General features: G+C 46.0%; 1 protein-coding gene across 1 annotated transcript; it reads left to right on the forward strand.

The window, feature by feature from the left end:
• The first annotated feature begins 15568 nt into the window (after positions 1 to 15568).
• Positions 15569 to 41478, forward strand: GARS1 (glycyl-tRNA synthetase 1). Its single transcript, XM_083579558.1, has 17 exons — positions 15569 to 16095; positions 21383 to 21484; positions 22643 to 22745; positions 24005 to 24146; positions 24478 to 24566; positions 25920 to 25996; positions 27493 to 27638; positions 28830 to 28979; positions 29698 to 29860; positions 31688 to 31852; positions 31976 to 32083; positions 32695 to 32840; positions 34532 to 34617; positions 36221 to 36330; positions 37382 to 37475; positions 39194 to 39384; positions 41181 to 41478. The coding sequence occupies exons 1-17, from the start codon at positions 15811 to 15813 to the stop codon at positions 41304 to 41306; spliced, it is 2283 nt and encodes a 760-aa protein (XP_083435684.1). The 5' UTR covers positions 15569 to 15810; the 3' UTR covers positions 41307 to 41478.
• The last annotated feature ends 30331 nt before the right edge of the window (positions 41479 to 71809 follow it).

A 71809-nucleotide genomic window follows, 5' to 3' on the forward strand; every position in this document is an offset into this window, starting at 1 on the left:
GACTAGCCACCTGAGAAAGTTTCTACCCGAATGCGATTTTGGTTTTAAATGCAGTGCAAGTAGTCTCTAAGGGTGGCGCTGTGGGTTAAGCCACAGAGCCTAGGGCTTGCCGATCAGAAGGTCGGTGGTTCGAATCCCCACGACGGGGTGAGCTCCCGTTGCTCGGTCCCTGCTCCTGCCAACCTAGCAGTTCGAAAGCACGTCAAAGTGCAAGTAGATAAATAGGTACCGCTTTGGCGGGAAGGTAAACGGCATTTCCGTGCGCTGCTCTGGTTCGCCAGAAGTGGCTTAGTCATGCTGGCCACATGACCCGGAAGCTGTACGCCGGCTTCCTCAGCCAATAAAGCGAGATGAGCGCCGCAACCCCAGAGTCGGTCACGACTGGACCTAATGGTCAGGGGTCCCTTTACCTTTAAGGTAGTCTCTATGTGAGTATATTGTATTCAATTATGGGGCATCAGAGTTTTTAGGGGCTAACCAGGCTGGGATAGTTGGGATAGCAGGCTTGTTGGTTTTTGAATGTCTGATGTTCATTTTTTCAATTTTGTTGTTCTGTATGGGACAATGACAATAAAGATTATCTTATCATATCATATTGTATCTCCAGCTGCCCACAAAGGACATACCAGATACCCAGTTGAATTCTGAGCTGGTGTTGTCACCTCCTCCACCACCTAGGGCACAAAGATGCCAGCACTGGCTCAACCATAGAGCCATAGACATGAAGAGTTGAAAGTGAGCCCAAGGCTCCAAACTCCTGCAATCTCAGCTAGATCATCCATAACAGATGGCCTTCCAACCTCTACTTGAAAGCCTCCAGTGAAGGAGAGTCCACCACCTCCTGAGGAGACCATTCCATGGTTGAACAGCTCTTATCATCAAGAAGTTCTTCCTGATGTTTAGTCGGAATCTCCCTTCTTGTAACTTGAAGCCATTGGTTTGCATCCTACCCTCTGGAGCAGGAGAAAAACTGCCCTTTAGATATTTGAACATGGCTACCACATCACCTCCCAGTCTCCTCTTCTCAACATACCCAGCTCCCTCAACTGTCCCTCCTAAGGCTTGGTTTCCAGGTCCTTGATCATTTGGGTTGACCCCCTCTGCACATGGTTCCAGCACAGACCCAGCCCACCAGGAGTTCCCGTTTGTTTCCACACACTTTTGGCCTCTGGCTCTGCCTAGCAGGGCATGTGACCCTCAGCCAGAAAAAAAACATCCCCCAGCTCTGCTCTCAATGGACAATTAAAGTACAGCGGTACAGTCCTACCTCCGGTTACAGACACTTCAGATTGCGTTTTTTTGGGTTACGGATGTGTCGAAACCCGGAAGTACCGGAACGGGTTACTTCTGGGTTTCAGCAGTCGTGCATGCACAGAAGCGCTAAATCTCAATTTGCGCATGCGCAGAAGCACCGAAACGCAACCTGCACATGCGCAGATGCAGTGCTGCCCGTGCGAATGCTGCGGGTTGCGAACGTGCCTCCCACATGGATCACGTTCACAACCCAAGCGTCCACTGTACCTCGGTTTAAGAACAGTCTGGTTTAACGACGATTCCTCAAAACTGGAAATAGTGTCTTGGTTTGAGAACTTTGCCTCCGTCTAAGAACTGAATCCAAACGGTGGAAGGGCACCGGTGGCGGGAGGCCTCGTTAGGGAAAGCGTGCCTCAGTTTAAGAACGGTTTTGGTTTAAGAACGGACTTCCGGAACAGATTAAGTCCGTAAACCGAGGTACCACTGTATAGGGGAATGGCCAGAGGGACTTTATTCATGCCCTGAACACCACAGATTTCACAGAAGCTTTTTGGTGCTCCTATGCAAACATGGAAGTGGTTGAAGAATTGTTCGCCATCATGCTTAAATGCACCACAGGAGCCCTGAGAGCTACCAACTAGAACTGTAGAGGTTGTCTGGTTGGGCTATGATTCATGTCATTAGGGTTGCAGCTGAGTTGGAGGAATGTGGGTTCAGATCCGCTGCTGGTGACATCATTTGGGGGGGGGGGAGCCTACCTCACAGCAGAAGCCGAATCTGGATTTCATTTGGAAAACGGATTTGAGTTTTGATCTTCAGCGGACCAAAGCATTAGAACATAAATTACCAAGTTTTCATCAGATGTCCAGAACTTCTCACCGGGAGCTCATTCTTACCATTGAAAGCAGCTGGTCGAGAGTCAAAGCTTTAAGGTAGAAGCTGAACATTCCTCTGCTCCATAAGGCCTTGGCGGAAAGCCTGGGGAATCTGTTTGTGAGCCAACCCCTCCATTCTTGGCAAGGGCCTTCATTTCAGCACAGGATAGTCCACTGCTGTGTGTAAACATAACAGTTCGATTATGATTCTGCAGCCTGCCCTATGGCTAGGCTTGATGGAAGTTGTAGTCTGATACATCTGGAGAGATGCAATAGTCAAGACAGTGCAAGTATGATGACGGGCAATTGTCAAGAGTAAATCCAGATGAAATATACTCGGAGTCGAGAGTGGATTTCATGCTCTTTATTCAGCTCATAGTGGTGAGGAGGAATGGAAGTTCCCCCAGAATGTCTGCTTTATATACATTATTTACACAATGGGCCTCACGTGATTGGCTAATTCCGGGATTCTCCTGTAGGCCAACCAGGTTGCGGATTCACTTCTAGCTGGAGCTGGATTGGGTGGCTCCTGTGGACCAATCAGACTGCTGCATTCTGGATCCTATTGTTCTAGGACCAATCAGACTGCTGCATTTTGAATCCTATTGTTTTAGGACCAACCAGACTGCTGCATTCTGGATCCTTTTCAACTCAGTACATAACACCAGGAGTGATGTGAGATCTGATTATCCGATAATCAGAACAGGGAGAGTCAGAAGCAGAAGAAGAGCGCCGACTGGATGAGGCCAATGGCCCATTCAGTCCAGCATCCTGTTCTGACAGTGGCCAAGCCAGGAGTCAACACTGATTGGCATGTGAGTCAGGAAGAGGATTGCCCCCAGTGTTGCAGCTCAAACAGGAAGCCAGTCTTAGTGGATGGAGCAAGGCTGAAGCCTAAGGACACTACTCAAGGATCTGCACCCAGCTACAGCCCTGGTGGGCAACCATGAGATTTAGAGGATCCCCACATCTCTGCGCCCAATGACTCCCGATGTATGCTATGAGATAGAGTCAATAAGATAACCCTCCTTCTCTCTCTCTCTCTCTCTCTCTCTATAAATTTTTACATATCATTCCCAACAACCATATAACATAATTTCTTATATTATACAGTATTTTGGACTTCCATCAACTAAATCTGCAGATTTTTCAGTCTTTATCACTTAATCTACATTTCTTAATTTCCTTATTACTTTTAATTGTCCTTAACTAACAATTCTCTTCATAGTCTTCTCTGCAATATTTCGCATAATCCTCCTTACAAAACTTCTTGCAGTCCTACTAGCGTAATATGTTTATTACAATTGCTTTTCAAATAGTTCAAATATTTACTCCAGTCCTCTGAGAATCTCTGGTCTTGCAGGTTTTTTTTTTTTTTATAAAATATTTATTGAGATTTTACAAAAAAACAAAGGTTTACAGAATAAAAAGAAAACATATAAAAAGAAAGAGATAAAAAAAACATACAAAAATACATAAAAAATAAAAAATAAAAATACAAAATGCAAAAAACGAATAGGTAAGAAAAAATTAAAAACAAATCCATTTTTTTGTACCTTTAACCTCATTAGCTTGTTTCCTTGACCTCCTCACACCTCCCCTTTTTGTATTCCCATTTACATAATCAAATCAGCAAATCCCTACCCTCTTTCATTTATCTTAACTCTATATCTTAACATATTATAACTCTATATTTTCATCCATTATCAATCCATTTTTGCATATTCTTATTAACTTTGTTGCTAGTGCCACTTATTTTCAATCCAACATCATTTTAACATTCATTAATTTTACAGTGTTTCTGCAGGTAGTCTTTAAATTTCTTCCAATCTTCTTCCACCAACTCTTCTCCCAGGTCTCGGATTCTGCCAGTCATTTCCGCCAATTCCATATAGTCCATCACCTTCATCTGCCACTCTTCCAGGGTGGGTAAATCTTGTGTCTTCCAATACTTTGCAATAAGTATTCTTGCTGCTGTTGTTGCATACATGAATAAAGTTCTATCCTTCTTTGGCACCAATTGGCCAACTATGCCCAAGAGAAAGGCCTCTGGTTTCTTCAGAAAGGTATATTTAAATACCTTGTTCATTTCATTATAGATCATCTCCCAGAAAGCCTTCATCTTTGGGCACGTCCACCAAAGGTGAAAGAATGTACCTTCATTTTCTTTACATTTCCAACATTTATTATCGGGCAGATGATATATTTTTGCAAGCTTGACTGGTGTCATGTACCACCTGTATATCATTTTCATAATATTCTCTCTTAAGGCATTACATGCCATAAATTTCATACCGGTGATCCACAACTGTTCCCAGTCAGCAAACATAATGTTATGTCCAACATCTTGTGCCCATTTAATCATAGCAGATTTAACTGTTTCATCCTGCGTATTCCACTTTAACAGCAAGTTATACATTCTTGAAAGTATCTTAGTTTTGGGATCTAACAGTTCTGTTTCCAATTTTGATTTTTCCACCTGGAAGCCAATTTTTTTGTCCAAATTATAGGCCTCTCTTATTTGATAGTAATGAAGCCAGTCTCGCACTTTATCTTTTAATTTCTCAAAACTCTGCAATTTCAATTTGTCTCCTTCTTGTTCCAATATTTCCCAATATTTCGGCCATTTGGCCTCCATATTGAGCTTTTTCTGAGCCTTTGCTTCCATTGGTGACAGCCACCTTGGGGTTTTATTTTCAAGTAAGTCTTTATATCTTATCCAGACATTAAACAGTGCTTTCCTGACAATATGGTTTTTAAATGCTTTATGTGCTTTAACCTTGTCATACCACAGATATGCATGCCACCCAAAAACATTATTAAAACCTTCTAAGTCCAAAATGTCTGTGTTCTCAAGAAGCAGCCAATCTTTCAACCAGCAGAATGCTGCTGATTCATAGTAAAGTTTAAGGTCTGGCAGGGCAAATCCGCCTCTTTCCCTTGCGTCAGTTAATATTTTAAATTTTATTCTGGGCTTCTTGCCCCTGGTCTCGCAGGTTTTGGATCCTTTCTGTCATCTTATCTAGTTCTGCATAGTCCATTAATTTCATCTGCCATTCTTCTTTTGTCCGCCATTCTTCTTGTTTCCATTTCTGTGCCAATAATACTCTTGCTGCCGTTGTTGCATATAAAAACAATTGACTATCCTGTCTATTAATATCCTCCCCTACAATGCCAAGTAAAAATGCTTCTGGTTTTTTTTTAAAATAAATGTATATTTCAACATCTTTTTTATCTCATTATATATCATTTCCCAGAAGCTTTTCACTTTCTTACATTCCCACCACATGTGGTAAAAAGATCCTTCTTTATCTTTACGTTTCCAACATTTATTACTTGTTTTGTACATTTTGGCTAATTTCACTGGTGTAACATACCATCTATACATCATTTTCATCACATTTTCTTTCAAAGCATTGCATGCTGTAAATTTTAATCCTTCTTTCCACAGTTTTCCCCAATCTTTTAACTGTATAAAAGGACCCTTGACCATTAGGTCCAGTCATGACCGACTCTGGGGTTGCGGCGCTCATCTCGCTTTCTTGGCCGAGGGATCCAGCGTACAGCTTCTGGGTCATGTGGCCAGCATGACTAAGCCGCTTCTGGCGAACCAGAGCAGCGCACGGAAACGCTGTTTACCTTCCCGCTGGAGCGGTACCTATTTGTCTACTTTGATGTGCTTTCGAACTGCTAGGTTGGCAGGAGCAGGGACCGAGCAACAGGAGCTCACCCTGTTGCAGGGATTCGAACCGCCGACCTTCTGATCGGCAAGTCCTAGGCTCAGTGGTTTAACCCACAGCGCCACCCGCGTTTAACTGTATATTATACCCAAAATCTTTGGAAGATAACCCTCCTTCTCATAGTCACTCCTCCTGCCTGCTCTTAGTTTACTGTCTGACCTTGATTCCCGCACAAAATCATTTGATATCCAAAGGCAACATTTGACACCAAACAAATGACACAGGGTGAATATCTGCACGCCCAGAGGGAAACTGGAGAATTCTCATCCTCAAAACAGAGCGAGGGCATCCTGGGGTCTAATCAGTTCTTTCTTTCGGTCTACTGATTTCCTTCTCTTCACCATACTTACTATAAATGCCCCTTTCTTACTTTTAAAGCCATGGCCTGCCCAAGACATTTTGCTGCCCGAGGCAAAAGTCAAGGTGGTGGCTTCGCCAAACTACGTAGAAAACCCAACCAGACTGGCAACCAAATCTTACTGGTGATGATGGGTCGGCATCCACTGCACTTGACAGACAGCTCTGTCTGTCCCCAACCCCCTGAATCTGCCACCTAAGGCAGCATCCTCACTCTCCCTAATGGTAGAGCCGGCCTTGTTGAAAGCTCGACGTCACGCTCCTTCCTTTCACTCCTCTTCTATTATTCGCTCAAGTGCCCTCTTGTTCTGTTCTCTCTGCTCCATCTAATATTCGATTAGGCCTTCGATTTCCGTGTCTTTAACCTCTCCCTGCGAACACTGCTCTCTGCCTCTTAATAAAAGTCTTACCTCTACTTTTCGAAAGCTCCTTCAAGCCCTCTTCTTTGGTTCTGAGTTTCCTTCTACAAACCCTTACGCAGTACAGAACATATTCTTCCTCTCGCTTCCTTGCCTCCTCCCACTCCCTTACTTCCCCTATTGTGTTGGTTGGTGATAAATCGCTGGCCTACAAGGAGGAAATAATCTTTTTCAAAAACCTGCATTGCCTGAGAATTCCAGCAAGATCCACTAATAGTGATGGGCACCTGAAATACCAACACATTCATTATGACATAAGCCAGGGGTTATTTTAGGGGACCGCTGACTATTAGGTCCAGTGTGACCGACTCTGGGGTTGCGGCTCTCATCTCGCTTTATTGGCCGAGGGAGCCAGCGTACAGCTTCCGGGTCATGTGGCCAGCATGACTAAGCCGCTTCTGGCAAACCAGAGCAGCGCACGGAAACGCCGTTTACCTTCCCACTGGAGTGGTACCTATTTATCTATTTGCACTTTGACGTGCTTTCGAACTGCTAGGTTGGCAGGAGCAGGGACCGAGTAACGGGAGCTCACCCCGTCTCGGGGATTCGAACCGTCGACCTTCTGATCGGCAAGTCCTAGGCTCTGTGGTTTAACCCACAGCATCACCCGCATCCCTGCGAGGGGTTATATGGGACTGATAACCCCATATAGGATTCACAGCCCCCATCAGCCACGAAGCTCACTAGGTGTCCTTGGGCTGGTCACTGCCTCTCAGCCTAACCTGTCAGGAACTGAGCCTACACTCGAGTAGGACCCTGGCAGAGACACGTGCCCGACTGGCATGTTCCTTCCCTCCTGATCGACCGTTCGGGAGCTTCAAAAGCTTTCTTCTGCCCGAACATCACAGCGACCGATGCCAACAGACACCGGCACACTTAGGGATCTGCAGAGTATGCGCAGTTGCATAACAGACCTCAGCAACTCAGCATTTTGGCTAATCTACTTTATTTACATATAAACACACACGGAGCACTGCAACATGGCTCCCTCTCTCTATAGCATCAGACAGCAAAGAGGAAAAGAACAAAGGACAATAGTCCCACTTCACGGAACACAGTAACACAAACATCCTGTCTCCGTCACTTCCCACTCTGTGGAGTCAAAACATATACCGTCATGTGATAGACAACAATCCCAGGACTGCAATCATGGAGCAGGAATTCTAACATAATCTACCTCACAGGGTTCTTGTGAGGGGTTGAGTGAGGACGGGGAGAACCATGTATGCTGCCTTGAGCGCATTAAAGGGAAAAAAAGATGGGATATAAAGGCAATAGATGAATAAAATTAAATGTTGCTGAGAGTTGCTAGGAGGACCCCATTCCCCACTGAGAGCTACAATTCCCAGCATGGTTAAACCATCAATCTCTCCTCGCAGGGAGCTCTGGGAATTGTAGCTCTGGGAGGAGGAATAACAAACCCATCAGCTGCCCCGGGAAAAACGGGACATCCCATTTTTCCCCATGAGGGGACAGTGGCTAAAACGGCTGCAGCAATCTTGTGGAATTCTGGGTTGCACTTTTTTCAGGCACAGCGCCCCCAAAATACACGTTTTGGGGCACCATGCAAAATCAGTGTCCTGAAACAACAATTTGGGGGGTTCTGTAATCTTGCATGGGTTACGTGTCTCATGCAGAAATGCAGCCCTGGAAGATGGTGTTGTGGTTTGGGGCCACTTCATATTAGAATAGGGGTCTCCTAGCAACTCCCAGTATGCTTAGCAAACTACAGTTCCCAGAATCCTTCAGGGGGTGGGGGTGGGCAAAGACATGACTGTTTAAAGTGGTATCGTAGTGCTTTTAAATATATGGTGTTAGTGTGATCCCAATGCTATGTGTGCAAAACCACACAAATTCCCCACCCTTCCAAAAAATAAGAAGTGGAAATAGGGGGTGGCGAGGCATCCGAAGTACTTTCCAAGAACTGCCGCAATCCATTTTGGATGCATTTGGGGTGTTTTCTGTTGCAAGGGCCATTCCTCCTGTCAGGCACCCCAGCGTGGAAACTTTGGTATGTGTTGTAGATTCTGTGCAAAGTGAGGTGGGGAACAAAACCAAGCCAGATGAAATTTCAAAACCCAAAGAGGCCTCATTAAAGGGGGAGCGGAGTTTGTGTGTATGGTTTGTGTGGGGGGGAAAAGGGAGAGGGGGAAGAATACATCCGAAAAAGAAAGAGGGAAGGAGGAGGTCTGCCATCTAGCGGCCTCGACTAGCCGCTTCACATTAGCAGTTACATAACCCCTCTTCGGTAAGGGATTATTTTTAATGCAAATCAAGCGAGGGAGTTGAAACACAAAGGAATTTTCCTACATTGTGCGGAACGACAAGTTCTTTCCATTTTTAATTCCCCCCCCCCCAGCTGTTTTAACAGTCAGGAAGCAGCACTCGCACAAGCTCTTCGAAGAAGGACAAGTTGTGGTCTCGAAACCCTTAGAAAACAAACTTCAGAGTTGCGTAGTGCAGGAGAGTTATTTGGACAAGGCGGTGGGGTGGGGGGCAGGTGCTAGTCCACAGGAAATTCAGGACTTGTTTTGGGATTCTCCTGAGGGCGACAGTTTGCTGCGGACTGGGGACTCTGCCCATTGTGGAATGTGGCCCTGTTATTGTCTACCATGTTGTTGTTGTTAAGTTGTTTAGTCGTGTCCGACTCTGGACCAGAGCACGCCAGGCACTTCTGTCTTCTGCTGCCTCCCACAGTTTGGTCAAACTCATGCTGGTGGCTTCGAGAACACTGTCCAACCATCTCGTCGTCTGTCGTCCCCTTCTCCTTGTGCCCTCCATCTTTCCCAACATCAGGGTCTTTTCCAGGGAGTCTTCTCTTCTCATGAGGTGGCCAAAGTATTGGAGCCTGAGCTTCACGATCTGTCCTTCCAGTGAGCACTCAGGGCTGATTTCCTTCAGAATGGATGCGTTTGATCTTCTTGCAGTCCATGGGACTCTCAAGAGTCTCCTCCAGCACCATAATTCAAAAGCATCCATTCTTCAGCGATCAGCCTTCTTTATGGGCCAGCTTTCACTTCCATACATATTGTCTACCATAGCAGTCAGCAACTAGGAGCCATGTGGCCAAATCCGTCCCACCTGAAGAGTACCAGTTGGCCAACCAGTATCTCATGATCCAGTTCTCATGAACCTGAACATCGGAGGGGGATATATTGGAGACCTCTGGAGGGTACCAGTATGGAGCAGGACCCCATAAGTAGACCTCCTGGAGACTACAGTTCCCACCATCCCTGACCATTGGGCCATGCTGGCTGGGGATGATGGGAGTTGTTGTGTGGGCCCTAGACCAGGCTTCCTCAGCCTCAGCCCTCCAGATGTTTTGAGACTACAATAACCCACCATTCCTGACCACTGGTCCTGATAGCTAGGGGTCATGGGAGTTGTAGGCCAAAAACATCTGGAGGGCCGAGGTTGAGGAAGCCTGCCCTAGACCTTCCCAAACCAGAAACCCTTGAGGAACTAACTGTGCGGTTCAGGCACACTTCATAAAACGGGGGCAACATTCACGCCTCTGGAAAGAGCATTGCTGCTTTGCTGTGTAATAGTCGGCACGTCTGATCTAAACACTGTCCCAGGTAACACGTGGGGTAGCCCTAAAAGAGCACACCCTCCAACATTTCACAGGTGAAACACATATCTTGTTGTATACAGAAACGGGGGGCCATCACAAAGAAGGCCCTGCCATGGCTCAACACCAGCTGGGCAGCCCCCAGTGGCAGCATTACCATTTACTTACTTACTTACTTACTTACACACACTGTAAATCTCAGATTGTAAATTACAATATAAAAAACACAAAATACGAAACAAAAACATAAAAACACAAAAACAAAACAATAATCCCCTCTTCCACAACACGTTTAAAAGGGCAACCCAAAGCCTGGTTGAAGATGAATGTTTTTGTCTGGTGCCAGGCAAACTTCCCTGGGGAGAGCATTCCATAGAGGGGGAGCCACTGCCGAAAAGGCCCCGTTCTCGTGTTGCCACCCTCCAGACCTCTCATGGAGGAGGCATATGAAGAAGGACCTCAGAGGATGATCTCAGGGTCCAGGTAGGTTCATATGTAGAGAGGCAGTCCTTGAGGCTTCACCTGCCAATCATAGTTTCCAAGACGGTTGATTTTAGGAAAGGCTCTTTTAGGAGAAAAGCACCTCTTCAAATTACAAAACAGGGACAGTGATTTATCAGGGCCAAGAGCCAAAAAACAGACTGTGCCAGGTAAAATATAGGATGCAGCAAAAAGCAACAGCAAGCGTGATGGAGATTCCTGCTTTGCAACTAGCTGTGGGACTAAAGGCCACCATTTCCTGGAACAGTCTCCCCTACCCTGGTGCACTCTAGTTTTTGGACTTCAATTCCCATCAGCCCCAGCCAGCTTAGCCAATGATTGGGGATGATGGGGGTTGGATTCCAGCACCATCTAGGATACAGCAGATTGGAGGATGCCATCTTGGAAAGACATGTAACCTTCTTACCAAGATCATAATATCTGCTTGTTTCCTCTGCCACTTCACGTTTGTAACGTACAGTGGGGATGATTTATGGCTTCACAGCAAGGTGCCCTCAGGTCTTGCTGTGATGGATATGACAGATTGATCCTGCACCAAAAAGCGGCATTTGCAATTGGGGATGCTGGAGAATATGCCAGGATTGCTGCTTGCATTAAGACTGCTGGTTTGTTTAACGCCACATCTCTCTCCTGAACATCTCCCTTACAGCATGTGTCGATCAGCCGTATGTTTCCAGTCTGCAATGAGCAGATGGAGACAACAGTGTTCGCTTACAACCAGCGGCGTAGCGTGGGTTGTCAGCACCGGGGGCAAGGCAAGTAATTTGCGCCCCCTAACCCGGGGCAAGGCAAGTAATTTGCGCCTCCTAACCCCTAACCTGCCGCCGCTGCCAGCTTCTTCTTGCTGCTGCCTGGGCTGGTCTGGTGTGGTTCTCTCCCGTGCTCAGTGCTGCGCTGGGCGGCCGCTGCACTGTCCCTCCCCCAGATAGTCCCTCGCTCTCTCTCCGCACCGCACGCCTGGCACCCACCCCCTCCACAGTGGGCGGCGACCCGGCGGCTCGGATCGGATTCGCACAGCCAGCACTGCAGTGAGAGAGAGTGAGTGAGCCAGGTAGGGGCAGAGAGCTGCGAGTGCAGCGCCCCCCCCCAGATGTTGCGCCCGGTGCGGCCGGCCCCCCCTGCACCCCCCACGCTACGCCACTGCTTACAACGCAACACAGCCTCTTCTTGTGTGTTTGTGCAGGATTCAAAAAACACCTGGTAGTGATGATGTATGTTCTTCTTCCTCACAATTCGTAGGGACACTTTCCAGTAGTTGTCGTTTAGTCGCGTCCGACTCTTCGTGACCCCATGGAGCAGAGCACGCCAGGCACTCCTGTCTTCCACCGCCTCCCACAGCTTGGGCAAACTCATGCTGGTAGCCTCGAGAACACCGTCCCACCATCTCGTCCTCTGTCGTCCCCTTCTCCTTGTGCCCTCCATCTTTCCCAACATCAGGGTCTTTTGCAGGGAGTCTTCTCTTCTCATGAGATGGCCAAAGTATTGGAGCCTGAGCTTCACGATCTGTCCTTACAGTGAGCACTCAGAGCTGATTTCCTTAAGAATGGATAGGTTTGATCTTCTTGCAGTCCGTGGGACTCTCAAGAGTCTCCTCCAGCACCAGAATTCAAAAGCATCAATTCTTCGGCGATCATCCTTCTTTATGGTCCAGCTATCACTTCTATACATCACTACTGGGAAAACCATAGCTTTAACTATACGGACACTTTCCAGTATTTTCCTTCAAATACATCTGTGGTTAAATATTGTACTCTTCAATTTTGCACAACAAATGTTGCCACTGCCTTAAATTTTGCATTTCCCAAAGAGCACTTATCTCTACTTTTGTACAAGCCAAGTAATCCATACCCAGTGGTTGCATATCCCAGGAAAACTCTAGCTTTGGCAAATTCCCCCTCCCCAATAAATGAGATTTTCTCTACTGACTTTCTCAAACTGTTCTTACTTTTTATTTTGGTCACTTATCTGTACATTGTCAGGGAATCTTAAACTACATACTCTGATAAAGTAGGTCCCAGTGCTGAATTGCTTGAGCTACCGTAGCAATATGCCAAAAGAGAAAAGTTACTTTTGAACCTCGGGAAGAAGCAGGATAGAAGCTTATAAAACTCTTTGTGATGAGAGTGAAATTTATCTCCATCACTTATAATTCAAGAACCTACTGGCAGCACAGTCAGGGAAGACAAAAGGAAAGTACTTCTTTGTACAATGCATAATTTACTTATGTAATTTGCTGCAAGGCACAGCAAATTTTGACAGCTTCTTGCTTAGATCCCTTCAAAAGATTAGAGAAATTCAAGGATAGTAAGTCCACCGGCTGGATTTGATTGTCACCAGGAAATCAGCACTGAACTGTATTCATGTCACATGGAGATACCACATGGATGACTGCCTGGTGGCAAGCAAGGTCCATCTCAGGTTAAGGAGAGCCCATAGCACAAAGGAGAAAGAGAGACCTTAAATCGACAGTGCCATCAACTCTCAAGCATGTGGGAAAGACCCAGAACAGGCCAAAATCCCAACAGAAGTGCAGAAATTCCTTCAATTCCTCCCTCATTGCCACACCTCCATGGCCTCCTCTTTCGGCGTTGAGAACAAGGATCTGTGCCACAATGCAATTTTTTGATTGACTTGCCTAAGATCCAGGACAAAGCGCAGCTTTTCAGAAATCCCCCCAGATGTCAATTCTGCCTTCGAAATCCCACTAATGTCCGGGAAAATCCAGACACATGACAGCCCTAGTACATTACTTTCATAGACCTGCTGAAGGCCTTTGACCTTGCCAGCCGAAAAGGACTCTTCACACTGCTCAACAAGATAGAATGCCCACCTAAACTTCACAAGATGATTGTGTTCCTCCACAAGAATGTGCCTGGCACTCTCCAGTATGATGGCTCATCTTCAGATGCCTTTCCTACAAAGAGCCGTGTTTTCTTGCCCCAACTCTCTTTGGCACATTCTTCTTGATGGTGCTTTCAGATGCCTTCAGTTTGACTGAAGGTGTCAGGAGTGCATGCAGGAGCCAGGCCCTGTGTCCGGTAGGGCTTCGCGGTACTGGGGCTTTCTTAAGTTTGTTCTCGAGAGGCAAGGCGCAGCCGCACAGGTGAGGCCGATTGGTAACTCACAGCACCTGGGGGCAAGAGCCGGGAAGGGATATAAGGGCAGCATTTCCCTTTAGCTCTTGGCCACAGCAACACACTTCCTGCATTGCTGTGTTTGGCTTCTTGACTCCTTGCTGCCTGATCCTCGGACCCTTGGCTTCTTGACTCCTTGCTTCCTGATCCTCGGACCCTTGGCTTCTTTGCTCCTTGCTTCCTGATCCTCGGACCCTTGGCTTCTTTGCTCCTTGCTTCCTGATCCTCGGACCCTTGGCTTCTTCGCTCCTTGCTTCCTGATCCTTGGACCCTTGGCTTCTTCGCTCCTTGCTTCCTGATCCTTGGACCCTTGGCTTCCTGACTCCTGGCTTCCTGACTCTCGTTCCTGCTCCCACCTCGCCGTCTTGCCCCAGGTCCCGCCATCCTCCACCAGGACTTTGACCGCCTGTAAACCGGACCGTGGTCCATACTTCCATTCAAGGAGTAATGGGGGTCTGTTTAACCTGGCAAGTCTCCACACCAACACAAAAGTGTGGTGGGTCCTTACCTGAGAGATGTTGTTTGCAGACGACGCTGTCTTGACTGTTGAGGAAGCTCTCCAAAGACTCATCAGCTGTTTTGCTCAAGCCTGCAAGGAGCTTGGCCATACCATCAGCCTCATGAAGACCAACAACCTGGGTCAGGACATTGCTGGCACTCTGCACATCAGCACTGACAACCATATGTTTGAGGTGGAAGGCTACCTTCCATTTTGTCTACCTACCTTTATGGGTTCCACCATAACCAGCAACCTCTCCATCGACACTGAGGTGGACAAGCCTCTCCGAAAGGGTATGAGAGAATGAGATGCCCAACAACAAGATGAAGGTCTGTCAGTCTTGTGTGATGAGCATGCTGCTTTATGGAAGTGAGTCGTGGGCAACTTAAAACTGCCAGGATTTGTGCCACCGCATAGATCAGATGGTGGTTAAGAATGAGGGGAAACGGAACCATGATTGCATGCACCTGTTGAGTACGTGCATTTGATCGCCTTTGCCCTGCAACATGAACTTTGTAGTGTTTAAGAAGGAGACCAGCGGTGTTGGTAGCAGCCAGTGGGAAGGGCTGCTGTCATGCGCCTGACCTCCCAGGAGTGGAGTCTCTGCAGTTTTCCGAGAGGGAGATGGGGAGCAACGAAGCACCAAAGACTTCGGCATTGTGCAGCTGCCAGTTTTGCATGTTCCTTTATTGACAAAGAATATTTGAGCGAGGCTGCACTGCAGCATGGGATCTGTAGTCTTTGAAATGTGTTTGAATTCTTAAACCTGGGACTCATTCAGACTAGGCTTTCTTGCATTGCGTGAACATATGTGGTACAAGCTCATGTATTTCCTCTGTGGTGTTTACTCCTGTCCTCCTGCAGTGTTTTTCACCGGTCATCAGTGTTTCTCAAACTTGGCTCCCCTGTTGTTCTTAAGACTACAACTCCCATCATCCCTAGCTACCAGGGCCCGTGATCAGTGATGCTGGGAGTTGTAGTCCAACAAAACCTCTGGGGACCAAGTTTGAGAAAGGCTGAACGAGGCCTGGCTTTTTTTTTTAACCCACCCCATAATATTCCCCCCCTCCTCCCCAACATTTCCAGGTAGCAAGTGATGCTGCTTCTCCGCCACCCCACCCGTTTACTTTTATTTTATTTTATTCGCTCGGCCTCGCAGCGCCCCGACGCGGCCTCTGAGGCGGCGGGAGGCCTGGCCGTTGCCTTAGCAACCGGCGCGGCCTACTCCGGCCCAAGGGAAAGGCGAGGCCTGCGTGGCTTAGATCCCGCCCGCTAGCCCGTGTCGAATCTGCGCCTGCCACTCCGCGGCCGGGGCGGGGCAGAGCAGGAGCGAAAGTGCCGCGGCGGAGCGGGCGCCGCGTCCGCCTGGTTCGAGGCGGGGCGTGTGGAGAGGGCGGCCTCGCCGGCCGGGGATTTCATCATGCTGGGGGCCGGGCCTCGCCGCCTCCCTCCTGCGCTCCATGCCGTGGCCCCTTAGCGTCCTCCGCGCCGCCTCGCTCGGCCGCCTCAGAAGCAGCAACAGCAGCATCCGCAGCCTCCTCCTCAGCCCCCTCGCCTCCCTCGGCCTCCAGCCCAGCCCCGCCGGCCGGACCCTGGTCACCAGGCGCCCCGGGTCCCCCTCCGCCGCCCCTGCCGCCGCCTCCTCCTCCTCGCCCTCCCAGTGGACCAGCAACCCCGGCGCCGGCATGGACGGGCCCGCCGCCGAGGCGCTGCTCGCCCCGCTCAGGCAGGCGGTGCGGCAGCAGGTGAGGCTGGACGGGGGGCTTGTTTGAAGGGGGGGGGTCCTTTGTCCATCAGTGGGGGGGGAAATGTCTGCCTGTGTTAGAAAGAGGAGGGGGGACTCCGCATACTTTGGGACGGGGGCTTCTCTCATTTTCATCCTAGGATCTTGCCCCCCACCCTGCCCCCCCAATCTGGATGAGGGTCTCTAGAATCTGCATTTCTCTCTCTCTCTCTCTCTCTCTCCCCCCCCCCCCGTGTGTGTGTGTGTGTGTGTGTGTGTGTGTATATATATATATATATATATATATACACACCGTGTATATATATGTGTGTGTGTATACACACACACACATACAGTGGGTACCTCAGGTTACAGATGTTTCAGGTTACAGACTCGGCTAACCCAGAAATAGTACCTCGGGTTAAGAACTTTGCCCCAGGATGAGAACAGAAATTGTGTGGCCGTGGTGCAGTGGCAGCAGGAGACCCCATTAGCTAAAGTGGTGCTTCAGGTTAAGAACAGTTTCAGGTTAAGAACAGACCTCCGGAACGAATTAAGTACTTAATTCGAGGTGCCACTGTACACACATATAAGCATAATACACAGATATACACACATACTTATATACCCATACATACGCACACTATATATCTATATATATGCACATAACACATAGGGATAAATAGATGCACATACATATAAATAGGGATGCACACATATATCTGGAGATACACACACACAGAGAGAGAGAGAGAGGCATATATAGTTACAAACACACAGGGATATGTCTATAGAGGACTTCTCTTTCCCCCCTTTCAATAGGCTTCGCCTTGCAGTCTGGATCTGTGTAGTGGGCAAGAGGTGAATAATCGCACCTGACAGCAATACTGTCAGGCTGCAAAGATGCTTTACGTAAGTGTAAGGCCCGCTGGGTGCAGTGGGGCTCGATTCTGAACAACCACACGTATAGGATTGTCCTGGGAGCCTTCTGATCTGAGGATACCCAGTGACAGGATGCAGCTGCCCCTGGTTGTCCTTTATGCTTGGAACTCTGGGTGGGATTTGCTTGGGATTCTGGATCCTGGGTGTTTTCGGGGGATCCTAACCAACCCTTGATTTGCGTGTGGTGATGTGGCGTCCTTTCAAAACTTGATTTAGGACAGGTACTTCCTCTGGATCCTTCCTTTGTTTGAAGCTTTCTCATCCTAGTCATCTTTCTCTGTTCCGACTTGCATGTCACTCTGCCCCCCCATTCACGGTGTGGCTGTAGAATTAAGAGATACATACAAATACTTAATTCCTGGTTATTCTCCAAGGCTTTCCACTGTAGCTTTGAGGTGTGTAGGAAGTCACCATTGCTTTAGAATAACCCCCCTTTAGTTACTGATCTGTATCCACCTAAAGTTGGATTCATACAGGCATTCCTTAATTCTGTTTGAGGAAAGTCCTCATGTACATTTGAATTAAAGTGCTGTGTCTTTTTGCAGCATTCCTGTTCTCATAGAGAGCCAGTTGTGTGTGTTTGTGTGTATGGCAGTGGGTCCTTTCCCCAGGTTCCTGAGATTTGTCTTGTGTTACAGCTAATTTCTCTGCTGCATTTTCTTTCATATAACTAGGTTCCTATATTCCGTTTGGGTGGGTGAGATTTACCTGAACATAGATCTGGGTCTTCTGTGAGATTCCTGCCTTCCTCTTTATAAACTCATATGCTTCTCTGCAGTTCCTCTCCCACTGTGATAAGCTGAGCTGAGAACAAGACAGATATGAACTCTTTTCCCCTGCTGTCCCATATACTGTGGATGGTCTTTCCTCTCATTTTCTTCAGCTGGATTGCTCCAGCTGTTTACTCTCTAGAGGAATGTGTTTAAGGTCCCCTTTCCCTCCTACAGTGTGAAATGATGATTCAAACCCATTTTTAGCAGAGTGGAGTCCACACAGAGCATCGTTTTCTTCTCCCGCATGTCTTACACAGCACAATGCTCTATACATATCTATTAAGAAGTAAGCTCATTGGGTTCAGTGGTCCTAGGTTAGTGGGGAATTGCAGCCTTAGCTTTCTACAGAGTTGTTTCACTTGGAATGCATTATTCCTAATGAACCTTTACTCTGCCCCTTATGACACTCCTTTTGTAGACAGATGTGATACCTTGCAGTAAAGAATTGAATCTCTGCGCTCTCTGATTCAAAGATCTGTAGCCACTTTTGTTCATTTGAAAAGAAGCAAATTAAGCATTTTCTCATGGTCTTTTGGGTAAGATCAAGCATAATATATGTTCTTATCAGTTTAATAGGCTGTTCACTGCTTTGGGGGCCTTTAGGCTGAAAAGCAGTTTATATAAACAAATTGTAGTTGTAATAATACAATGGTTGTAAGGATTTGGGGATATATTTAGACTCCCAGTAGGGATAAATGCCTATTGATAGACAGTGCTGCTTTAAAGCATTGTACTATTAAATTTCCTTAACTTTTTTTGTGGGGGATTTCACATGGTGGAGATGAGCTTTGCTTCCCCACATACCATCTGACTCTCAGATCTGCTTGGTTCCTGCAATACGCTTTTTTATCTTTGCATCCTGGAGGGTGTATGTCTATATATTCCAATCTAATGCAAAATTGGATCTGTTTGGTTGTTTCACAACCGAGCAGAAGACCCTTCATACCCAGATTATTTATATACCTGATCTTTAGATACATGGTTATTTTTGTGTAAATTCCCCATTATGCCACTAAGTTCACAGTCTATTCTTGCTTAGCTAGTCATGTAAAATGGACTCAGATGGGTGTCTTTACATAACTGGATGGGTAGCATCTTAATTAGTGTATGCTTCAGCTTTGTTTTTCTTGTGAATCATCATACACCATCCCAAATTACCTGGTTATAAGGAGATCTTGCTGAATCAGGTTCTGGTGGCTTGATGCAAGAGTCGGAGGTTATCCTTTTAAAAGGAATCTCAATAGCTGACACACAAAGACAGTTCATTTTCTTAAACAGGAATCTTCCTGCTTTCTCATATTTGCAATAAGGAAATGCTGAAAGTGAAGCTTGGTGTGAGAAGGGACTTTTGCCAGGCACAGAGAGTGTGCTGTGTGATGTGAAATTAGCCTGGCAGAGATTAAGATCTGGTGAATGAAGAGGAGGTTGTATGGACTGTTGGCTTGTCCCCGTCATTAGGGAAGGAAGAAACACTTTAATTACACCTCTGGACAGATCTCCTTGAGTGAGAAATCAGTCCTGGGCTGGGTTAATGTTTTCCTCCTGCAGCAGTGCCTGATGCAATAGGCTTCTGTGTTAGAGGGGTGGATCCCTTTCCCTGCCATAAGGGACAAAGCTGCAGTGAAATCTGCCACATCAGTCTAGCTCCATTGCACTTTCTTTGGGTTGGGCAGGTTCTCTCAAATAAATGAATCCTGTCGGCATTTCCTTCCTCTCCCTCCCTCCCCCCTGCCTCCCCCCGCCTCAATTTCTGCCTTTTTCCTGTGTGCTTCGGACTTTCTCGACATGTGAAACTGCAAATGCTGCTGGCTTTTTAAAAATGCATGCTCCCCCCCCTTTTCATTCCTGGTGACTGCAGATTTCAAATGTCTTTTTAATATTGCTTTCCTGAGGTTTTATCTCTCAGTCGACCCCATCTTCCTCCCTTCTTTTCCTTCCCTTCTTTTCTAGCTTAAAGAAACAACCTTCAGTTCCCTCCCTTCTGCCACGTTAGCCTGCAACTGCAGTGACTTTGAGTCAAACTTTCACATTCAGAATCAAGCTCGTTGTTAGTCTGGCTGCAGCAATGGACGCTGTCGGGTTTCTCTTTCGCTTCCTCCCTGATGCGTTTGTGGTCTGTCATGCTTGGCGTGCCTGCCTCTTCTTTGATTAATCTAATAAGGATGGAGATTTCTTTCCACATCTGAAGCTCTTTCCCTCCTGCTCATATTTTCCTTTGCCCTCGACTTCTGCTCTTCCTGCCAGCTGCTTGTCAGTGGAGCGAACAGTTTACCAGTGTAGAAAGAACTTATTATAAAAAATGCACTCCCATTTGAGACCTTCAATAAGGGAAATCTATTTAGGGGGAAGATTGATGCTAAACTGTGTGTGAAACTAGGAAGGTGATGGAGTTTTTAGTCTTTTTTTAAAAAATGAATCTAATCCTTAAGGCATTCTGCTAGTCTGATGCCCTCCAGATGTTTTGGACAACAACTGGCTGGGGCTGATGGGAATTATAGTCCAAAACATCTGGAGAGCACTAGGTTGGCAAAGGCTGTCATGGGATATATCCAGCTAAGCCCTTGCATTGGTTTCTTCAGCTCCATACAATCTCACCTGCTGGGAGCCTCTCTCCATGGAGTCAAGACAGTGGACTTATTGAGTGTGGACTTTTGTGTATGCATCTCGCCATATATGCACTTACCCACACCCCAAATCTGGGGAACTGTGATTGTGACTCACCAGGGTTTGTACCCTTTGTGTATATATTCACTGCAAGACTCCATATGCATAATTTGTGACAAACTACTTGGGAATTCTGAGGAGGCGTTCCAAGGTTCTACACAGACTCTATGGATTGAACCTGGGACTTTTGGAGTTCTATCCACCTAAGTTTCACAGTAATGTTGCCCTGCCCTGTTTTCCATGTAACGAAAAACTAGTATTGAATTTTGTGTGGAAATTGAAGTGTGGGATATAAGACCTATGGTGGTTCTTAGCCATGGGACCCAGTAGATACCATGTGGAAGGGACATTTGTCATAGCCTATCCTCCCAGGACTGTTGTGAATGTGAGATAAGAAATCCCGGTAAGAATGACTTTTCTAACCTACATTCTTATCAACCCACGGTGAACCATCCTTAAACCTTTATCAAGATGTCTGCAGTCAGTTGCATTGCTGTCTTTCAAAATCGTACAGCTTTTATTGAAATGCCGTAATAACTTGCTTCTGTCAATTATTTTTTGTTTTTGTTTACTGTCACATCTTTCAGAAAATCAATGATACCGAAATGCTGGACACACTTCCTAGAAAGTAAATTGCGTTCACACAGTGGGACTTGACTTCTTGGTAAACGTACATAGACTGTGATGCACCACACGCTGTGCATTTCTTTGTGAGAGCTCACCTCCCCACCGCCTTCAAAAGGCAGTTGTACTGGTTTAAACATCATTGTGGGTCAGGTATCGCTTGTCCCTCAAATCCATGTGTATGTTGTGAGTTTAAGTGGAAGAAAAGTGCTGTTTCTGCTGGCAATTCCTCCCCCCCCCCCGCTATGTTCATGGGATTTCTTCCAGAACTGAACCTGTACTGACTGTTTGCAATTCTTTTTCTAGGGCGAACTTGTTCGAAAGTTGAAGGAAGAGAAGGCTCCCCAGGTGGATGTAGACAAAGCAGTAGCTGAACTCAAGGCTCGCAAGAGAATCCTCGAAGCAAAGGTGAGTGTTGGGAGTTGATTTTTTGGTTGACTTTTGGTTCCCACTCTCCTTTATGCCAGCGTAAATGACCAAGGTTTAGGGTTGCACTGACAAGTTACAATGAACTTCAGACTTTTGTGCTTCCCCTCCCCTTTTCTTCCTCCATTGTGTCTGCAAGGAGGTGACTGGAAGTTTCAGTGTCTATTTCCAGATTAACCATAGTTCAGCATTTCCTTCAAATGCCAAACTGTGGTTCTTCTTGATTATGGCTAGTGATGGCATGCCAGATTCAAAGTGTTAGTACTCATGGGCAGAGGCTGTCATGTCTTGGGGGCCGTATAAACACCATTTGCATTTTTCTTCTTCCTTTTAAACATCATTTAAGTTTTTGGAATTTGGCATCGCAGCTATGTTAGGCTTATTAAAATTTTGCATCGTTTCCCAATGTGTAAGTCACACAGTGATCTGCAACCACAGTAAAGTACGGAAATATAATCAACAGACATTATTAAAAACATATTTAGCAATGTTGTTGGTGCTATATTATCTTTGAGGAGAGCTGGTCAGTTTCCTTCTGGTGCTAAATAAAAGCATGTTAGTAATAGGACTAACACTGAGATCCATTTTTTTCAGTAGCACCTGTGTTATCAGGAAATTTCTTGAAGGGTGTCTATTGATTGCACCATGTCTATAGGCTGCTTTCTAAGCCATCTGTTATTGTAAGCTATCCTCCCCCAAGCTGGTGCCCTCCAGATGTTTTGATCTGTAATTCTCATCAGCCCTGGGTGCAAGTGCACCTGTGTTGGGTGGGACTGATGGTCTTGTAGTCCAAAACATCTGGCGAGCACCAGGTTGTGAGAAGCTTCCCTAAACACTTAACTGAGGACTTCAGCTACTTTTCTGGAGGTTTTCCCATCATTGGCTCCTTGTCATGTGCACTTCAGAGTCCTGGCTCCAATGCAGCTGAAAGCAGCATGCCCTATGACGGTGTTTAAAAATAGCTTTTTCAGATGTTGGGCAGCTTCAGATACAAGCAGAAGACGTCCAGCACTATTCTGCTTTACGCAGGGCAATGCATCTCTAAAGAGGGAGGTGTGTGTGCTACTGAGAGAAAGAGAGAGAATAATCGGATCAGGGAAGAACTATTTTAGTTGAAATCTATCATTCGTTTTTTTACAGGAGCTGGCTTTGCAGCCAAAGGATGATATCGTGGACAGAGCTAAAATGGAAGATACTCTGAAGCGAAGGTTTTTCTATGACCAGGCTTTTTCTATTTATGGAGGTACACAATTTATAATTGTAATTGTGGGCTCTTTAGAGCATGATTTCTGTGTTCTTCACCATTTATTTATTTTTGCAGTCTTAGGCCATGATAAAATGCACAATACAGGATGTAATGGTCAGTTTTAAACATAAGGCAAGCAGTAACATAGAAATCAGATTTAACAATAAAAATAATGAAAGATGTCAGAGATCTAGCTTACCATCTGCATTAAGCTGAATGGTGCTAAAAAATTTAGGTGGGTGTATAATACTGTCAGGGGATGCGGGTGGCGCTATGGTCTAAACCACTGAGCCTCTTGGGCTTGCCAATCAGAAGGTCGTAGTTCAAATCCCCATGACGGGGTGAGCTCCCATTGCTCGGTTCCAGCACCTGCCAACCTAGCAGTTTGAAAGCACACCAAAAAGTGCAAGTAGACAAATAGGTACTGCTCCTGCGGGAAGGTAAACGGCGTTTCTGTGCGCTGCTCTGGTTTTGGTGTTCCGTTGTGCCAGAAGCGGCTTAGTCATGCTGGCCACATGACCTGGAAAAACTGTGCGGACAAATGCCGGCTCCCTCAGCCTGTAAAGCGAGATGAGCGCCACAACCCCAGAGTCATTTACGACTGGACATAACTGTCAGGGGTCCTTTACCTTTTACCTTTTATGATATTGTCATTCAGTGCAATTTATTGCTTGGGTCTAATTCTAACACTGCTCCATAGTACATCATGAGCAAATTCTTTTTATGGGTTTAAACTTCATAGGAATTTTAGTGGAATTTGTAAATTCCCTTTGAGGAGAGCCTTTGCTTTACTTAAATCTATACAAATGTTATATCTGGTTTTTGTAGGTTATTTTAGATAGGTATTACTGTAACAGACCTTTTAATCTCCACTAGTGGAACAAAATACTTGCAATGTAATCCTATGCACACTTACCTGGAGTTGTCTCACTGATCTTGAGCTCAGTGGTGCTTGCGTCCTAGTAAAAATTGCCAGGAGATGCTTCTCTCAATGTCAAAAGGAAGTTTCTCATGGTTGGATGAGTTAATTGCCTTAATCTGCAAAAATTGAACTGTGTAATTGCCAGCAGTAGTAAGGAGATAACAATTAATTATGTTCTATGTTATGGCACTAATAAAATGTTGCAAAACTTTTTGTAATTCTCATGTTGTAGATTTCAGACCGGAATTCTGTTTTTTTACTTATTTATTTGGAATGGTGTGTGTGTGTGTGTGTGTGTGTGTGTGTGTGTGTTCACAGCTTTTCTCTCTTGCAGGTGTGAGTGGCCTGTATGATTTTGGTCCTGTGGGTTGTGCTTTGAAGAACAACGTAGTTCATGCCTGGAGGCAGCACTTCATCCAAGAAGAGCAGATTCTTGAGATAGACTGCACCATGCTCACGCCAGAACCTGTTCTGAAGTAAGTAGCATGTCACCCTGCTGTTATTATTATTATTATTAATAATATTTTTCAGTTCTACAAAATAAAGTGAAAAAAGAAAGAGTGTGATATATATATTGCACTCTTTTTGTTTTATATATATATATATATATATATATATATATATATATATATATATGCACATGTGCTTATATAGGTACCGCTGTAGCGGGAAGGTAGGTCTGTGATACATCTTTTTAACCACACACCTGTTTGGGTAGCTTTGCATTGTAAATCGGTTTATAAATCCACCAATGAATAAAAGAAATCTTGATGCTACGCGCGATGACGCTACTCTTGACCATTGCAGGACCTCCGGCCACGTAGACAAATTTGCAGACTTCATGGTGAAGGATGTGAAAAATGGGGAGTGTTTTCGAGCTGATCATCTCCTGAAAGGTATGCTGTGCTGCGAGAGCAGGACTGGTTTCACTTGCCCCCCCCCCCCCGCCCTTGCCTCAGCATTGGTCTAACAAATGTTTTTAGATTGAAAGTTATAATCTCTCTCCTCTCCCAAGTGAAAGCCAAGTTAGCATAAGCCATGTATTATGCTGGGCTGCCATATCTTCAGCACCGTATTTTCAATATCCTCCCTCCTTTCTCTGCAGCTGTCAGGGCTAGAAATTTGCCTGGAAACAGAATGCCGTCTTAAGAGTGACTTAGACAGTTTCTAATCCTTTTTTAAGCCCATCCAGGTTGGTTGCCATCCCTGCCTCTTGTGGAGTGAATGCCACAGTTTAACTATGTGCTGTGAAAAGACGGTACAGTCATACCTCATGTTACGTTTGCTTCAGGTTCAGCATTTTCAGGTTGCGTCCCGCGGTGACCCGGAAGTACTGGAAAGGGTTACTTCTAGGTTTCATCACTCGCGCATGCACAGAAGTGGTGAATCGCGACCCGCGCGTGCGCAGACACAGGTTGCGTTCCTTTCAGGTTGCGAACGGGGCTCCGGAATGGATCCCGTTTGCAACCAGAGGTACCACTGTACTACTTCACACAGCAGAAACTACAGAATTCACTCCCACAAGAAATAGTGATGGTCACCAACTTGGGTGGTCTTCAAAGAGGATTAGACAAATTCATGAAGAGTAAGGCAATCATTGGCTACTAGCCATGACAGCTATGCTCTATGTTCACTGTATGTTCACTGGGAACTCGCAGGTTTGGTGAATTTCTGTTGCATCTGGTTGGCTGCTGTGAAAACAGGATGCTGGACTACATGAGCCTTTGGCCCAAACCCAGCAGCAGCTACTTTTTGTTCTTATTCTGTGAAAATGATACTAGAAACATTAAATTGTGCCAGCTCTGGGTGGGCTGAGGCTCTTCTCTCCTTGAACATGTTGGGAGAAAGGAAGGGCAGAGCCAAATTGGTTTCCCTGATTCGGTTGCTTTCAGACATTTATCTTCAAAAACTCTTTTCTACATTGACACTCAAGTTGAGGAACCCTCTATGCACTATAGAGAAGCCTGGAGGGTATTTGAGCACAAGTCTGACCTGTTGGGCCTCAGGCTCACCTTGAACTGGGAGCATGGAACTCTCTCCTATAGCTGTGCTTTGCAGAAGGAAGTCACTAATGATGGATACGATAGACATGTTTCTCTGAGAAACCTATCATTACTGATCTCCGCTTTGGGGATCTTGGGGGCTCCTTGGAGACCTATATTTGGAAACTGCCCATCTAGTTCTTAGAATCTGCATTCTGGTGGGCTTTGTGGTAGGCCACGAATGCTTCTTTCTGCCTTCTCTTGCAGCTCACTTACAGAAGCTGATGTCTGACAAGAAATGTACAGCTGAGAAGAAGGCTGAAATGGAGAATGTTCTGACACAGGTCAGTATGTGGCTGTGCAAACGGAAACGGAGATGCAAGCTTTCAATTATTTACTTCGGATTCCCTGGGAAGAATTAAGACACTGGACGAACTTGGAAGTTGACATCTCACAAATGAGTTTTCTACAGGGCGAATTCATTTGGTGGAGTGGCTGTGTGCTTTGCGTTGCGGTGTGTAGATTGTAAAGATTTGTTCCACATACCTGCTGGGAATCTATTACAATTGCACAGTGGTGGGCAATTGGTTCCATGGTTCCGTTACAGGCAAATTCAGAGCTCCACATGTAGCGTGAAGCCTATCAAGTAAGAAACTTCCTCCTCCCCTTTTTCTGACCTTTGAATAATTTCTAGTCCTGCTTGTCCAAATCTGTGCAGCTGACATTTGTGAAACTTGCTTCTCCGTAGATTGAGCAAAGCTGAAAGGGAGCTCTTAGCTGATCCGTGCCTATATATGTTTTCTTTTGCTTTGGATAAAACAAGGTGGATGCTGGGATAATAATAACAACCGGTGGGGGAACTGAGATTTGTCAAGCTGTAGCTGTGACACCTGCCTGTGTTGAGCGTGGCCCAAGATTCAGTTGGCTTGTGGCACTTGGCCCTGGCTCACTTGGCCTATTCATTTTTTCGTTGACCCAGTGTGAGTAAGAAGGGGAAGGAACGGATATAAGCAGCTGGAGCCCCTGTGGCCATGTTTGCTTCCCCGAAGAGAACTCATCATTTCTCAAAGCAGGTTCAAGAGGGGTGTGTGGCGGAAACACACAGCAGGACTTGATAGCTGCAGTGTAGGCAGTCGACGCTTGCACTGCTGTCGCCCATCCTCTCCCGACTGGGTACTCCTGTAGAAGTAGCTGTTGGCCAGAGAAAGGGAAAGACGGACCACCCTCCTTCCTAGGAGGCATTTGCAGCAGTTCATAACCTCACAAGAGAAGGAAAAAGGGTTGTTCCTCCTTGAACCCATTGTGCACTTATGTCAACATCCTTTAACTTGCGGATTTGGTTTCCTGATTCTCACAAGCAGCTGACATTGGGTTGGGGCATGAAAATATAGAAGGATTGTGGGCTTTTTAATTTACTTTCTGAAGTAGGGAGAGGGGGAACCTGTGGCCCTCAAGATCTGGTTGGCCTTCACTCCCATCAGGCAACATGGTCAGCAGTGAAGGATGATGGGAGTTGTAGTCCGGCAGCATCTGAAGGGCCACAGGTTCCCCAGCCCAGCTCTTTCCCTGCCAGCCCTCTTCATAGCATGCTTTGGGAAACGCGTGACAGCGTTTCTGTTTGTCTGTGTTGCTCTGGCCCCTTATCCCATCACCAGGATGCCCTTGTAAGAGGCTGCGCTGGCAAATCTATGCTTGTTGCTTCCCCCAGTAAAATGCCAGGATTAATGCTTTGCAGTTTCTCATAAGGGGCTGGTGTCTTTTTAAAGAGGAGACAGGGTGGATTGAGTTAAGTCCTTGCTGCAGGTTCCTGTGTTAAATGCCTTTCATGTTTTGCTCCTAGTTGGACAACTACGGCCAGGAAGAGCTTGCGGATCTGTTTGTAAACTACAACGTGAAGTCTCCCATTACTGGAAATGACCTCAGTCCTCCGGTGTCCTTCAATCTTATGTTCAAGACATCTATCGGGCCTGGAGGAAACATGCCAGGGTAAATTAAGCATGGATGTTGACATATTTCTTGTGACCTACTGGGCTTGGCGAGGCTGACTGACTCGTGCTACAGTTAAATACATTCCATTGTGTTCTTCTTATAGTCAACTAACCCTCCCCAGGAGGAGGTCTTGGGGATCTTCAATTTGTTTGGAGTGGTGTGTGTGTGTTGGTGAACCTACTAGTGATGGAGGAGGGACTGGGGTAGTGATGTATAAAACAATTAAGACTGCTTCCCGCACCCCAAACCCGCAGATTCTCAAGAGTAGTGGTGTTTTCCCACATGCGATTTGGGAATTCTGGGGTTGGAAGATTTAGCAAGTCATGGAGCTAGGAATGAGCTAAATTCAAAAAAATCGCTTAGGAATCGATCCTGAGCCTTTGACAGGAAATATTTGCACCAGACCCTGGTAGTCAACTTGGCTCAGTGTGGGGTGTTTTTGTTCTTATCCTAATATAACATAAAGGTGACCAAATGTACTGCTGAGTGAGTTATTTGCAGTGTCTCTTTGACTAGACCAGCCTTGCAATCTTTAATTTTATAAGCTTAGAAAAGCATCACAGAATTGTAGAGTTGGAAAGGGTTCCGAGGGTCATCTAGTCCAACCCCCTTCAATGCAGGAATTTCAGCTAAAGCATCCATGACAGATGACCATCCAACCTTTGCTTAAAAACCCCCAAGGAAGGAGAGTCCACCACCTCCCGAGGGAATCCATTCCACTGTTGAACAGCTCTTGCTGTTAGAAAGGTCTTCCTGGTGTTTAGTTATGTGGCCATAAGACGGATAAGCAGCAATGATGCCTCAGGCTGTCAGCTACTTGTATCATAGGGTGCAGTAAAGCAATAAAGTGAAAATTGGTTTAAAATCGAACAGTATTTAGTGTTCTTGTTCCTAGAAAAACAAGCACAGGAGCAGGAAGACACTGAGAATATGGAACCAGATGCAAGCCCTGATAATAAATTTGGGGGTGGGTCAGGGTGAATTATTGAGGCTCAGAACCTTTCCCCCTCAAGCCAGCAAAGGGAGTCTGAGCAGTCGGGGGAGATATGCTGGTTGTACTTTTTGATTGCAAGACAATTCGCCCCATATAAAAAGTTGGGGAACCAGGCCCGTCTGCTCTCAGGAGAGTAATTTCCCTGCTTCTCAGTTGCTTTCATTGTTGGATTTCATTTGTGTGTTTTTTTAAAGTTACCTGAGACCGGAAACTGCGCAGGGGATCTTCCTGAACTTTAAACGCCTCTTGGAATTTAACCAAGGCAAACTTCCTTTTGCTGCTGCTCAGATTGGGAACTCCTTCAGGAATGAGATCTCTCCTCGCTCAGGCCTCATTAGAGTCAGGTACTGTAAGCATTTTTCTATGACAGTTTGTGAAAACTACACACGGACTTTCTCTCTCTCTCAACTTGTAAGGGAATGGAACCATGGGTGTGTCTTCCCATGTGATCCCCACGCAGTCACCTCTCTACATGTTGATTTCACAAAAGGCCCTGTTGCATAACCTTTGGAAATATTGACGGCACTGCCTGTGGCATATCATAAATTTGTGAATATTTGTCATTTTTACTTTGCTTTACCGCATTGACTTTAACTGGACCCCCAGAAGTAGAACATTTCGAAATGTAGATATTTGGTGTGGGTTTTTTGTGAGGAAGGGGAAACGGTTATAGGTAGACGGGTTACTGTTGCAACTGTCTTGAGATTTTCACTGCACTAATTTGTTCTTTGGGTGGCTAAAAAGTGGTGGACCTTTTATATATTCTCTGTTTGTTCTCTTTACAATTGAATATATAATTGTATAATTTATAATTGTGTAATTTATAATTGAATATATGGTGCCAAATGCTTGCAGCTTTAGCATGAACTTTGCCCTTGGGTTCCCTATCCCAGTGTCCACTAGCTGACTTCAGCTCTCTGAGTCTGGGATGCCATGAGACATTGAGATGCCTTGACCTGTGTACACGGTGTTGTGCAGAGGTTATCTCACCTTTATGGGAGATGCTATAGTGGCTCTCAAACAGAATAGCTACTAAACCGAGGGCATGCCTTTGTCTTTTAGAGAATTCACAATGGCAGAAATTGAGCATTTTGTGGATCCCAGTGAGAAGCATCACCCTAAGTTCCAGAATGTAGCAGACCTTCACATCCTCTTGTACTCTTCCAAAGCCCAGACCAGTGGGCAGTCGGCTCATTCCATGCGTCTGGGGGATGCTGTTGAGCAGGTACTGAAAGTGTGTTTTGCAGCAGAAGCATGTGAAGGAAATGTGGAAGAGAACACTAGATGAATTCTGCTAGATACTCACTTTTGTGGAGAACTAGATGAGGTCTGCATATTGCAATTTCTGTACAAGAAGCAACACAGATTAATTCTGTATTCACTTTACAAGTTTAGCCTTAACTATGATGGAAAGTATCTGGTATCTGAAGAAGTGTGCATGCACACGAAAGCTCATACCAATAACAAACTTAAAGGTAAAGGGACCCCTGACCATTAGGTCCAGTCGTCGCCGACTCTGGGGTTACGGCGCTCATCTCACTTTATTGGCCGAGGGAGCCGGCGTACAGCTGGTCTTGTGGCCAGCATGACTAAGCCGCTTCTGGCGAACCAGAGCAGCGCACGGAAACGCCGTTTACCTTCCTGCTGGAGTGGTACCTATTTATCTACTTGCACTTTGACGTGCTTTTGAACTGCTAGGTTGGCAGGAGCAGGGACCGAGCAACGGGAGCTCACCCCGCCACGGGGATTTGAACCGCCAACCTTCTGATCGGCAAGTCTTAGGCTCTAGGCTCTTAGAGACAAACTTAGTTGGTCTCTAAGGTGCTACTGGAAGGATTTTTTTTTAAAAAAAATTTGACTATGGTAGACCAACCTGGCTACCTACCTATAACTTTGGTGGAAAGTCTCAGCACCTTTCAAGAACTAAAATCCTGATTTTCCAAGACACAGACATGTTGGGTTTGCTGTTACTACATGTAGGAATCTTCACCACGTTGACAAAAAATTGAGCTTCTGATAACCATTATTGAGATTTGGTTGTGGGTCTCACTGCTCAGCTGTGAACAAGCCCTTAAAACACCTTGGCATCAAAATCCTGTGGAATTGATAAAAAGATTGGTCCTAACTTAACTTTCCTTATTCAATACATGGAGGATGCTGTTGAAATTTCATGGAAAAGGGCCCGGTATTTTATACCACAACTCAAGGAGTTTGAAACTCCCTTGGCACCAGGCACGGTTTGCGACTGGCGCAGGTCCAGTTGCGACCATGTGGAGATCTCTGGTTGGTGACCGGGGAAAGCAAAATGCCACTCAGAGGAGAATCTGAAATATTGTCCTTGAAGCTTGAATTTGTTTTATTCTGGATCGTTCGATTTGAAGTTTGAATGTGTTATATACCGCTTTGAGATTTATAAATATAAAATATAAAGCGGTATAGAAATGAAATGAATAACAGCCACAATAACAACTGCAATAGAAAAAACTCTATTGTAAAAAAAGAGGCACCTAGACATTCCATTGTGGCAACCGCAACCTAGGTTTAAGGTGCCATTTGGCGATTAGCTTATACAGTATATCTGAGCTTCTGACACTGAACACAAGGTGTGCAGCACTGTTGTTGTTTAGTTGTGTCCAACTCTTCTGACCCCATGGACCAGAGCACGCCAGGCCCTCCTGTCTTCCACTGCCTTCCGCAGTTTGGTCAGACTCATGCTGGTAGCTTCGAGAACACTGTCCAACCACCTCGTCCTCTGTCGTCCCCTTCTCCTTGTGCCCTCCATCTTTCCCAACATCAGGGTCTTTTCCAGGTAGTCTTCTCTTCTCACGATGTGGCCAAAGTATTGGAGCCTCAGCTTCAGGATCTGTCCTTCCAGTGAGCACTCAGGGCTGATTTCCTTCAGAATGGAGAGGTTTGATCTTCTTGCAGTCCATGGGACTCTCAAGAGTCTCCTCCAGCACCATAATTCAAAAGCATCCATTCTTCAGTGCATATTTACTTGAGGAAGCAGTTTTTGGCTTTGGGCATCCCATCTCTCTCTCTCGCCTTTCAGGGTGTAATCAATAACTCGGTGCTCGGTTACTTCATTGGCCGCATCTACCTCTACCTTGTCAAAGTCGGCATCTCTCCAAACAAGCTGCGCTTCCGACAACACATGGAGAACGAAATGGCCCACTACGCCTGCGACTGCTGGGATGCAGAGTCCAAAACATCCTACGTAAGTGATTTGATAGCTGCAGAGGCTTCTGTATTAATCGAGGGGAGGCGGGGAGAGGAGAGAGTTTGGCTAACTCACGCGGCGTTGTGCTGAACAGAGGCGAACCCTTTTTTCTTCTTTCAGGGGTGGATTGAAATTGTTGGCTGTGCTGACCGCTCTTGCTACGACCTCTCTTGCCACGCCAGAGCCACCAAAGTTCCTCTTGTAGCTGAAAAGCCTCTGAAGGAACCCATATCCTTTCAGAAATAAAACAGTTCTAACTGACGGGGAATTGGGCTGGAAGTATGTGCGGGTTCACCTAATGGGTTTCCGTTTGTGAGGCTGCTGGGAGTAAATTCAGGAAGCTCTCTTGAAGCCAGGGGGGTGTAAAAATCGATGATATTTTACATACACACACAACACACACAGATATGATTCTTTTTATTTAAAACAGATTTTTAAAAAAATTTAAATCGGATTTTAAAATAAAATGCTTTTGTGGGAAACATCTTTCTAAAGATACGGTGGTACCTCGGGTTAAGTACTTAATTTGTTCCAGAGGTCCGTCCTTAACCTGAAACTGTTCTTAACCTGAAGCACCACTTTAGCTGATGGGGCCTCCTGCTGCTGCCGTGCCGCCGGAGCACGATTTCTGTTCTCATCCTGAAGCAAAGTTCTTAACCTGAAGCACTATTTCTGGGTTAGCGGAGTCTGTAACCTGAAGCGTATGTAACCTGAGGTACCACTGTAGTTTTCTATTACATTACATTAGAGTCCAAAGCCTATTCATCTGGAAATAAGGATTTGTTTTAAGTTTTTCATGTTCCTCCTGTTCCCTTGGGATTCCTTAATGTAACCTGCACAAAACAGCCAACGTCGTTCAGTTCGAAGCAAATAAGGGAGCCATTGGCAAGGCTTACAAGAAGGACGCCAAACTGGTGCTGGAATACCTTTCCATCTGCGATGAGTGCTACATCAATGAGATGGAGAAACTGTTGAACGAAAAAGGGTAAGTGTTTGAGCCTGAGGGAGGAGATTCAGGCACTTTCCACCCACCAACTTGTGCCGCGATGCTCAGATTGGAGCACAAATAACCTGCGACTGACTTGTCACCCAGAGAGTGCTTTGGTTCCGGGGCTTCACTTTCTGATGTCAGGCTATCTCGGGTTTTGTTGACGATGCGGCTGGCAAACTGTCATTTGTGTCAGCTTTGTAGTATGTTTGCAGAAATCTATTTTTCGTAGATAAAATTTGCTCTTGGATCCCAAGAACCAGTAGTACATATATCCTCTTCCAGCACACCCAAGAGCTTTGGCAAGGGTGAAAGAGCATGTGAAAGATCTGAAAAAGCCTGAGCAATTTTTACTTTAAAATTTGGATTAGAAGATGAAAGGAGACTGAATCGGCCACCAATCAGTAAAGGCTCCCAGTTGACCCTCCTTTTTCTTCATTAAAAAAAAAATCACAAAATCCACAGAAGTATGCTCATTTGCCAAGGGGTCAGCAAACTTTTTCAGCAGGGGGCTGGTCCACTGCCCCTCAGACCTTGTGGGGGGCCGGACTATATTTTGCAAAAAATAAAAATGATTCAAGAGCACCACGAGCCCTGGTGGCATCTTACCTGTGTCCTGCGACAGGGGCTGGCGGTGGTGGTGGAGGGATGATGAGCAGTGTGTGAAAGGGCTCTGGAGAGGGGCTGCTTAAAATGGTGGCTTCTCGATCGTTGCTGCTGCTTGCTCCAACAAAGCCCAGCCTCCTTCCTCCTCTAGGCAGGGCAGGGAGAAGCTGGAAGGGAGGAGGCGCTGCTGCTGCTGTGTGAGGGAGAGGGAAAGAATGCGTGTGCTGGTGATCCACGCGGTGATTCCTGGACCATCCGCGGGCCGGATCCAGAAGGCAATTGGGTCTGATCCGGCCCGCGGTCCTTAGTTTGCCTACCCGTGGCCTACATCCGCATTAGAGCAATACCTTTATTAGGCTAATCAGTATGTTGCAAAATTGATTTGACTGGGTCTTTCCCCCCTCTATATTCTCCATCTGCAATACTTTCCTCCAATTCCCATAATCCCCTTCATTTCATGGATTGCATTTCCCTACTAGTTCCTTTTAAAAAGAACAAAACATAACAAATTTCTCCCCAAACACTCTCAGAACAAAAGGGAGAAATAATTTGATTTAGCCTTGGCTCTGTATTTTATGAGACGTTAATGATTTTATTGTACACCACCGTAATATTTTGAGTTGGAGGTTTATAGTAATTCCTATAGATAAATACGTAACCACCATTTTTGTTAGCGTTTGCTATATTTACTTAATTTCTATAATCCCTAATCTCAAGTTGCAGTATTCTAAACTTCCTGAGCATAGTGATCATAGAGGTTAGGAGATGTTGGACTGTCTAAATCCATTGAATGAAGCTTGCAGAGAAGGATTACCTGCTCTTCCTCAGCTGTCTACTTTCAGGAAGTATAAACCTAGTCAGGATGTTGTTAGGAATCCTTGAGCTGATCTGGTTGTTCATTCATAACTATTTTTTTGGAAATTTGGAATGCTTTTGATGACCTTCAACTTCTCCTGGCATCTGCTGGACCTGCTTTTTGAAATGGAAGGTCACTGCTGCTGTTGTTTTCCTTTAACTCCACAGCGTCCTCTGGAAGGAAAAGAGCCTGATATTGATTCTGAGCCCCCTTTTTTTCTTTTCAGGGAATTTACCTTTGAAACGGAAGGGAAAACTTTTCAACTAACAAAGGACATGGTCGGCGTGAAGAGGTTCCAGAAAACCTTACATGGTAGGTCTCCCTGTGATGTTAGTTTCTGTTTGCCACTGTGCAGTGCTTTGGAGTCACAAGACTCTGTTTACATTCCAGAGACATTCCAGGCTGTTGGAAGTCTCACTGGAGACGGGAGACGGATGTGACGTTACTGGTTTCCTCTTGCTTTGTTTTTTTCAGTTGCTCTCTGCTTTCACAGAGAGAGGATGTATTTTTCTGTCTGCGTAGCTTAGAAAATAAAGCATAGCGATGTAGCCATAAAGCTCATCACTTCCGCGTGTTGCTTTGATTCTCTGCTGAATGGGAATGTGCCTAGAGTCTCATCAAAGGCTCAGGTCGTTAACCACGTCAGTGGGCGATTCCGGAAGATGAGCTTTATCAGCTCGTTCGAATGCAGATTCTGACATGTACCTGCTGCTATAAAATAGTAAAGATCACAGCCAGAAGGCTGTCCCCTGCCCCAAATCAGTGGGAGACTTCCTTCCCATTCACTATCACATCTAATTGCAGCCCAATGCAGTGTTTCTCAAACTTGGGTCCCGCAGCTGTAGTTGGACTACAACTCCCATCTTCCCCAGCTACCAGGACCCCAGCGGTCAGGGATGATGGGAGATGTAGTCCATCAACAGCAGGGGACCCAAGTTTGAGAAACGCTGGAATGGCTGTTTTTCATCGGCAGCGTGACAAGCACTGAAATGGCTTCCTTTTGGTCAGGGGCCACAAACCACCATTATAAATGTGATCAGACGCCATTCACTTGGTTTGACACGGATGCACGGTTCCCATGGCAGTGCCTTACCTCTGCTGGGGCCACTAGCGTTGATATAATTCAGGCTTCCTCAACCTCGGCCCTCCAGATGTTTTGAGACTACAGTTCCCATCATCCCTGGCCACTGGTCCTGCTAGCAAGGGATCATGGGAGTTGTAGGCCAAAAACATTTGGAGGGCCAAGGTTGAGGAAGCCTGATCTACCGAATTTTTCGCCCTATAGGGCGCACCGGCCCATAGGGCACACCTAGTTTATTATTATTTATTATTATTTATTATATATTATTTTTCCCCCCCAGGCGTGGGGCTGGGGTGGGGGAAGCCCGAGCTTCCCCCGACCCCAGCCCCCAGAACAGGCTGCTATCCACAAGCCTTGGGAGCCCGGCGGGAAGTTGCGCCGGGCTCCCAAGGCTTGCAGAAAGCTGCCCGAAGCCCGGGGTGCGCCCCACTGCACTTCCTGGGTTTCGGGCTGCAGGCTGCTGTCCGAAAGCCTTGGGAGCCCGGTGGGAACTCCTGCCGGGCTCCCAAGGCTTGTGGATAGCTTCCTGAAGCCTGGAGAGCGAGAGGGGTCAGTGCGCACCGACCCCTCTCGCTCTCCAGGCTTCAGCGAAAGCCTGCATTCGCCCCATAGGACGCACACACATTTCCCCTTCATTTTTGGAGGGGGAAAAGTGCATCCTATAGGGCAAAAAATACGGTAATTGCTCCATACGGTGAAATTGAGAGAGTAATGTTTGTGGGCATTACAGTGGCAACCTTGGAGCCCTGTCGCTGTTGGGCAGAATTGTTATGAACTTCCATGGCTGAGTTGGCCTAGCAAAACATACCCTTTTTTTGCCTATCTGTTTTCTAGTGGAAGAGATTGTCCCCAATGTGATTGAGCCTTCGTTTGGTATCGGAAGAATCATGTACACGATATTTGAGCACACGTTCCGCATCCGGGAGGGAGATGAGCAACGGACGGTAGGATTTCCCATCTGTGACTTTGGTCTGGTTTCAGAGTTGATGTATGTCGATGGCTTCCTATGGGAGGCTCTGCGGATTTTGTAGCCCCAGCATTGTATGCTGGATTTGGGCATTGCAGACTTGGCTTAGAGCCTACTCAGCCCCCAGCGTCCTTGAGTCATAGCTCTTTCTCTCCGCTCCCTTTCTCCCGTCTGTGAAATGGGAATAAAAGTAACCTCATAGACAGGCAGCAATTGTGTCAGGCTACCTGACACAATTATGACTTCCTGCACACAATTCATTTCCAGGTATGCAATTCATGTTTCTTGGAGTGTGCAAACAAGTGTGACAGCTGCAAGCACATGACTACCTGATCAGTTTGCTTGGGGCAGTTTGCTTGCACCCCAACTCCACACTCCACATGTCATGATAAGCATTTTCCTACTCAGAATATTTCTTTGTTGGAAATCTGAAATGTATGAAATAGCTCTCTAACTCCGGAGTGTTGTAAAAAAAGTTAGGCTTCCAGCCTTATTTTTGAAGGTAGAAAACATATAATTTGTTTTCTGTTAAATGGTCATATGTTTTTATGCACATATCCAATATTTGTATATATGGAAGGAACAATTTTGTCACCTGGAGTGGATTGTATGAACACAAACATAGGTTCTAGCTTTCTGTATTTAATTCCCCCCGATCCTTGGTAGCTTCCACTCTGCCTATTTTTCTGTGCCCTTTGCCCCTCTTAAGATTGAGGTTCAGCTCTTCCTTTCCCATTAATTGCGTGGGTGGAGGAATCTGGACTTGGCAAAAAAGAAAGAAAAGCATCTGCAGCCGAAGGTCCAAATTGCAAGATCAAAATGAATGTTCTTTTCACTACTTAATCAGAGCACAAATCAGAGTCTTCTAGTCACATAATTCATAGCATACGTAGAGCAGAGTTGATGGGGGTGGGGAGAACCTTCCAGTTTACCCCTAATTCCCATCAAATTCAGATGAAGACTCTTCCACTCTGGATCTGTCGGTTTCCCCTGCCTGATCACCTGTTTCACTTTTCTCTCCCCACCAGTACTTCAGTTTCCCTGCTGTGGTGGCGCCGTTCAAGTGCTCTGTCCTTCCCCTGAGCCAAAACCAGGAATTCATTCCGTTTGTGAAGGAACTATGTGAGTAGCTCCCGATGCTTCTGGGCTGCCCTGTGTTAGCAAAGCTGCAATTGCATCAATGAATTGGGAGTGTTCAGTAGGAAAGGGGATTGACCAGTTTGTTTCTTTTTTTACACGATTTGTTTCACTGATCTGACTTCATTGTGCTTGAGCAGAGGTGGGGAACCTCAGGGGCAGGGTCTGAATGCAACCCTTTGGGACTCTTTTATCTGTCTCTCAGGACTCTTCATCCCAGACCTTGCCCCTCACTGGCCTTGCCTTGCCCTATCCTGGAGTGCTTTCAGCTGACCAGCATGCATGCTTGAACTGTGATCATGCCTCTTGCTTGCTGGATGGAGAGATGTGTGGATGCAGAAACCACTGGCACAAGTGTGGAATGTAGCCTGCAGTTGCACCTGTTGCTCTGCTTGCTTTTGCCTCTGGCTACATCCATCTGCAGGGACGTGGGTGGTGCTGTGGGTTAAACCACAGAGCCTAGGGCTTGCCAATCAGAAGGTCGGCGGTTCGAATCCCTGTGACAGGGTGAGCTCCCGTTGCTCGGTCCCTGTTCCTGCCAACCTAGCAGTTCGAAAGCATGTCAAAGTGCAAGTAGATAAATAGGTACCACTCCGGCGGGAAGGTAAACGGCATTTCCGTGCACTGCTCTGGTTCGCCAGAAGCGGCTTAGTCCTGCTGGCCACATGACCCGGAAGCTGTACGCCGGCTCCCTTGGCCAATAAAGCGAGATGAGCGCTGCAACCCCAGAGTCGGTCACGAATGGACCTAATGAACAGGGGTCCCTTTACCTTTTACCTTTACCGTACATCCATCTGCTGGCATGTGGCCCTCAGAAGGTTAACTCAGAGGGAATGTGGCCCTCGGGGTGGAAAGGGTTCCCCACGCCTGCGGTTGAGCATTCCCCGACAGGAAAAAAACCACAACTGGCCATGGAAACTGGTTCATATTTAGGATATACGCTTCCCTTTTGGCTTCAGGTGCCCTTTGCTCAGTTATTAGAGCACAAGACTCCTAATTTCAGGGGTTGTGGGTTCGAGTCCCACATTGGGCAAACGATTCCTGCATTGCAGGACTAGATTAGCCTCGGATTCCCTTCCAGCTCCACAATTCTGTGATATTTCGTTTTGGCATTAGGGAAGGCATAATGTATCCAAAGGGCTTCGTGGTCTCCTATATTGTATGCTGCAGTACAGTGGTACCTTGGTTTGCAAACAGTCTGGTTTGCATACATTTTGGATTACAAACACGTCAAACCCAGAAGTGTGTGTCCCGGTTTGCAAACTATTTTTGCATTACAACACCCACTTTTTTTTTTTTTTTTGGATTCCGAATACATTTTTTTTTGGAGGCCCCATTGGCGAAAGTGCTCCTTAGGTTACAACGTGTTTTGGTTTACAAACGGACCTCTGGAACGGATTATGGTTGTAAACCAAGGTAGCACTGTATTCTAGTTCATGGCAACGACACTGAATTTAGTTTCCAGTTACAGCTGTCTCTCTCTGTGCGTATATGTGGTTTAAATTAGACATTCCACCCCATTCTCAAGGGCTGCGCAAATATCCAACCCTTTAAATAAAACAAACTTGGGCTTGACTTTGATCAGCTGAGGTTTCCAGTCATCCTTCTTTGGGGGACACCCGGTTCTTCTCTGCTCCCATTTAAATTCTCTCTAAAGCCAGCCGACTCAATAAGACTAAGCACACCTTTGTTTCCTCTCGCAGCCGAAGCCCTCACAAGAAACGGGGTCTCCCACAAGGTGGACGACTCCTCCGGATCCATCGGCCGGCGCTACGCCAGGACGGATGAGATCGGTGTGGCTTTTGGGATCACGATTGACTTTGACACGGTCAACCGGTCGCCGCACACAGCCACCTTGCGAGACCGCGACTCCATGCGCCAGATACGAGCTGAGGTAGGCTGTGCCCTTTGTGTTGGGGTGGGGGGCAAGTTGGAGGTTCGAGACAAGCAACCGGAAGGGAAAGGTGTGGAAAGTCCTGCTTGCTTTGAACTGTGGCCCGATTGGGGCCAGGATCGGTGTGGGCGCAGGTAGAAGCAGAAGGAGCTAAAAACATGCCATGTTGAATCAATAGAATGAGACAAGTCCCCTCTTACAACCAGTGGTGGTTGGAGACAGTATAAGGCAGCTGTCCTGTGTTCTCATCCTAAGTCAGGTCATTAGTCCATCTAGTCCAGTATTGCTTACACTGGCTGGCAGCAGCTCTCTAGGGTTTCTGGCTGCGTCCATTTCTGGGGCAGCCTGAAAATGCTGGAGTCCTTCTGCGTGTACAGTGTCTGGAGGTGGTTGGAGGATGGATGGCAGATTGAGGTTGAATCCTGACAATACAGAAGTATTGTCTTTGGGGGAACGGGGCGGGCAGGTGTGAGGGACTCCCTGGTCCTGAATGGGGTAACTGTGCCTCTGAAAGACCAGGTGCTCAGCCTGGGAGTCATTTTGGACTCACAGCTGTCCATGGAGGCGCATTGTGTGTCCAAGGGAGCTGTCTACCAGCTCCATCTGGTACACAGGCTGAGACCCTACCTGTCCGCGGACTGTCTCGCCAGAGTGGTGCATGCTCTGGTTATCTCCTGGTTGGACTACTGCAATGTGTTCTATGTGGGGCTACTTTGAAGGTGACTCAGAAACTGCAACTAATCCAGAATGCGGCAGCTAGACTGGTGACTGGTAGCGGCCGCTGAGACCACATAACACCGGTCCTGAAATACCTACATTGTCTCCCAGTACGTTTCCGAGCACAATTCAAAGTGTTGGTGCTGACCTTTAAAGCCCTAAATGACCTCGGCCCAGTATACCTGGAGTGTCTCCACCCCCATTGTTCAGCCCTGACACTGAGGTCCCGCTCCAAGGGCCTTCTGGCAGTTCCCTTTGTGAGAAGTGAGGTTGTAGAGAACCAGGCAAAGGGCCTTCTCAGTAGTGGCGCCCAGCCTGTGGAACGCCCTCCCATCAGATGTTAAGGAAGTAAACTGCTATCTGACTTTTAGAAGACATCTGAAAGCACCCCTGTTTAGGGTAGTTTTTAATGTTTGATGTTTTATTGTGTTTATTATTCTGTAGAGAACTGTCCAGAGTGGCTGGGGAAACCCAGCCAGATGGGCAGGGTATTCTTATTATTATTAATAATAATACCTCTGAACCATGACCCTTCTGTGTTCATGGGAGAGCAAACACCAGCTGCAACATGCCTGTAACTTGAGCCTCAACAGATACCTTTATTTCAAGGGTAAGGATAGGATTTTCCTGGGCTCCTTATTATAATCCAGAAATATCCTGAGAGAAAGGAAGCAGTGCCCACGCAGTGAGGCTGATGGGAGTTGTGACCAGTGAAGCAGAGAATGCACACAAGAATCTTAACTTGTGGTCTGGTGTGTGTTTATCCTGTCCAATGCGCCTTTGAAGGCGTAGCTCAGTCGGTAGAGCACAAGACTCTTAATCTCAGGGTGGTGGATTAAATCCCCACATTGGGCAAAAGATTCCTGCATTGCAGGGGGTTGGACTAGATGACCCCCGTAGTTCCTTTGAACTCTACAGTTCCAAGAAGGAGCCCACCTGTTGCTGGGTGCAACAGGCTGCCTACATTCTGCAACGGTTCAGCCTGAAGGGGACTAAGCCCCATAGTTCTTCTGAGAAAGTTGATTAGCTCTGTGTTGATCCTGGAGTCTGAAAGTGCCCATTCTTCTTCCTGCTTCCAGATCTCTGAGCTTCCCACCATAGTTCGGGACCTTGCAAATGGCAACATAACCTGGGCTGATGTGGAGGCCAAGTATCCACTCTTCGAGGGACAAGAGACTGGCAAAAAGGAGACAATAGAGGAATGAAACAAACTCCCCGGAAACTTAACAAGAAGTCAACTTTTTACTGTTCATGTTAATATGAAATTTATCATGTGTATTATTCAAAACAGGGACTGTCTGGTTATCTCCCCCTTCACTTCCAATTGCTGCCTAATTTTAACTCCCAGCTCCAATAAACACAGTTAAAAGACTAAAAGCACTGCTGCATTAAGCTTGCTTTCTTGGTCTCCTTTCTCCTTGGTGCTGTCACCGTCAGATATTCAGTGGCCTGGTTTGCAGATAACATTAAACCATGGTTTATATTTATGGTTCAATAAACCGTGGCTTACCATGATGAATGAGCCCTGGTTAGCAGCTCAGCTATGGTTTGTTTACTGCCAACAATCCATGGTCTGAAGCTGTGGTTTGTTACTGGCTCGCAAAACCTTGGTTTGTTGTAACAAAAGTTTGACATGATGTGTGAACCCAAGGTTTATTTGGTCACTCCACCCCAGAACCTGACCAAGCTACAAAGGCAGAAGGTAAGAGCAGATGGGGAAAAAACCCAAGCTTTGGAGAAGCCATAGTTTGTTCATCTGTGGGAGAACTCCATGGTTAACTCGTGACTTGTGACTTGTTAAACCAACCATAGCTGTGGAAAAAACCCAGTGGCATAGTGCTATTTGTTAACCAGGCGAGTCTAGTTTTGGACTGTTTTCTCTGAACTATAAAGAATTGGGAGCAATGCTGTGTGCTCCTTTGCTCAACCATCCCTTTACCCAGTCTTATGGAAACATCCATTTAATTATTTTACAGATAGGATACCCAAAATAGAGCTCATCTCATTACCTCACAGGGTCACTGGTTGAACTGATGTGTAAATCTAGGGTTTGTTGTGTTTATGCTGTGTACTGGGGTCAGTGCATTTATCATTTAAAGGTAAAGGGACCCCTGACCATTAGGTCCATTCGTGACCGACTCTGGGGTTGCGGCGCCATCTCGCTTTATTGGCCGAGGGAGCCGGCATACAGCTTCCGGGTCATGTGGCCAGCATGACTAAGCCGCTTCTGGCGAACCAGAGCAGCGCACGGAAATGCTGTTTACCTTCCCACCAGAGCGGTCCCTATTTATCTACTTGCACTTTGAGGTGCTTTCGAACTGCTAGGTTGGCAGGAGCAGGGACCGAGCAACGGGAGCTCACCCTGTCGCGGGGATTCGAACCGCCGACCTTCTGATCAATTCCTAGGCTCTGGTTTAACCCACAGCGCCACCTGCTGTCCCAAACTCTTTAACACACTTTCTGAAGCCAGTACCATGGTTACTGTGTATTTTATTCATAGTTTCTGATTCCTCTGTCTCCTTTCCTTTCTAAACTCATCACACCCTCCACACTGATTCTTTCTGCTCAGGAAGCCGAAATGACTGTTTCAGATGTGCAGATGTAGCAGATAATAGAGGGCTATATTCTTCAGTTTCCAGTGGTTCACTGAAACTGGAATGGATCTTAACACATATGGACTTAAATTGAGTTTTGAGCATGTCAAACTGTAAAAAAAAAACCACTTTCAATGCAAAGATCCTTCAAATTCAAACTCACACTAGAGCTTTGATAGGTCTTGAGTTTGCACCTCGAGATTTTGAGATGGGTTTCAGGCAGGTAAATGCCATAATTTGGGGGAGATTTTCCTTCCCTCTTGGGAGTGACACCAGCTACAGATTAAAACATGGGTCTCAATCCACCTTCAAGGAAATTGACTAGATGGCACAAACCTCAAATCTCTCAATAGCTTGGTCCTCATTCTGGTGATTTCACACTCAGGTTTGTTCTTGTCCTAGTCCAGGGGTCAGCAAACTTTTTCAGCCGTGGGCTGGTCCACTGTTCCTCAGACCATGTGGGGGGCCAGACTATATTTAGAAAAAAATATATGAACAAATTCCTATGCCCCACAAATAACCCAGAGGTGCATTTTAAATAAAAGGACACATTCTACTCATGTGAAAACATGCTGATTCCTGGACCGTCCATGGGCTGGATTGAGAAGGCGATTGGGCTGCAACCAGCCCCTGGGCCTTAGGTTGTCTACCCATCCCAGTCCATTAATGGGGCAAAATACTACATTGTGTGCAGTTCTGAGTTGCAATTGGCTAACAGGCCGCTTTTGGGAAATGTAAGTTCTGGACTTAATCATGCAATTTAACTTGATTACTTACAGTACATTCTTCAGCAACAGTTTCTCATTTATCCCAGCAGTCAGCCCAATGGCTATGTTATTATCTGTTTTATTCATTTCATAAAATTTATACACCGCTTGGCTGTAAAAACAGGCAAACATTCAAGTGGCTCATAAAAAACGATAAAATGATCGATAAGGAAAGTATCAATGAGAAAAATTAACAATCTAAGACTTTCAGAAAGTTTGAATAACAATGGACTAAAAGCAGATAAAAACTTTCATTGACTTTCTAAATATCTGGGTAGGCTGGTCTAAACAAAAATGTTTTAGGTGCCTGGTAGCAATAGGCAGGGTGTTCCCAAATGTAAGTGCTGACACAAACTCCGAAACAGGAATTTGCCAAAAACTCAACCTCATCAGCCTCTTAGTTCAGCAAAATCGTGAAACTGTGCCAACATCAACATCAATTATATGCCAACTTCCCCCCTTTCTGGGGAGAATTCAGTGCTCCTCTGCTCTCTGGTAACATTGCAATACAGTGGTACCTCGGGTTAAGTACTTAATTCGTTCCGGAGATCCATACTTAACCTGAAACTGTTCTTAACCTGAAGCACCACTTTAGCTAATGGGGCCTCCTGCTGCTGCCCCGCTGCTGGAGCACAATTTCTGTTCTCATCCTGAAGCAAAGTTCTTAACCTGAAGCACTATTTCTGGGTTAGCAGAGAGTGTAACCTGAAGCATATGTAACCTGAAGCATAAGTAACCCCAGGTACCACGGTACAATTTCCACTAATGAACTGTTCTCCTGAGAAGTGGATTTCAAGTATGTGCACAAACACAAAAATTAAAGACAGCCGACCAAACAAACAACAGTTGCACAAAGTGAAGCAGCGCCCAGCATATATGAAGGAAAATCTCTGTTTGTTTAGCATGCATAATTATTTTTTTTAAGAAGCAGCACACTCTGAAAAAAACAAGAACAAGCTAATAAACACTATCAGTAATAACTAGTAATATAAACTACTTGATTTTAAAAGGTGACCCTGGATTTTTTTAAAAAAAAACCCCTCAAAATGTTCAATTGACAAAGCAAGCAAATTAATTGTCTTCAAAGTTTCCATCCTAATTGACAAAGGATGCCTGAAGTTGTATTAAATGTATATTTCCAGCAGAGGGAGCTGCAGACCTAAATGTGTAACACTAAGCAATAAAAGAAGCATTACAGGAGTCCTGAATTTTGAATTTGAGAACACATACCCGAAGGCTGGACTTCCTATGGGGATTAAATCCTTAGCTCTTGGGTCCTTTCCTTTCCCTGCACAAGCCGGTCAGGGCTCAATATTAAACATGAGCCAGTAACAAATATGTAAGTCTCTGAGCAGAGATGGCACATGCTGACAAGGTCTCGCTCCTGTCAGGAACCATGCTGCGTCATTTTGCACTAACTGCAGTTTCCAGGAAGCCCTTCGCAAAGAGTATATTGCATTAACCCTGTCTTGAAACCACCAATGCCCGAACTACTGTAGTCAAGCTATCTCCGCTGAGCAGTCAAAAGATAGACTGGGAGATACTCTGGAAAACAGATCTGAAATTTACGGCATGTTCTTTACTGAAAGAAAAGTATTTGAAAATGATGTACCCCAGTTAAATGAGCAAAAATGTGTAGAACATGTACAAATATATGCTGGAAATGCAAAGAAAAATAAGGTACCTTTTATCATATGTGGTGGACCTGTAAAGTAATTAGAAACTTATGGGAAATGATATGCAATGAAATGAAAAAAATGTTCAAAATAACTTTTGCTAAAAAAAACCCAGAAGCTTTTTTATTAGGCTCTATAGGTATCGAGATCCCAAAGGACCAGAAAAAAACTGTTTATATTCGCAACAACAGCTGCACAGACGCTACTAGCCCAGAGAAGGAACCATGACGAGAGAAGAATGGCAAACCAAGTTGATGGACTATGCCAAAATTAACTGGGAAGCTTAGGAACCAAGAAGACAAGAACTTTAAAAAAGAATGGGAAAAGTTTATAATTTATATACAAGATCATTGCAAGCAGGTTAAAACATTGGCAGGATTTGAAACACACTAGTAAGGTAACGGAATGTACGGATATTTTAGAAAGATTAAAAATGGGAGAAGAATTGATATGCAGTGGAAAACAATATCAATAGGATCCATGGAAGCGATGGGGGGAAGTAAGGAGAATCAGAGTAAACTCGATATTTGAATTTGGAATTGTTTTTGTTATATAGATTTTAGTTTCTTGGTCTCCATGATCACTGCAGATGGTGACAGCAGTCACGAAATGAAAAGACGCCTGCTTCTTGGGAGAAAAGCAATGACAAACCTAGACAGCATCTTAAAAAGCAGAGACATCACCTTGCCGACAAAGGTCCGTATAATTAAAGCTATGGTTTTCCCAGTAGTGATGTATGGAAGTGAGAGCTGGACCATAAAGAAGGCTGATCGCCAAAGAATGGATGCTTTGACTTATGGTGCTGGAGGAGACTCTTGAGAGACCCATGGACTGCAAGAAGATCAAAGCTATCCATTCTTAAGGAAATCAGCCCTGAGTGCTCACTAGAAGGACAGATCCTGAAGCTGAGGCTCCAGTACTTTGGCCACCTCATGAGAAGAGAAGACTCCCTGGAAAAGACCCTGATGCTGGGAAAGATGGAGGGCACAAGGAGAAGGGGACGACAGAGGACGAGATGGTTGGACAGTGTTCTTGAAGCTACCAGCATGAGTTTGACCAAACTGTGGGAGGCAGTGGAAGACAGGAGTGCCTGGCGTGCTCTGGTCCATGGGGTCACGAAGATTCGGACACGACTAAACGACTAAACAACATTCTTCTAAATCAAAAATTTATTTCAAAAGAAGGAAAGCCCCTCCAGAAAGGCAGGGGGCCCCCATGAGTGGCATCTGATGCTCTCCCCGGCCATTGCAGAAGGAAATGAGCACCGACAATGTCCTGATGTGCTTGGCAGCGCATAAGAAGCATGCATTCCCGGGAAAGCGATAAGAGGGGAAGGCGGTGTATTTCTTGGTCCAGGGAGCATCGTTGGAGCCAGGGGATCAAATGCTACCGATCTCAAAGGGGAACATCGCAAAACAGGCAGCTGTACCTTGGAAATCCAGGTTTGCTCAACCGTAATCCCTTTTCAATTCCTTTATTTGCTCAGCCTGCTCCTGTCCCCGCTCAGTGGAGGGATGAACTCTTCCATATGCATAAGAGGCTCAAGACGGTGCAGTGCGCTCCTGCCAATGCGCTCCTTCTTTATTCATGCGCTGGGCGACTGTGTAGCATGTCTGCTGTCTGCTTTAATCCTCAGCTGGCTTCCCCTCGGAGTGCGTGCGACTGCGCCCGTTCAGTCCTTGCCTCCTTCCTTTCGGAGAAAGCCACAGAAGGATTAAATGTATCAATGGCCAAAAAGGACAGGCGCTTCTCCGAAAACAGGAGTGCGCTGCTCAGAAGGAGATGGCGAGGCTGAGTCAGGCAGCAGCCCATCTGTGTTAGGAAGCCTCAGGTGGCCTGTAGCAGCTCTTGGTGCTGGCTGTTGCTGCTCCATCCAGCAGTCTTCAGTCTCTGTCACCAACACCGGCATCCACAGACGTTTCCTTCACCACAAGGTGGCATTTTATGGAAGCAAAGAGGAATAAAAGAGGCCCAGAGGCAAAAGCTTGGGGGAGGGGCATGTCACTTGTGTGACGTGTTGTCTCATTGTTGCGCGCATGACATCAAGATGTTGGGAGGAGCCGAATGCGGTGACCACGTACAGGGCCAGATTTAGGTTTGATGAGTAATGGGGCCCTTTATATGTCCAGCTGTCCTTTGTCAACAACAAATCGTCACTGTTTTTTGTGTGTTGAATATATGCTATATGGCCATTTATGGACCTAATAGGTATCTAAAGCCATTTGCACATAACAAAATATGTATTTTATCAAAGTAATTGTTGCACTGAAATACAATTAAGAAGAAGTATATTAATAGTGAAATACAATTAAGAAGAAGTATATTAATACAGTGGTACCTCTGGTTAAGAACTTAATTCGTTCCAGAGGTCCGTTCTTAACCTGAAACTGTTCTTAACCTGAGGTACCACTCCCACTGCTGCCGCACGATTTCTGTTCTCATCCTGAAGCAAAGTTCTTAACCCGAGCTACTACTTCTGGGTTAGTGGAGTCTGTAACCTGAAGCGCCTGTAACCCGAGGTACCACTGTAGTGAGATCATTATTAAGCTCTAACCTAGAATGTAGGCACCCTATATAGAGAAATGAGCAAACCAGTGATGTTTTAGGGAGCAAGCTAGCAGGTTGGGCTGATCATTTACATCATAGGAGCCTACACAACACAAAACACTTGCTGTATGTAGGTTTTATTTTATTTGTTTTCTATCTTATATTTTGGAAATGTACATCCAATGTTTTTTTCTCCTTTAATTTTCTGGGGGCTCCCAAGAGAGTGGGACCCTAAGCTATAGCTTGTTTAGCTTATATGTAAAACTGGCACTAGCCACATGTCACTGGCCAGAGGCTCCTCCTCTTCGTGGTGCTGCTACCGGCAGGCGGATGCTTCCACCCTTCTTCTCCTCTGGGGGAAGAAGGAGGAGGAGAAAAAGCCGACCACTGGAGCCGCCCAGCCTCCTCCACCCCCTCAACATTGGAAGGGCATGGCCCCCTCTCAAAAGATATCAAGGGGGCCCAAAACACCTCACCTCCCAGAAGCTGGTACCCCTGGGGAGCCATAATTTGCTTGCTCTGCTTGGCTGCAAGAGACCAGGTACTTCCTGAGGGAGTGGAAGGCATCAGGCGTTGTTAAGAGACAGAAGATGGATCTATAGATAGCAGGCAGCAGCAGTTACAGGCACTTGGAGGCTTCTCGTTGTGTCCACCAACTTCTGTGTGGCCAGCTCTAAAATGTGGCGCCTATCATAGAAATTTGGTTCACAGGCACCTTGTCTTTTATTTTTAAGAGGTCAACCTGGGGACGCGGGTGGCGCTGTGGGTTAAACCACAGAGCCTAGGACTTGCCATTCAGAAGATCAGCGGTTCGAATCCCCGCGACGGGGTGAGCTCCCGTTGCTCGGTCCCTGCTCCTGCCAACCTAGCAGTTTGAAAGCACATCAAAGTGCAAGTAGATAAATATGTACCGCTCCGGCGGGAAGGTAAACGGCGTTTTTGTGCGCTGCTCTGGTTCGCCAGAAGCGGCTTAGTCATGCTGGCCACATGACCCGGAAGCTGTATGCCGGCTCCCTCGGCCAATAAAGCGAGATGAGTGCCACAACCCCAGAGTCAGTCGCGACTGGACCTAATGGTCAGGGCTCCCTTTACCCTTTACCTTTAAGAGGTCAACCCAAGTTGCTTTCTGTCCCCCCTGCCTTATAGACGTGCAATCTCTCCCACTCTGCTGGCCACTAGACGTCGTGAACTATAACTCCCAACAGAGTCGATTACAATTATCTACATGCTACTCAAATGCAGACTGCTAATATGGATTTATTCCACTTCATCTGCTCAATGACCATTCCAGATGTTGTTGGGACTCCCAGTTGCCATCAGCCTGAACGTTCAGGGCCAATGATGAGGAATTATGGGAGCTGTAGTTGTCTAACCTCTGGACATCCATCCTTGATTTCATCAAACACCCTAGTTAATATGTGAAAGTTTGTAATCCTACTCAAACCGTAAAGTGACTGTGGCTCTAGAAAACTTGCGGGGAAAGCCAGCGAGATGTATTTGCTGTAGTAAAATATGACTAAATTCCAAATTGACAAGCGCCAAGGAAATAAGAGTTTTCTCTCTTCCTAGATGATGGATTATGATGTTCCCAACGTTAATCTAATGTTAATCTTGTCCAACGTTCAAGCTCAGAGGACAAAATGTTTCCGAACAGTTTAGTCCTCTGCGTTATCTATAGAACATGATTGAAGTTACATAAAGGCAACCTTTATTTTCAAACATGAGACCGTTTCCATAAGCAAAGGAGCCAGAATGGGACAGAGCACGTCGCTCATCGAATATTCTCGGTTAGGAGGGATTACACAACTGATCTGCTGGCATTAGCGATCCTGGGTTTTCACCCTCCATATTTATTTGCTTGATATCTGACTGCTAGCACCGCTCGCTACAACCTGTTGTGCAGCCGATTTATTTTGCAAATCAGATGGGGAATTAGCAAGCGAGATTCTCTCGACCCACTTTGATTGAACAAGTCATCCATTTGCTGTGTTTTGGATGCTAATTAGTTCTCCCTGGGCCTTTTGCTAAACTATGCACAATCTTTACTATTCACAAACTGAACGCGCCCTTGAGGGATGAGTCAAACTTTTGCATAAGAACATTTTGGAAAGTGAAAAATGAAGTGCTTTGGGGGGAGGGGGAGGGGAAGGAATTATATTCACATTTTTTGCAACCAGGGTGAGATTTGTGCTGGGACTTATTTTGAGTTGGATTGTTTCTTCTTCTTCTTAAGTAACGGAAATGCCGTTTACCTTCCCGTCAGAGTGGTACCTATTTATCTACTTGCACTGGTGTGGTTTCAAACTGCTAGGTTGGCAGCAGCTGGGACTGAGCAACGGAAGCTCACTCCGTCGCGGGGATTCAAACCGCCGACCATCTGATCGGCAAGCCCAAGAGGCTCAGTGGTTTAGACTGAGCTAGATGCATCAGTGGCCTCAGATGGTGTGAGGATTTTTAATGGCAGTTTTCGTTATTGCTTCCATTAAACGTAAAATGAAATTTAAAGGTAAAGGTAAAGGGACCCCTGACCATTAGGTCCAGTCGTGGCCAACTCTGGGGTTGCGGTGCTCATCTCGCTTTATTGGCTGAGGGAGCCAGCATACAGCTTCCGGGTAACGTGGCCAGCATGACTAAGCCGCTTCTGGTGAACCAGAGCAGCGCACGGAAACGCCGTTTACTTTCCCATCGGAGCAGTACCTATTTATCTACCTGCACTTTGACATGCTTTCGAACTGCTAGGTTGGCAGGAGCAGGGACTGAGCAACGGGAGCTCAACCCGTCCGCTGACCTTCTGATAGGCAAGTCCTAGGCTCTATGGTTTAACCCACAGCGCCACCCGCGTCCCTTAAATGAAATTTACTGCCACACTATAAATGTAAGACACTTTCAAGATTCTTCAACTGATGCTGGTTCCCAACACAGAAACCTTGGGAAATATAGTTTTATGAAGGGACTAGGAATCCACGGCAGCCTTGCACAAGGGGTGCTTTGGAGACGTTCTTCATCTATGTAAACATTTCCTAGAGGCATTGTCTGTTGAAGCTCAAAGAACGGCCCTGTGGCCTTAAAGACATGCACATGTATTAGGGCACAAGCTATTGTGGACTAGAGTCCCTTCCAGAATCTATAATAATAAACCTGTTAAGTCTTGAAGGTGCAACAAGGTTTCTTGCTGTTCAAATACAGTGATACCTTGATTCTCAAATGCCTTGGTACTCAAACAATTTGGAACCCAAACGCTGCAAACCTGGAAGTGTTCTGGTTTGCAAACTTTTTCCAGAAGCCGAATGTGCCCCGTTCTGAGTGTTACACTTCCGATTTGAGTGCCATGCTTCCGTTTTGAGTGTTACGCATCCAATTTGAGTGCTGCGCTTCCGTTTTGAGTATTATGCTGAGATCTGTCTGTTTCTGCTATTTATTTTTCGTTTTCGTTTTTGCGGCTCGTTTGTTTTTGTGACCGTTCAGCTACTGATTGATTGATTGTGTGACTGCACAGTAGATTGTTTATTGCTTTCATTTTATGGATCAATGGTTTCGTTAGATAGTAAAATTCATGTGAAATTGCTGCTTTAGGGGGTGTTTTTAAAAGTCTGGAACGGATTAATCCATTCTGCATTACTTTCTATGGGAAAGCGTGCCTTGGTTTTGGAACGCTTTGGTTTTGGAACAGACTTCCGGAACGGATTAAGTTTGAAAACCAAGGTACCACTGTATATTGCACTGGTGAGCCTTTAGTTGGCTAAATAGAAGCATAAGGGTTCTCAACATAGAGTCAGAGATGGTTCTCCCATGGTGGAAGCATGCATGACACTGGAAGCCTTTCCCTTGTTTCAGTCTAGGTTCTCCTTTGCACTTTACGGTGGTACCTCGGTTTTCGAACTTAATCTGTTTCAGAAGACAATTTGAAAACCGAAAACTCAATAGCCGACAGCTAAGCCTAGCAGAAGTTGCGTGGCATGTTCGACTTCTGAGGTGTGTTCGAAAACCGAAGCATTTACTTCCGGGTTTACAGCGTTTGAAAACCGAAATGTTCGTCAATGGAGATGTTCGAAAACCGAGCTACCGCTGTACATTTAAAGCACCCTGATACCACTTTAAACAGTCACGGTGTTCCCCTGGGAGGTGTAGCTTGTTAAGCGTCCTGAGAGATGTTTAGGAGACCCCTGTTTCCCTCACAAAGATGACGACGACAAGAATAATAATTTGTATTTATATGCTGCCCATCTGACTGGGTTGCCCAAGCAACTCCCAACAAAATATTAAAAAACACAATAAAACATCAGACATTAAAAACTTCCCTGTACAGGGCTGCCTTCAGATGTCTTCTAAAAGTCATTGAGTTATTTATCTGTTTGACATCTGGTCCTTTAGGGATACAATTACCCCATTCAGGACCAGGGAGTCCCACCCCCCTGCCTACCCCCCCAGAAACAGTAATTCTGTATTGTTGGGATTCAACCTCAATCCATTAAGCTACAATTCCGAGTTTGCTGGGAAGTGCAATTAACGGTTAAACTACTATGGGAATTGTTGCGCTGGAAGAGGAATGGTTATTTTTATTATATTTTTATTTTTAGACTCCTGGCTTTCTTCCTTAGTTCTGAGTCTCTGGCACTGATCCTGGCTCACCCGGACAGCTACCTGCAGCTCAGCCTTGGCACTGAATATTGCTGTCAATGGTCAAGGACCATTTTGCATTGAGGCAAACGAAATCCACTTTGCCCCTTTAGCAGGACAACGCAGGCAATCAGCTTCCCAAGCGGTTAGCACCATAGATACCACTTGGTAAGTGGGCAGCAATGTTTGTGTATGCAGTAGTTCATCTATTTTTTAAAAAAATGTAGATGCGGCATCTGTGCCATCCAAAGTGTGTGCCAAGAAAAATCAAATTCTGGCCAATCCTGTATAAATTATGCAAACGGGGCACATTTGTATAAAACATCAACAGTTTTGCATAATCTATTCCGTTCTTGCTAGCCATGGGGGGGAAGAGTTAAGGAGTTATGCAAGAGAGTGAAGACACAGGTCCCCTAGCTGATGAAAGTCTAATACAGTTGTTGTTTAGTCGTTTAGTCATGTCCGACTCTTCGTGACCCCATGGACCAGAGCACGCCAGGCACTCCTGTCTTCCACTGCCTCCCACAGTTTGGTCAGACTCATGCTGGTAGCTTCGAGAACACTGTCCAACCATGTCATCCTCTGTCGTCCCCTTCTCCTTGTGCCCTCCATTTTTCCCAACATCAGGGTCTTTTCCAGGGAGTCTTCTCTTCTCATGAGGTGGCCAAAGTCTTGGAGCCTCAGCTTCAGGATCTGTCCTTCCAGTGAGCACTCAGGGCTGACTTCCTTCAGAATGGAGAGGTTTGATCTTCTTGCAGTCCATGGGACTCTCAAGAGTCTCCTCCAGCACCAGAATTCAAAAGCATCAATTCTTCATAAAGCCTTCTTTATGGTCCAGCTCTCACTTCCATACATCTCTACTGGGAAAACCATAGCTTTAACTATACGGACCTGGATTGTCCGGTGTCGGAAAAGGTTGCCCTTCTGGTTGAAGGTTTTCTCGCATTCCGGACACTGGTAAGGGGCCTCCTGAGTGTGGATCCTCTGGTGTCTAACCAGACTGGACCTCTGTTTGAAGCTTCTCCCGCACTCTGTGCACTTGAAAGGCTCACTCAGGTGTGTCCTCTGGTGCCTGAGAAGCTTCCGGTTCATCCGGAAGCTTTCTCCGCACTCGCCGCATTTATAAGGCCCTTCCGTGGTGTGGATGTTATGGTGCCTGGTAAGGTTGGATTTCTGATTAAACCCTTTCCCACACACAGGGCACGAGAATATCCTCTCGCTCTTCCTTATGGAGATACCTTTCTCGCCTCTTGCAAGGCCGTTGGCGAACTCAAGAACAGCTGCGTCTTTACTGCTGAGAAATGGGTTAACGTTTTCCTCCTGTTGAGTTTCCAAAAGATATTCGCTTCCTGGACCCATTTCTTCCTTGACCAAGTCTCTCTGGGCTTTCACCAGAGTGGGATGTGAATTGCAGATGCTCTTGTATCCAGAACCCTCCAGAGCTTCTGCTTTGATGCACATTTTCCGAACATCCCCAAAATGATCTGCAGAAGCCATGGGACCTTCCAATCTGCACCCTGTCTGAGTTTCCAGAGCTGTGGGAGACATATTTGGACTTTGGTGGTGGCCTTGATAGGCAGGTTCTGGTGGTCCATCTTCACAAGGAGACTCAAAGTCCTCTGCCACGACCACCCTCCATTTATTAGTCTCCTCCAGTTCCTCTTTCACCTGATTTCCCCAAGATGAATGGACCACCCTCTTTGGACCACCTACATCTCCACAAACAATCTTCTTCTGGGACCTTGTTTGGACTGGACTTCTCTGTACCTTACCCACCTTCGGGAAGGTTGCACCCGCTTCCAGAGCTAAGCCCACTTCTCTTTTCTGAGCCATTTGAAACAGACGCGGCCTGCTAGTCCCGTTTACATGGTTTTGTTAGTTTCTGTTTGTGCCACTGTGCAGTGCTTTGGAGTCACAAGACTGTTTACATCCCACTCATTCCAGACTGTTGGAAGTCTCACGGAAGACAGGAGACGGATGTGACGTTCCTGGTTTCCTGCTCCTTTGTTTGTTTCAGTTGCTCTCTGTCTTTCACAGAGAGAGGATGTTTTCTTTTCTGTCTGCGTAGCTAGGAAATAAAACCTGGGGATGTAGCTCATAAATCTCGTCACTTCTGCTGCTTTGAAACTCTGCGGAATGGGAACGTGCTTGGAGCCTTATCAGAGGCTCAGGTCGTTAATTATCGTCGGAGGGTGATTCTGGAGGAGCTCAGAGGAGCTCGGTAGAACGCAGGTTCCGACATTTTTGGTTCCGGGCCCAGAAGAACAGAATGTAGCTTATCTTCTCTGCGTGTCAAGACAGGCTTCCAACAGGCTTCCTGTCTCACATTGCCCGTTTTTCATGCGGTTCCTCCGACGAGCGCCCAAACGCCTCTCAGTGTCTAGTCTCTCCCCTCGCTCGCCACATACAGATGACCCCTCTTCCGCCACAGATTTTCCAGTGAGTCATTGGGGTCCCCTTGTCAACAAAGCTCTCCCCTCAATCTGTGCGCACATCCAACCTTTTCACAACACGGATGCTGTGATCGCCTCGGGGAGTCAGGCTCTTCGCACAGCAGGAGAAGATGCAAAAGTCTAACTTTCACGAACATCTTCCAGCGAGCTCCTCGGCAGATTTCCGGCTAGAAACGCCTGCCTCATGTGCTCCTCTGGAAAGAATATTTTCCCTTCCCCGAGCAGGTGGATCTTGTGCAGAAGCCTATCCGACATTTCTTGCAAACATGCAGATACCGTGACCAATGTCTGGTGCCTTTGGAGATCTTCCTTTACTGCTGAACCTCTTCCCACATTTGGGACAGAAATACAAACTTCAGCGCTATGTGCCAGTGAAGAGGAAGGCATTATTCACTATGCCTGCTCCATTCTCAATATCCTCCTCCCATCTACTTTCACAGAAACAGGAGATTTGCAAGCTTTAACGGCTATTTTCTGCATTTTTCCTCTGGAAGATAGCCTGGTGGGTTTGGCTCCGGGCTCCCCAAACAAAGCTCCCCTACTTCCCAATTGTTTGAATTCTTCATCTGAACTTGTTCGCTTTCAGCAGCAAAAGCAAGCGACCCTTTTATAATACGGGTGGTGATATTCTAGTCCGCATGAGGCTTCTTTAGAGATGATTACCACAGCAGTGTGGCCTTGGTCTGTTTGATAAAAAGGAAGGGGGGGTTATATTGGGGTTACTTAAAAGGGGGGGGGACATACTTAAGCTGCTGGTTATGGGCTGCCTCCTCTCTCCCTCCCCCGATACCCCACATTTTAATATCCTTTCAGGGTTACCTTCTGTAGCACAGAGATAAGAATAGCACAGATAAGAGATAAAGAAGCTGCTGTTTCTACTCTCACCTCAGGGCACCTGAACTCATCTCATGGTCACAGGGGTCAGCAAACTTTTCCAGCACTGTCCCTCAGACCTTGTGGGGGGCCAGACTATATTTTGAAAATAATAACAATGAATGAATTCCCATGCCCCACAAATAACCCAGAGATGCATTTTAGATAAAGGGACACATTCTACTCATGTAAAAATACGCTGATTCCCAGATCGTCCGTGGGCCGGATTTAAAAGGCGATTGGGCCGGATCTGGCCCCCGGGCCTTAGTTTGCCTACCCATGGGTTAGAGTGCCAAAGTAGGACCTGTTGAGCACCTTAGATTTTCCTTATCTATACAGTGGTACCTCGGGTTAAGTACTTAATTCGTTCCAGAGGTCCATTCTTAACCTGAAACTGTTCTTAACCTGAAGCACCACTTTAGCTAATGGGGCCTCCTACTGCAGCCGCGCCACCGGAGCACAATTTCTGTTCTCATCCTGAAGCAAAGTTCTTAACCCGAGGTTACTATTTCTGGGTTAGTGGAGTCTGTAACCTGAAGCGTATGTAACCTGAGGTACTACTGTATTCCCAACACTGACTGGCAGCATTTCTTCAGAATTTCAGGCAGGGCTCTTTCCCAGAGCTACCTAGAAGTGTCCTCAGGGATTGAAAGTGGGACTTTCTGCAAAACAAAACAAAACGAGGAGATGCTCCACTGCTGAGTGATAGCTTCCCTCCGCTGCCAAAATGAAGATGCTAGGGATTAGCCAGACTAGGACCTGGGAGACCAGGGTTCGAATCCTCACTTGGCCATGAAGCTCACTGGATAAGCCTGGGCCAGTCCCTGCCTCTCTTAGCCTAAACTACCTCGCAGGGCTGTTGTTGGGGATTAAATGGGGAGCAGAACCATTAACAAGGCCTTGGGCTTCACGGATGAGAAGTTGGGATCTTAATGCAACACCATAGGTAAATATATATATATATATATACCCGGAACTTTCCACTCACAAAGCACGTTCTTTTTCTTTTGTAGCAGTTTTTATTAATTTTTATTTTAAAAACATGGTTGCACTGAGATCTATTTTCTTTACCCCACCTCCAAGCTACAGGAAGAATATCACTGGATTACTGGTTATAACATATTAAAAGGTAAAGGGACCCCTGGCCATTAGGTCCAGTTGTGACCGACTCTGGGGTTGCAGCGCTCATCTCACTTTATTGGCCGAGGGAGCCGGCGTAGAGCTTCCGGGTCATGTGGCCAGTATGACTAAGCCGCTTCTGACGAACCAGAGCAGCGCACGGAAACGCCGTTAACCTTCCCGCCGGAGTGGTACCTATTTATCTACTTGCACTTTGACGTGCTTGCTTTTGAACTGCTAGGTTGGCAGGAGCTGGGACCGAGCAACGGGAGCTCACCCCATCGCAGAAATTCGAACCGCCGACCTTCTGATCGGCAAGTCCTAGGCTCTGTGGTTTAACCCAAAGCGCCACCCGCGTCCCTTTATAACGTATTATGTTTGTCCTAATATGTTATCCCAGGGTCAAGCGTTTGAAATACTTTAAATGCATGACACAGATACCCGCCCTGTGGAACATCCTCCCATCAGATGTCAAAGAAATAAACATCTATCTGACTTTTAGAAGACACCTGAAGGCAGTCCTGTTTAGGGAAGTTTTTCATCTTGTTGCGTTTTTTTATTATTGTTATTGGTGTTCTGTTGGGAGCCAACCAGAGTGGCCGGGGAAACCCAGCCAGATGGGCGAGGTATAAATAATAAAAACAAAAACTATTTTTGTTCTTATTAATCTGATGGTGATAAGAGAATGATTGGGTGCACTCTTCCTACCTTGGATCAAATCTATGCTTCCAGGTGCCATAAGAAAGCTGCAGAGATAGTGCAGGATAGCACGCACCCTGGAAATGACCTCTTTCAGCTTCTGCCTTCTGGAAGAAGGTCCAGGGTTATAAAGACTAGGACTAGCCGCCTGAGAAACAGTTTCTATCCAAATGCGATTTTGGTTTTAAACACAGTGTAAGGTAGTCTCTGTGGGAGTATATCGTATTTAATTATGGGGTATCAGAGTTTTTAGGGGGCTAACCAGGCTGGGATAGCTGGGATAGCAGGCTTGTTGGTTTTTGAATGATGTAGATTTTTCAATTTCGTTGTTCTGTATGGGACAATGGCAATGAAGATTATCGCATCGTAAGAAACATTCAAAAGGACATATCATTAAATGTTGCTGATTTCGTGAATTGATATTAAACGTCTTCTAATTTCATTATAATGATTAAGAGTGTAATAATTATTAAAATAAGAGTTCTGCAGAGTTAGGCCAAAGCCCCACCCCACTGGTCTACCCAGCGTACTATTCCCATAATGGCCAACTCCAATGGGAAGTCCTGTGATAGCTTAGTGGGTAGAGAATGAGGCTCTTAATCCCAGGGTCGTGGGTTCGAATTCCACGTTGGCCAAAAGCATTCTGCATTGCAGGGGGTCAGACTAGATGACCCCGGGTTCCCTTCCAACCGTACATTCTATAAAAGTGGGACTCTCTTCATTGGGTACCAACCAGCCAGCGATACATGGAGGTGCAATCGCTAGCAGATGCTGGTATTATGTGGTTGCCAGGAGCCCCTTTGATAAAAACTAGGGAGTTTTGGACTCTCTTTCCAAAGCGCAACGGAGCTACGGCCGAGGAAGCAGCAATTGCACCCCAATCCGGATGCGCGCAGAGCAATGGTTGCAATTCTGCGATGCTCCTGCACCGTTGGCGTCGTGCTGCAGGATGAATGCGCGACCCGACGGGTCTGAATTTTTTTTGCTTTTTCAAAAATAAAAATAAAAAAGCCTTACCTTTCTGGTCCTGGTGACCAGCTGGAAAGAGATCTTGCTTTAGGCTTTTTTTTTTTGGTGTGTGTGTGTGTTGTGACGATGGTCAACTTGCTCTCTGCAAAGGTCCAAAGGAACTCTGCGGCCAAATCAGCGAAAGCTACCGGAGGAAGGAATCTCTCGCCTGCTTAATTTAAGGGATGCGGGTGGGAATCTGACTTTAGAAGACAACGCCTGGGCATGTTTTTTTACCCCCATCCTCCAGCTTGGAAATCCAGGCATGCAAACGCAGGCAGATAAGTGAGGAAAAGCCTCTACCCCGGGAAACAGTTTTTCTTTCTTTCTTAATTTGATAGAGTTGCACGCATTTAGCATTGGAATGGTCTCTGCTCGCAAGGCTTTCTGGGAGTTGTAGTTCACCGGCGCAATGATCCCCTCTCCCCAAAGTGTGTGTGTGTGTGTGTGTGTCTTTGAGATCCGGAGCCCGTTTCAGAATTTTGTTTTATTAGGCAACGACAAAAGTGGCGCCTCTCCACGCTGATCAAAAAATAAAAAGATTAAGAGTCAAAATCCTTAATCCAATAAAAGTCTGCTAAACTTAAATTGCACATTTGTAGGGGTTGTTTGTAATTTTTAAAAAATGAATTTAATGCCCCCTTTAATCAAATAAGCAACTAACCATGTCTATTGCGGGTTTTATTGGATTTTGAAAATAAACTTAATGCATTTAGAAACAAAAAACAAAACAAAACAAAACAAAACAAAACAAAACAAAACATGCAAGTCAGTTATTGTTGTCTTATTAATTTGTTTCTGTTAGGGATTAACGATCCAGGTTACAGAAATGTGCTCTTTGATCTTGTGTTACCTAATTTTTTATTTAAAATGGTTTGCAGAGGTGATGGGAAGAGTTTGCGAAAGGGGGAAATTGTATCGATAAGTTTGATATTGAAAGTGTGTAGTAGGATTGTCTTATTTACAATAAATCGCTGTTAAAGCATTTACCAACTAGATTGGCAATGGTAAAAGCAGAAATCTCTGACGCAGGGATGGTACACGTAAAATCCGTTCCCCTCCCAAACTCCTGGACCATGAATATCACTATCCTGTGTACATCTACTCAGAAGTAAGTGACATTTATTCAGTAGAACTTTTCTTGGAGTAAGTTCTACTGAATAAAGTGCATGTTGGATTGTCACCTAAGAGATACACGAACATAAAGCAAAATTGTCCTGTGGGATGCTGTTAAAAGGTACTAGACAGAAAGGAACTTTATAGGACCAACAAGTGTTTCAAAGACTTGAGGTTGAATCCTGACAAGACAGAAGTACTGTTTTGGGGGTACAGGGGGTGGGCGGGTGTAGGGGACTCCCTGGTCCTGAATGGGGTAACTGTGCCCCTGAAGGACCAGGTGTGCAGCCTGGGAGTTATTTTGGACTCACAGCTGTCCATGGAAATGCAGATTAATTCTGTATGCAGGGCGGCTGTCTACCAGCTCCATTTGGTACTCAGGCTGAGACGCTACCTGCCCGCAGACTGTCTTGCCAGAGTGGTGCACGCTCTGGTTATCTCCTGGTTGGACTACTGCAATGCACTCTACGTGGGGCTACCTTTGAAGGTGACCCAGAAACTACAACTAATCCAAAATGCGGCAGCTAGACTGGTGACTGGGAGCGGCCGCCGAGACCATATAACACCGGTCCTGAGAGACCTACATTGGCTTCCAGTATTTTTCCGAGCACAATTCAAAGTGTTGGTGTTGACCTTTAAAGCCCTAAACAGCCTCAGTCCAGTAGACCTGAAGGAGCGTCTCCACTCACATCATTCAGCCTGGACTTTGAGGTCCAGTTCCAAGGGCCTTCTGGCGGTTCCCTCACTGTGAGAAGTGAGGTTACAGGGAACCAGGCAGAGGGCCTTCTTGGTAGTGGCAACCGTCTTGTGGAACGCCCTCCCATCAGATGTCAAGGAAATAAACAACTATCTGACTTTTAGATGACATCTGAAGGTAGACCTGTTTAGGGACATTTTTAATGTTTGATATTTCATTGTGTTCTTAATATTCTGTTGGGAGACGCTGAGAGTGGCCGGGAAACCTAGCCAGATGGACGGGGTATAAATAAATATATTATTTTTATTATTTTATTTTATTATTAAAAGGAAGCTTTTGAATCACCCGGAATGCTTCCTTGTGGCTGTTGCTCCAAAATCACAACACACATGGAAAAGAAGAGAGATGTTGTATTGCCGGGAGACCTTTTGGGGACCTGCGGTAGCAAAATTTCCCTGCTACAAAGCAACTAACAAATCTTATTTTTCAAAAAATGAAACGTATGATATAATTCAATATAAGGTGAGCAGGGTGGTGGTGGAGGGGAGTCATCCAATCTGAACAGGAAATTCATTGGACAAACGACTAGGAAACACTCAAGCCTTCCTGTGAAAGAGAACTGCCTGAGTCAAGCATCTAAAATGCAGGAGCCAGGAAGAACTTCCACAAGCTCGGTGCCACTCCCGAGAAGGCCCTGTCCCACTGTGCACAGCTCACCAGTGGAACTCATTGTCACAGGATGCAACAATGGTCACTAGCTCAGAAGACATTAATAAAGGATTCACCCCATTCTGTGGAGAACAGGCCAAGCAAGTTGTTTTAAATTGTTTTTAATATTGTGCTGTAATGCTGTGGCTCACCCTGGGACCTTAGGGCGGCGGGCCGCTAATAAATAAATAAATCACCATCATCAACGGCTGTTAGCTGTGACAGCAAAAAGTTTAAAAATGGAAGATCAGAGCCAGCCCTACCATTTGGTAGAGCAGGGATGGGCAACGCTTGGCCATCCAGATGTGGTCTCCGACATCCATCTGCCCCAGCCAACCAGTGTGGCCAAGGAGAGGCACAGTGGGCGGAAGAGTCTAGTAACATCTGGATGGGGGTAAGTTCCCCTTTCTCCTGGTGTCACTGCCAGCTGTTTTTGTGTGCCGTTGAAAGGCAGCAAATTGATAGTCGCTGAAAATGTATTTTTACTGCCAGGGAGCGGGAGACACGTTTGTAGGGTTTCCTTACAGAATGACAGGGCCTGCTTTGGGTGCTACCTTGGCTTGCCATGCAGACAGGTCCTGTTTGCTGCTTCATTCCAGGCAACGGAATGTCTGAGGTCCTGCTTTTCGGAGGCAGGGGCCATCGTCATTTGGTGGCCACTGTCACCGGAGGGGCTGGGATTTTTGCTCTAATCCCACGAGGCCCATTTCTTCTATTTATATGTCCTTGGGTAAATACGAAAATAATATTTCTCCAGGGCAGCTTTGTGGTCACTGCATGGATTTGGGCGTGCTTACGACTTCAAAGCAGCTTTTGATCTCCCAGAAGATGGGGCACCAAGGAGCTTTCATCATCCTTAAGGGGACATCCTCAAAGCACGGAAAATGGTGCCCAAATCTGACTAATTTAAGGACATGAAAGGGTTGGTTCTTTCCCAACCTCCCGCTGCATAAAAGTAATCTTTTGTCAGTTCCCAAGTGACAGCATTGCTAATATTCTGATATTTGCTCCCAGTATGAACCATATATGCAGACAGACTGCAAAGAGGCTATAATCTACCCCACTGAGCCACTCATCCCAAATTCACTTTGTCAAGCTACATTAAAAAATCAACAACCATATTTTTCCATGTATAAGATGACCCCTATTTTTTTTGAACCCAAAATTAGAAACCAAGATTTTAAACATCAAACAGAACAACTCTGAGCTTTTAGAGGGGAGGTCACCCAAAGTCGCTGAGCTTTATTGAGGGAAGTTGACCAAAGTTGAGCCTTTATTTTTATTTTTTGCAGAGGTCGCCCAGAGTTAAGGTTACCATATCTCAAGAGCATTCACCATCCCTGTATAAACCAACCACCAATTTGTTGTTGTTGTTGTTTAGTTGTTTAGTCGTGTCTGACTCTTCGTGACCCCATGGACCAGAGCATGCCAGGCACTCCTGTCTTCCACTGCCTCCCGCAGTTTGGTCAAACTCATGTTTGTACCTTTGAGAACACTATCCAACCATCTCGTCCTCTGTAGTCCCCTTCTCCTTGTGCCCTCCATCTTTCCCAACATCAGGGTCTTTTCCAGGGAGTCTTCTCTTCTCATGAGGTGGCCAAAGTATTGGAGCCTCAGCTTCACGATCTTTCCTTCCAGTGAGCACTCAGGGCTGATTTCCTTCAGAATGGAGAGGTTTGATCTTCTTGCAGTCCATGGGACTCTCAAGAGGCTCCTCCAGCACCATAATTCAAAAGCATCAATTCTTCGGTGATCAGCCTTCTTGATGGTCCAGCTCTCACTTCCATTCATCACTACTGGGAAAACCATTGCTTTTTTTTACTTTCTTTTTTATATAGCAAAAAGCATTGTCTTATAAACGGAAAAATATGGTCATTTTGGAGGTTGCGTCGGAAGGTGACAGTGTGAATTTACTTACACTTGTTCTTCGCAGAAAGGAAATGACACATATGAATGTATGTTTTATATCTGTTTTATTACATGGGCTTTACTCAGCTCTCACCTGTGGCTCCGAGAAGCTGTCAGCATACGACAGCAGCCACATCCTGGGAAACGGCTTTGACTGGTCGGCTAAACCAGATGAGGGTAGCTGATGGGTCTCAAACGCTCAGTGAGTTAGGGTCTTCCTCTGCATGCGAAGACAAGCTCTGGTAGATTGAGTGGATGAGACCAATAGTGGGTCCAACGGCCAAGAAGGAGCAGGTCTGTATGAGGGAATTTAAGAAGAGCCCAGTTGAATCAATGACCCATCTTGTCCAGCGTCCTGTTCTTACTGGGGAAACCAGATGCCTGCCGGAAACCTGCAAGCAGCATTCGAATGCAAGAGCAACTGTCCCCTCCTGTAAAGGTAAAGGTAAAGGGACCCCTGACCATTAGGTCTAGTCGTGGCCAACTCTTGGGTGTGGTGCTCATCTCACTTTATTGGCAGAGGGAGCCAGTGTACAGCTTCCGGGTCATGTGGCCAGCATGACTAAGCCGCTTCTGGAGAACCAGAGCAGCGCACGGAAACGCCGTTTACCTTCCCGCTGGAGCGGTACCTATTAATCTACTTGCACTTTGACGTGCTTTCGAACTGCTAGGTTGGCAGGAGCAGGGACCGAGCAACGGGGGCTCACCCCACCACGGGGATTCGAACCGCCGACCTTCTGATCGGCAAGCCCTAGGCTCTGTGGTTTAACCCACAGCGCCACCCACGTCCCACGTCCCCTTCTGTAGTTTCCAGCAACTGGTATTCAGAAGCTTGTGACAGCTGGCATGGCCCTGATCCACTGAGGGATCTACCTTTCAGAGCCAGGATCCAGGAGTTTGTGGTCCAGCACATGCATGAGTGTCTGGATTTGTGCCTGCGGGTAATGCAGACCTAGGCTAGACAAATCCCATCGCCCAACAATAGAAATCCTCTATAGATGGAGAACAAGTGTCCTGTTTTCTAATTATGACAACTCTCTCTCTCCCCGCCCCCTCCCCGAATCACACAAAAGATATAATGGAGAAGGCCTTTTATATCAGTGATTGCATTTTATAAGGACATGATTGTACTAAGGCAATGAAAAAGATGGGGGAGGGGAAAATGAGGCTGAATACGCAGGAAGAAAGTAATTTATCTTGTTTACTGAAGTGGCGAGGTGTTTTTTCTTTTTCTTTTTGGTGAGGAATGGTAGTGTTGCATTCAGCTGAACATTTATAACAAATTGAAAAGCTTAAATAATAATAATAAAAAGCCCAGATGGGCCTGTGGGTCTGTCTGTGCACACTTAAAGTAGCTCTGCATTTCAGAGCCGGCCCTACCATTGGACGGAAAGAAGTTGACATCTCAGGCAGAGGATTCTGGAGATGGTGATTCTCACTTTGGAACCCAAACACTGCAAACCCGGAATAAAGTGTTCTGGTTTGCGAATTTTTTTTGGAAGCTGAACTTGCTCTGTTTTGAGTGCCACCCTTCCGTTTTGAGTGTCACGCTGAGGTCTGTCTGTTTTTGCTTTGTATTTTGCATTTTTGTTTTTGTGGCTCTTTTTGTTTTGTTTTTGTGACTGTGTGGAACCCAGTTCAGCTACTGATTGATTGATTGTGTGACTACAGTACATTGTTTATTGCTTTCCTTTTATGGATCAATGGTCTTGTTAGATAGCAACACCCTAGTGGTCCCAGGCCCTAAGGAAGTTAGATTAGCAAAACCAGAGCCAGGGCCTTTTCAACTCTGGCTCCGGCCTGGTGGAACGCTCTGCCTCATGAGACCAGGGCCCTGCAGGATCTGATTTCTTTCCGCAGGGCCTATAAGACAGAGTTGTTCCACCTGGCCTTTGGCTTGGAGCCAGTTTGATTCCCTCCCTCTCTTTCTTTTTTCTTTTCCTTCTCCTCCTGCGATGAGGCTACATTTTAATATTTTAATATTCCAATATTTTAATGTTGTATTTTAATTTTGTTTTTAAGTTGTAATCATTCAACTTGTTTTTATTATTGCTTGTAAGCCGCTCTGAGCCCGGCCTTGGCTGGGGAGGGCGGGGTTTAAATAATAATAATAATAATAATAATAATAATAATAATAATAATAATAAAAATCATGTTAAATTTCTGTTTTAGGGGTTGCTTTTAAAAGTCTGGAATGGATTAATTCGTTTTATATTCCTTTCTATGGGAAAGCGTGGGGATGCAGGTGGCGCTGTGGGTTAAACCACAGAGCCTAGGACTTGCCGATCAGAAGGTCGGCGGTTCGAATCCCCGCGACGGGGTGAGCTCCCGTTGCTTGGTCCCTGCTCCTGCCAACCTAGCAGTTCAAAGCACATCAAAGTGCAAGTAGATAAATAGGTACCACTCCAGCGGGAAGGTAAACGGTGTTTCCGTGCGCTGCTCTGGCTCACCAGAAGCGGCTTAGTCATGCTGGCCACATGACCCGGAAGCTGTACGCCGGCTCCCTCAGCCTATAGAGCGAGATGAGCGCTGCAACCCCAGAGTCGGTCACGACTGGACCTAACAGTCAGGGGTCCCTTTACCCTTTACTTTTACTGTGGGAAAGCGCACCTTGGTTTTGGAACGCTTTGGTTTTGGAACGGACTTCCGGAACGGATTAAGTTTGAGAACCAAGGTACCACTGTATGAACCCTCCGGGTTTCCTTTGCTTCCGGTTTCCTTTTCTCCAGGGCGCTTCGTCACGTTGCTGCATCCCAAGCTTTGCGAAGGTCTCTTCTGCTCGAGTCTTAATTGATTCTGAAGTCAAGCAGTGTGTGGAAAACAAGAGACCTGATTAGATTGAACTGGGGCGCTTGAGAGCTCTTGGGGTAGAAGAGGCCGCTCTGGCAATTTGTGAAATGGAAGAGAGAGAATTGGGGCTGGCTTGTTGTTTTTTTGGAAAAAGGATTGTGTGGGAAATGTTCATTAAAAGTGCAATTCCCTCAAGTGTTCCTGAAGGCCTTTCCCCCTGCTCCGCTCGCTCTGCCTGCGGTGCTGTGTAGGCAAAGTCCCTTGATTAGCAGGGGAAAAACGCCGTTTCCCTGGAGAAGTGAAAGGTACCCAGAGATCCGTGGATGATTCAGTGGCTGCAAGGCTGGTTTTGGGTGGGCAATAAGCAGAGACGCCGTGATCCAAAGTGGCAATTATATTTCCATTAAAGCCAAGGGCAGGCTCTTATGACGTGTGGCTAAAGGACCCCTTCCCCCTTGCGCTTCTATTCCTCGTTCTGTTAATTGGAAATCAGGGGAAGAAATGCAGAACGCTCATTAGCGGCTCAAGAGCATTTTTTTCGCAGGTGAATTTCCGTACATTGACATTCGTGCCGCTGGAAAGATTGGGGGGTGGTTCAGAACGAGGGGAAACTGAACCGTGATTGCACGTGCCAATTTGCTGAGTACTCGCATCTGATCGCCTTTGCCCTGCAACATGGACTTTGTAGTGTTTAAGGAGGAGACCAGCGGTGTTGGTAGCAGCCAGTGGGAAGGGCTGCTGTCATGCGCCTGACCTCCCAGGAGTGGAGTCTCTGCAGTTTTCCGGGAGGGAGATGGGGAGCGATGAAGCACCAAAAACTTTGGCGTTGTGTGGCTGCCGGTTTTGCATGCTCCTTTATTGACAAAGAATATTTGAGCGAGGCTGCGCTGCAGCATGGGATCTGTAGTCTTTGAAATGTGTTTGATGGATTCTTAAACCTGGGACTCATTCGGACTAGGGTTTCATGCACAGGGTGAACATATGTGGTACAAGGTCATGTATCTCCTCTGTGGTGTTTACTCCTGTCCTCCTGCAGTGTTTTTCACCAGTCATCAGTGTTTCTCAAACTTGGCTCCCCTGCTGTTCTTAAGACTACAAATCCCATCATCCCTAGCTAGCAGGGGCAGTGGCCAGGGATTCTGGGAGCTGTAGTCCAACAACAGCTGGAGACCTACATTTGAGAAACACTGATAGTACTCTTCCCTCAAAAGTTAGTAGCACCAGAGAGGGAAATATGTAGGTTCCCTCAGGATCAAGGTCTGTGGTTGCCCTGGAAACATGGGGATTTCTGTGTTGACTTTCTGCCTGCATTGTTACTCTTGGAATAAGCTATCCAGCTGATCTTTGTTGTCTGCAGCTGTCTTATACCTTGTCAGACAATCGGTCCATCTGTCTCAGTACACTGTCTACATTGACTTACAGCATCACTTCATGGCTCCAGAAAGGAGTTTCTCCCAGTCGTACCAGGAGATGCCAGGATTCGAACCCGTGGTGCTCTACCACTGAGCTATGGCCCTCCCCTGTCAGGGATGCTGTCCTTCTCAGCTCTCTGCACTGAGCACAATGTGGGGGAGAATGGATGGCATCAAAGATTCCTTCTGACTCCTACAATGCCCCATAGTTGAGTGGAACATTTCCTGTAAGAAGGGATCATTCTTGGTGGCTTTCTGCCTTCCTTCATCATTTCTGTAGATGTAAGTTAACAGATGGTTCATCTCACTGACCTTGAAAATCTGCATTAAAGCTGAGAGAAACAGAAGGAGGAGGAGGAGGAGGAGGAGGAGGAGGAGGAGGAGGAGGAGGAGGAGGAGGAGGAGGAGAAGAAGAAGAAGAAGAAGATTGGGGGGAAGCCAACTGCTATTCAACTGATACTCAGCGATTCAAATTCAGATAATTAAAGCCAAGCAAACAGAATAATTGCAGGAAACAAAAGATTTTCCTTCCCTTTTACTGCACTTTTATTGAATGGGAAATTAGAGCAATTATATATTTTAGGATCAGGGTTCTTCTATTTCGTTTCCTTTTTTGAAAATGTTGTACAAAAGGCTAAGTGTAATTATGGAAATTCTTTTGAGTGGTCAGAAAAGGCCTGTCATATGAAATTGCTCCTTGCATTGTGTCATGAAATAAATTAGCTCCGCTCCCAAGTGATACCCCAGCGAAACCAAATCCTGCTTTACTGAGGTGCACCAAGGATGAACAGCAGTCGCAGAGTAAAAATTACTTTTAAATAAAACACACACACACACAAGAGCTGTTGCTTCATTAAAAGAAAAGAAATGTAATCATATGATAATATAGTCTGCCTGCGATTATCTAACCAGCACCCAAAGGGACTGCTGTTGAAAAGATTGAACCTGAAAGCAATTCACAAGCTATGGTAAATAGGGCTTCAAATATCTTATACAAAGTAAGACACATGCCCCCTTCCAGAGGCTTTTAATTGCTGTTATGTTGTTGTTTTGGGGGATGAATGTTCAGACCCCCGGGCTCTCACTTGTGGGGTGCCTCAGGGTTCTGTCCTCTCCCCATGCTTTTTAACATCTACATGCAGCCACTGGGAGAGATCATCAGGGGGTTTGGGCTGGGTGTTCATCAATATGCGGATGATACCCAGCTCTACCCCTCTTTCAAATCAGAACCAGCGAAGGTGGAGAAGGTCCTGTGTGAGTGTCTGGAGGCGACTGGAGGATGGGTGTCGGCTAACAGATTGAGGTTGAATCCTGACAAGACAGAAGTACTGTTTTCAGGGGGACAGGGGGTGTGCGGGTGTGGAGGACCTGGTCCTGAATGGGGTAACTGTGCCCCTGAAGGATCAAGTGTGCAGCCTGGGGGTCATTTTGGACTCACAGCTGTCCATGGAGGCAGAGGTCAATTCTATGTCCAGGGCAGCTGTCTCCCAGCTCCATCTGGTACGTGGCTGAGACCCTACCTGCCCGTGGACTGTCTTGCCAGAGTGGTGCATGCTCTGGTTATCTCCCACTTGGACTACTGCAATGTGCTCTACATGGGGCTACCTTTGACGGTGACCCGGAAACTGCAATTAATCCAGAATGCGGCAGCTAGACTGGTGACTGGGAGTGGCCGCCAGGATCACACAACACCGGTCCTGAGAGATCTGCATTGGCTCCCAGTACGTTTCCGAGCACAATTCAAAGTGTTGGTGCTGACCTTTAAAGCCTTAAACGGCCTCGGTCCTGTATACCTGAAGTAGTGTCTCCACCCCCATCGTTCAGCCCGGACACTGAGATCTAGCGCCGAGGGCCTTCTGGAGGTTCCCTCACTGCGAAAATTGAGGTTACAGGGAACCAGGCAAAGGACCTTCTCGGTAGTGGTGCCCGCCCTCCCACCAGATGCCAAGGCAATAAACAACTATCTGACTATTAGAAGACATCTGAAGGTAGCCCTGTTTAGGGAAGCTTTTAATATTTGACATTTTATTATTTTTTGTATTTTGCTGGAAGCTGTCCTGAGTGGCTGGGGAAACCCAGCCAGATGGGTGGGGTATAAACATGATGATGATGACGATGATGATGATGATGATTTCAGATGTTTACACAGAGTAGATATTGTGTTGTGAAAAGCTAAACATGGACCAGCAGATTACTGCAGTTCCCCACTGAGTCACTAGGTGGTGCGTTGCTAACGTTGAAATTCCATAACCTTATCCCTTCATGCCATTCTGGGATATGTATGGATTAGGAGCGCCAGTACTTGGTGTCTCCAAAAATTTTTACACATCACTTGGGAGGACAGGCGAACTAATACCAGTGTACTGGAAGAAGCAAAGTTCACCAGTGTTGAAGCAATGATTCTTCAGCATCAACTTATTTGGACTGGTCATGTTGTGCGGATTCCTTAATTATCATCTTCCAAAGCAACTTCTCTATTCTGAACTTGAAAATGGAAAGCGTAATGCTGGTGGTCAACAAAAGAGGTTTAAAGGCTTTCTCAAGGCAAATCTTAAAAAATGTAGTATAAGCACCAACAATTGGGAAACACTGGCCTGCGAGCGCTCCAGCTGGAGAACAGCCTTTACCAAAGATGTCATGGGCTTTGAAGACAACGCAAACTCGGGACACAAGGGAGAAATGTGCTAAGAAGAAGGCACACTTGGCAAATGCACACCGTGATCAACTCCCACCTGGAAACCAGTGTCTCCACTGTGGAAGGACGTGTGGATCCAGAATTGTCCTCCACAGTCACTAATGGACACACTGTTAAAACCGTGTTTATGGAAGACAATCTTACTCAGCTACGAGGGATCGCCAAAGAAGAAGAAGCTATGGGTTCCAAGCAAAGGTGAAGTAGCTTAGTGGCAGAGCACAAGACTCTAAATCTCAAGGTTGTGGGTTCGAACCCCACGTTGTGCAAAAGATTCCTGCACTGCCGGAAATTGGATTAGATGATCCTTCTGGTCCCTTCGAACTCTACAATTCTATGATTTCATGAAAGCCCTGATAATGAGGACAAGATGATGGGGCAACTGGATTGGCTCTTGCCACTGCGCTCTCACCATGTCTGTCTCAATATGCTACCATTCCTGTGTCTGCAATGTTCTCCAGATTCAAGTCTCCATTGCAGGCTTGGGGGTCCTGTAATACACACCTCCAAGATGAAGCAGACATTCTGTTTCTTACTTCAGCTCCAAAACTGCAAAAGTCCTAAAAGAGGGGGGGAAAGGGGGGTATTATAGGGACAGAACTACCTAAAATGTATAGAAACTTATTCATCTATGCGACTACAATGGCAAGAATGTTACTCGCCCCCAAATGGAAAGAAGCAGAAGTCCCAGCAAAGGAAGAATGGATACAAAAACTTATGGAATATGCAGAAATTGCAAAACATACCGGAAGAATAAGAAATCAAGTTAACAAAATTTTTATACAGGAGTGGAAAGGGTTTATTGAATATTTACAGCTAGATTGTAAACAGATCAGATCCATGGCAGGATTATTGTAATAACCTGCAGTTTTATAAGAGTATATATTTAAACTAATATATATATAAGAGTATATATTTAAACTAAACGAGAAAATTAAGTTAATTTGGATATGCAGAGGATATTAAAAATAAATTTAAGGAACCGCAGAAAGAGGGGGAAGGATGTCGGATTTTGAAACATTAAAACTAGTGAAATGTATAAAACTAGTGAAATGTATAAACTTGAAGAGTATAAATAAATTTGAAAAACTGGAAAAAAAACACAGTGAAATCTCCCCAGTCACACTGGGTGGCTTTCAACAAAATTTTAAAAATACAATAAAACATCAGACATTAAAAGCTTCCCCAAACAGGGCTGCCTTCAGATGTCTTCTAAAGGTCAGATAGTTCTTTATTTCCTTGACATCTGATGGGAGGGCGTTCCACAGGGCAGGTGCCACTACCGAGAAGGCCCTCTGCCTCGTTTCCTGCAACCTCGCTTCTCGCAGGGAGGGAACTGCCAGAAGGCCCTTGGAGCTGGATCTCAGCTTCTGGGCTGAACGATGGGGCAGGCAAGTGGTTGCATGTTGCAGGGCACCCAGGAGTCCTGAAAGCAAAGAAAAAAGAATTTTTTTTTTTAAAAAAGAGGCAGAACGTTTGAGGCCAGCGCGAAAGACCTGGGGCTCAGAACGTAACAACACCTTAGGTGTTTGTCGGCCACAGCAGCTGTGGAGCATGCTGGGAGCTGACACCGGGCGTGCTCATCCCATAATTCAAAAGGCTGCCTTTGAATTGCTCCTCTCTGCAGGTTTCTGTACTTCGCTGTTCTTCAGCATTTTATTTTCTCTCCGTTGCTGTCTTTCTCCGTGTTGGCAGCTGGAGATAATCAATGGGACCTTGGCTGCTGTCTGTTATTGGAGAGGAGAGGAGGGGATGATTTTCTCTGTCTCAATCTGAAGCTTTGTCCCAAGTTTAAAGCGGAAAATATCTCTAAGAAGGAGAGCAGGAGGTGCTCTGAAGTTGCCTGTCATAAGCTGGGTACCAAACTGAACAAGAGCACAACTCATTGGCTCAAGATCTTCCTTACTGTGGTGAGATGCAATGCATTTCTGCTTAAATCACCAAAATTATTTCTCAAGTTGCAGCTACAGACATACATTAATGTATGCAAATTTTATGCAAATGCTGTCCTCTTTTCGGGTCCTGCGCCAGC

This window comes from Podarcis filfolensis, assembly GCF_964270895.1.
Source record: "Podarcis filfolensis genome assembly, chromosome: 12".
In the NCBI taxonomy this organism is placed as follows: Eukaryota; Metazoa; Chordata; class Lepidosauria; order Squamata; family Lacertidae; genus Podarcis; species Podarcis filfolensis.

Coding starts and splice junctions, on each gene's coding strand:
- GARS1 (XM_083579558.1), top strand. CDS start 15,811: ATGCCGTGGCCCCTTAGCGTCCTCCGCGCCGCCTCGCTCGGCCGCCTC. Junction 16,096..21,382: donor GGCAGGCGGTGCGGCAGCAG/GTGAGGCTGGAC, acceptor TTCTTTTTCTAG/GGCGAACTTGTTCGAAAGTT. Junction 27,639..28,829: donor CCTGGAGGAAACATGCCAGG/GTAAATTAAGCA, acceptor GTTTTTTTAAAG/TTACCTGAGACCGGAAACTG.